A 72,089-nucleotide genomic window follows, 5' to 3' on the forward strand; every position below is an offset into this window, starting at 1 on the left:
TCATGAAAATGTAGACCTGTAAGTTGACCAATGTAGGATATTCTATGATATTCGTATAAAATATATATTTGATTATATATTTTTATATGGGTACCGTAAAATATATACATTGAACAATTGATTGTCTAGTTTGGACAGTTTGGGAATTGCATTTAATTTTATAGGTAATTATATTATTCGAATGATATGCGGAGGGTTCGAGAAAAATTTCGGACAGTATTTTTTTTTAGTTCTCCACACATATTTTCAGTCGTGTGGGGAGAACTAAGGAGAAATGCTGCCGAAATTTCTTTCGGTCTCTTTTGCGTATCATTTGATTAATGTAATTAACCTATAGAATTAATGCAATTTTTGAATGGGATAGGATCTATCTGTACCTATTTGTTGATGATATGATGCATTTATCATGTAAATCTTTTGAAATGATTAGTAATACTAAATATTTTGATTTTGATTTTGTCATAGGTTTCTTCGAGAAAATGGTCAGTACTCGAGTTCGTGTACTATTGTATTAGGATGGCATGATATAGAATGATGAAACTGGTGTGCAGTACAGTCACCCTGCAAATCGGATGATTAAAGTATCTTCATCATTATCACATCAAAAATTATTAGACCATTTATACAGCAGTATTCCTGTAAACAAAGAAAAATATGAAATAAAATTGAAATGTAAATCTCCTAATCTATCGGGACAGTTAATGCTCAAAATTTTTTAACGATATAAATTTAGATGAAGGTGGTTGTGTTAGTGCTGGTCGAAGATTGAACTCTAACTATCAATTTTGGGACTCCTCGATGATTGAATTTTCTAAAGGTTTAATATTTGAGAGTAAAGATTATGTAAGGAGAGCTGTCTTTATCACATTATGAAGCATCGAACATACAATGTAGTTTAGTCGCATTCGAAATTATGGTCCGTACGATGCGCATCATCAGATAATGCTCAAAATTGTAAATGGAGGCTTCGTGCTGCATTGTTGAAAAAACATGGATATTTTCAAATCACAAAATATGAGGGTCCTCGCACTTGTTTGTTTACGGGGTTGAGTCGAGACTATAAATATGTCAGTGGAAGGATGATTGGCATACTAGTCTGACATATTGTTGAGAAAGATCCCGATGTCAAAGTTGAAGCTATTGTGGCAGCCGTTAATGATCAATTTCAATATACAGTGTCATACAGGAAAGCATGGTGTGGAAAGTAGAAGGCATTGGTTGATATTTATAGAGAATAGAAGCCGTCTTATGCTAAATTATCCTATTATATGGCTGCACTTCAACATGCAAATCTCGGTACAGTTGTTTCATAGAATTTTTTTCAAACTATGAATTCTAATGTTCGAGTTTTAAATTATATTTTCTGAACTTTCAAACCATCTATCCAAGGTTTTACGCACTGTCGTCCTGTAATCAGCATTGATGGCATGCACTTGTATGGAAAGTTTAAAGGTAAGATGTTAATTACAACAGCAATTAATGCAGAGAATGGGATATTTTCATTAGCATATGCAATTGTAGATGAGGAGATGACTGCAAGTTGGAGTTGGTTTCTTTTCCAGCTCAGAACACATATCGTCAAAAATAGAAATGGAATATGCTTAATTTCTGACAAGCATCCAGGTATATTAAATGCCATCACAGATGAGTCTATTGGATGGAGTCCACCACGTGCCTATCACCGATACTGCTTAAGACATATCTGCAGTAATTTCAATACTCATTTTAAAAATATGCTGCTGAAAAAAGCAGTATGGCAAGCAGGAAGCGCTCATCAAGTTTGCAAGTTCAACTTTATCATAGATAAGATCAGAACAGTGAATGAAGAGGCTTGGAGCTGGTTGTCCGAGATAGAAAAGAAGAAGTGGACGTTGGCACATAATGATGGCCTGCGCTATGGTGTCTTAACTACAAATTTATCGGAGGTTTTTAACAGTATTTTACGAAGAGCTAGAAATATGCCAATTACAGTTTGTGTTCAAATGATATTTTATCGTCTTGTGAAATACTTCAATACGAGATATGCCCAAGCTTTGAGAATGTAGAGGAGAATCCAAATAATCTTTTTACTCCTCATGTTGCAATTAAGATTGCTGAAGATCAAGTTAAAACTAATCAGCATCGAGTAACAGCATTCAACCTTCAAAGAGGTATATATAAAGTGCTTATGAGGAGAGCAAGTGCAAGGTTACGAGGTGAAAAAAATTTTCATACTGTTACTTTAGCTGAAAGAAAATATTCTTGTGAAAAGTAGAGCATGTACAAATATCCATGTTCACACGTTTTAGCTGTGTGTCAAGAAATTGCTGTACATTTTAGTGGTTTTGTGAATGATGCATATACAATTACAGTATATATGAATGCTTGGAGCGGTGACTTTAATCCATTACCACATGAAGATTATTGGATGTATACACGTATGTTCAAATGTATTCCTGATCATCATCGTTTGAGACCCAAGCAGAAAGGTAGACCAAAGTCAACAAGACTACGAAATGAGATGGATGATAGGCAAATAAGAAGTAAGAACTACTGTGGCATTTGTAAGGAACAGGATCATGACTGCCACCGCTGTCCCAGGATACTTCAACACACTTCAACTTCAAGCAATGGAAGAAATTAAAGGCTCTGAAGATGTATTTTCGTCATTATTTTATGTATTTCTGTGAGATGAACTGAATTTTGTGTTTAAGTTGTATTGTGTGACAATATTGTGTTTAAAATATATTTCTCATAAAATGAATGGCTATCATATCATATTTCTTATTTTTTAATATACTTATGATAATATCGTTATTTTAGATTCATTAGCATATTATGGCTTACGATCTGCAGTATCCCGATCCTCGAGACATCAGTATTCTTACATTGCAGGAGCACCATCAATCACAGACTATTTTAGATGGTGGCGTAAGCATTTCAATCCTATTTACTATTTAAATTTTTTTTTGAAAAGTCATATACATTATCTAATTATTATATTTTATTGCAGGAGCCCAGATACTTTCGTCTACGACGATCTGATGCTGACTTCTGAAGGACAGAGGATATTCCACATAGAGTGCTGGATTATTTATGATATCTTGGATTCTATGGAGTATATCGGATCGATCGTATACAGATGGACGTTGGTCTTATTACTGCTTTGTTTGAGAGATGGCATCCAGAGACATACACATTTCATCTTCCATTTGGTGAGGTGACTATCACTTTACAGAATGTCAGCATCCTTACTGGATTATCAGTTGATGGCGATCCAGTTATCAGAGTTGATCCCACGCTTACCATTTCAGAGTGACAGGCTTTGTGCTTACGATTGCTAGGGTTTGAGCTCGACGCACACTTTTTTGATCATTCACAACTTAGGATTGAGTGTTTGGATGATCGTTATCGACATTTTCATATTGCGGATGATGCACCAGAGAAGATGGTGCAGCAGTATGTTAGAGGTCAGGTGTTGCGATTATTAGGTGGTGTCCTGTTACCCGATACTTCATCAAATAAGATGAAGTTAATATTTTTATCATTATTAAAAGATTTAGACTTCGCTCGTAGACTCAGTTGGGGCAGTGTAGTACTAGCTTGTCTGTATAGAGCTATGTGTCGGGGTTCTTATGCTGATCAGAGTGAGATTGGTGGTTATCTTGTATTATTACAGGTATGTGAATTAAAAATTTTTATTTTTAATATTTAATTATATTCCAAACATTGGGTATATCATGTATGATTTTTTTGAAATTTACAGATTTGGGTATGGAAACGTATGCCGACTATCAGTCCATTACGACGATAGTTGCTCGAGATGCCATCAGAGCAGCATGATCCTGATGTTCCATTCAGGCTGGACGGACCATTGGGATATAGGTATAAAAATATTACTTTTTTTATTTGAAACTTACTGTTTTAAATTTGATAAAATTTATCTAACATGAGTAGATTGTGAAACAGATGGAACGTTGCATTCAACGTTCATCACGTATCGACGAGAGTGGCACGGATTTATAGGTGCCAGTTGGATACATTAGTTGATACATATAGATGGATAAATTCTGAATTTTTTATAAATATCATTTTACAGTATTCATAAACTATTAAAATTTTAGCTTACTAATTTTTTTATTTTAACTCTATCAGTTTTTGTGGGAGCCATATACAGATGAGATATTGGCTAAATTACTGCAGATGTGTATGGTTGGACATGACATATGGACTGCTAGGGTGCCACTTATTTATTTTGATGTGGTAGAGTGGCATCTTTTCGATCGTGTCCTACGACAGTTTGGTCAGATTCAGGGTATCCCAGAGCAGTTTGATACCAGCCAGAGACTTCATCGTATTGATCGACGAGGGAGAGCTCGTATCGACTGGCGTATCAGACATGCAGAGTATATCGATATTTGGGATGTCCGTCGAGATCACATTGCTCATGGTGATCCCATTTTGAGAGGTCGTTCATATACCGATGACTACATGGCTTGATTTTTTAGCATTACAGTGTGAGTCATTGGACAGTCTCGGTATGCAGTTTTCGGATACAAAGATGAGAATTCTGCTGTGCGTCTTTTGCTAAGACTATGAAAATTAGTTTATGTTGTTTGTGTTATATTTTTGTTTTATATTTTACAGTATATTGACTGTTTTATTTTTATTTTATAGATTGATTCTATGTCAGGTCTTGTGTTAGACGCTCATCGTGCTTTATCTACGATTGATGAGGATGAATGGATTCGGATACTGCGTGAGATAGAGAGAACAAGTTTCAGAACATTGGTGGCGATTGGTGTTGATCCATATAGCTGTGCGCCTTGGTATGGAGCAGCCGATGCACCAGATATGAGATATACGCCGTCACCATATGTTCCACATATGTCATCACCGCATATTCCGCAGATGTCATCACTAGATGCTGCACAGATGCCACCATCTTTTGATCCACAGATGGCAGCACCTTCTTCTTCCTACATTCTCCAGATGACACCACCGGATACCAGTTGGCCACATGAGTATAATACTTTCTTTTCAGGCCTATCCGTGTATCCAGATGAGAGGGTTGAGCGGATCGCTCTGTCCGTAGATGATCCGACAGCATCCGTTATTCCTGAGCAGTATGACCAACTGACCTCCTTCACTGATATAGGGGAGGAGCCATCACAGCAGGAGCAAGAGCAGCCGTTGAGGACCTTCCTGAAAAGGTCCAAGCGACCACGGGCACCACGACGTCCTTATGGGACTTAGTCTTTTTTAGATTTATACTTAGTATTTTTGAAACTTTTATTGTACTATTTTTTGTACGCTTGACATTTTTATTCTATTTAATATTATTAATTATTAATTTTATTTTATATTATTTAATTTTAAGTGATCGGATATTATACTTTATGGATATGGTTACACATACTCTAATATGTCTCTATACATTAGGAGAAAAAAAGTTATGCTAAAAAGACTATAAAAATTATAATATAAATAATAATAGTATATCGGATAATTTAATTATGAAATGAATCGGACCGTACTGGTACATCTCGATCTGGTATGGACACAAACAGCTACGTACGATGCGGTATTAAAAAAAATTTGAATTAAAATTTTTATTTTTTTAATTCAAAATTATAATTTTTATTTTTTTCTCATTTTTTTGATATTTTTCTTTTTTTATGATATTTTTTATTTTTTAACCCCCACAAATTTTTTTGGGATATTTTTTTAAAAAAATTAATTTTAAATGAAAAAGCAATTTGAATTTATGTTTTTTATTTGAGTTAATATTTGAATTTTTATTTTTTCCTCATTTTTTTCTCATTTTTTACTTCTTTGTTTGGAATATTTTTTTAAAAAAGTAATTTGAAATGAAAAAAGTAATTTGATATGGTATTTTTTATTTTAATTAAAATTAAAAATTATAACTTTATTTTTTTCTCTATTTTTAAATATTTTTTTCTTTTATGCTATTTTTTTATTTTTTATTTTTTTGAACATATTTTTTAAAAAAAAATTAATTTGAAATGGGGAAAGTAATTTGAAATGATGGTTTTTATTTGAATTAAAATTAAAATTTTATTTTTTTTTAAATTCAAAATTATAATTTGAATTTGGCTCTCATTTTTTTCTCATTTTTTCTTTTTTATGGTATTTTTTATTTTTTAATTTTTTAAGATTTTTTTGAAATATTTTTAAAAAAAATAAATTTTAAATTTATAAAATAATTTAAAATTATTTTTTTATTTGAATTAAAATTAAAATTTTTATTCTTTAAAATTTATTAAAAATTATAATTTTTATTTTTTCTATTTTTTTCTTCTTTTATGATATTTTTTTTAAAAAATTAATTTGAAAAGGAGATTGTAATTTGAAATGATGATTTTTATTTGAATTAAAATTAAAATTTTTATTTTCTTAAATTTTAGAATTATAATTTTTATTTCTTAAAATTTTTAATGATATTTTTAATTTTTTTTACACCAATTTTTTTCAGATATTTTTTTAAAAAGATAATTTGAAATGGAGATACTAATTTTAAATGATAATTTTTATTTTTATCAAAATTAAAATTTTTATTTTTTTATAAATTTAAATTTAAATTTTTTTCCTTTTTTACCATTTTTTTTCTTTTTTGGGGGGAATACCAAAAAATATGGTATTTTTAAAAACGCCATATTTTTTAGCTTTTTTTTATTTATTTTTTTTACGTGGTCTACATAGAAAATAGAGGGTGACGTGGTCATGATAAAATACCATTCAAAATGATTTTTTATCGATTTTATATCATTATGATAAATAAATTTAAAAATAGATTATTAGATAAATAATTTTTTTTTTATATTAATTAAGAAAAGAATTCGTCAATCTGGACCTCCTGACGTTATCCAAAAGCAAACTCTCCATCAGTCTTATATTATGCATGATAATTTGCATGTTTTTGTAGGTCCCTTGGGCAAAGTGATGCTCCTACTAGAGGATGACCCAAATGCCACTCATATCATGATAGCCACGGGGACTGAGATTGCTGGCTATCTTCGGCGCATGTTCATGGAAGCTGTACCTATGAACAAATTTGGTGGCCTAGCTTGGCTTTTCCTTGGGCTTACAAGCATTGACAACCTTCTCTATGATGATGAATTTACCAGCTACCTTCGCAACCATCCTGACAAACATCAGGTACAAGAGTTTCCTATTCTGTGCTCTCATTTGTGTTAAATTACCCCATTCTAATATCAAATCTCTCATAAACAATAAATCGGCGCAGGGAACAGAGAAACAAGAGTGGACGGAAAATGTATGTTCAGGACAAGATTGAGGAGTATAGTGATAAAATTTTTAGATTTTTGGATGAAGGTGTGTTTATCTACTTCTGTCGTCTGAAGGGGGTGATGCTTGGGATTCAAGACACACCGGAGAGAGTTGCAGAGTAGAGAGGCAATGGCGTAGCCAAAATTTTCATCCTAGAGATTCAATATATAAATTAAAATAAATAAATAAATAAAAAATTAATAATATTATATTAATTGAAAGTGAGAGAGAAAGAAAAGAGAGAAAAAAAGTGAGAAAGAATTCAAACTTGGGACATGAGTGATGAAAGGTAAGGGTTCACACCACTAAATTAATTAAGTTTTTTTTGTTCCATGGAGGTTCAAAAAAAAAAAAAAAAAAAAAAAAAAAAAAAAAAAAAATATATATATATATATATATATATATAATTTTTTAGATAATATTTACATATCCCTAATAATATTGTACCAAAATTTGGGGGTTCAATTGAATCTTCAAGTCAAAACGTGGCTCCACCCCTGCAAAGAGGGGAGAATTGGGATGAGAAGCTCTCACAACTCAGGAAGAACAAGCAATGGTATGTTGAGGTTAACTAGTGAAAGTCTAGCAAGGCGCTAAATAGCTTACCAGGGGCATGGCTGCCAGATCAACCACAGATGACATATTTTTCCTGATGTTATCCGATTTCAGTGACATCTATTGCTTTCTGCTCACACTGATGCGGAAATCGTACATCACATACCGAAGAATGCTAGGATGCATATTGAGCTAGCAGGGCAGTTTACTGCAGCAATCTTACTCTATATTTGATGTGAAAAATGGACCTGTGCTTTATTTATCAGCAATTCAAGGCTTTTAGTTTAGTGCGGAGAAGGAGATTGCCTCTTATTTGTGAGATTGGTGTTTCTTGCTCCCCAGTTCTACAGGCTACTGAAAATTATGGTTCATTTGAAGTTGGGTTATTCACTTTATGTTCCTGGACTTCCAAGTTGTGCTATTGTATGTTGGACAACATTCTGAGAAATCCTTCAACATTCTTTGTTGATAAAAGTGGATGTCATGTGGCATCATTCTGGAGTTCATGGACATAATCGAGCTAGTGTGGGTCCTAAGACCACACCAAACACAACACAAACTACCTGCCTTTCGAGAATTCTGTATTCAAGGAAAGCACAGGAGCCATCCAACCGTGTCATCAGAAAATGAAGCAGCGTTGAAGCAATGATGAAGACTGTTGGGGGATACCGACCGACCGATTGCCCGACCGATCGACTGGCATCCCGACCGATTGCCCGACTGACCGACGAACGTACCGAACGATTGACGGTCGGAACGACCGACTGACCGGAGGGACCGACCGACCGACGGCCGGGAGCGCCCGACTGATGGACGCCACTACCGGCCATTCAACGGTCCATCGTCGACTGAGGATATGTCGGGCGTATCTTTCTCGACCGGCCGAACCCAGAGGTCTGACGGCCGACTCATATGAAACTCGCCGACCGACGGAGGAACCCGACGCCACCCTGCTGGCCGCCGACCTGGGGTCAGCCGACTCCTCCAACCGCCGTACAGCCGCCAGACCTTGTCAGTTTTGACAGCAACATGCGGCACGGCCATTTTGGGGCATTGTCCTGCCAGGGGCATTGTCAACCCTGATGATCTGACAGCCCCCACGGCGATGTGACATCTTCACGGCGACTCTGACAGTCTACAGTGAGTTGACAGTTCCTCACTTGTCCGCGCCATTAATGACGGTGCCATACCGTGCTCTACTATATATACCGGGGAAGGCAACAGTGCAAGGGATCGATCCGTCCGTCTCTCCCAAAAACGCAGGCTCGCTCCTCTCTCTCTCTCACTCTCTCTCTTAGAGCTCTTTGCCTACATTTCACTGTTGCCCAGTCACCTCTCTGACTTGACCGTCGGAGGGTCCCCGCCGGAGCCGCCTCCGGTCAGTGCGGACTTCCTTTTGCAGGTGCACGCTTCCCGACGATCGGGCGACGAGGCGATTGGCCGCAACAGATTGGCGCGCCAGGTAGGGGGATACAGCATGACTAAGACAAGAGCTCAACGATCGAGAGTCACTGGGTCGGCCAGGCGCTCTTCCCGCCGGGAAGAGGCCTCCCCGCCCCCACCGACGGCGGAGCCTAGCTCTCCACGCCCTGCAGTGACCACGGAGGCCCAGATTGCGGCCATCGTACGGCAGATGACCGTACTGACCGATGCAGTCAAAAGCCTCCAGCAGCAACCGGCGGCCCGACCTATGCCTTCCAGGAGCAGCCGCCGACGACCGCGCCGATCCCTATCACCTCTATGCGAGCGCCCCCAGCAGCACTCCCATGGAGAAGAGGAGGGACGACCATGGCGCGGCGACCGACGGTCCCAGCGGCCCTCTCCCTCCCCGTTGGAACGGGCAAGGAAGGAGAAGCGGCCGCGCACGCCGTCGGCCTCCCTCTCAGAATCCTCCAGAGACTCCACTCCCGGAGTCTCCCAGCATCGACGAGCGGACGACTACGAGCGACTGTTCGAGGAAATCGATCGCCGACTCGCCCAACTGCAGTCGGACGGCCAGAAGTCTTCCAACGACGTCGACTTCCAGACCGCCCAACCTCTCTCCCGACTGGTTCTCGACGAGCCAATTCCCAGTCGGTTCAAGATGCCGCACGTGGAGCCATACGACGGCTCCACCGACCCAGTCGACTACCTCGAGAGCTATAAAGCTCTCATGACAATTCAAGGGGCAACCGACGCTCTTTTTTGCATCGGCTTCCCCGCCACACTCCGCAAGGCTGCCAGGGCTTGGTACTCCGGTCTCCGATCGGGAAGTATCCATTCCTTCGGACAGCTCGAGCACTCGTTCGTGGCCCATTTCAGCACCAGCCGAAAGCCGCCGCGAACGTCGGACAGCCTTTTCTCCCTCAAGCAGGGGGAAAACGAGACGCTCCGACACTTCGTGGCGCGATTCAACGCGGCCACGCTCGAGGTCCGGGACCTCAACGAAGACATGGCCGTCTCAGCCATGAAGCGGAGCCTGAGGGCATCCCGATTCACTTATTCTCTGGACAAGACCCTCCCCCGGACTTACGCCGAGCTACTGGAGCGCGCATACAAGTATATGCGCGCAGACGAAGGAGCGTCCGACCGACGCTTGGCCGAGCCCAGAGGCCCGAAGGAGAAGCGGAGGAAAGGTCGGGAGCCCGCCGAACCAAGCAGGCCCCCGACCGATAGTCGGCTCTCTCCACCCCGACAGATCTAAAAGCCACCTCGGCGGCAGACTCCGAGGCCGGTGCATCCCAGGTACGACTCCTACACTCCTCTCTCCGCTCCCCGTGCGCAGATCCTGATGGAGATCGAGGGAGAGGAATACCTGCGATGGCCTCCGCCTCTGAAGGCAAAGGGCCTCGACCGTCGGAAGTACTGCCGGTTCCATCGGAACCACGGCCACGACACCGAGCAGTGCATCCAGCTGAAAGATGAGATCGAAAATCTCATCCGCCGGGGGTACCTCGGCAAATTTCGGAAGGGTCCGCCGACCCAACCGATTGCCGATCGACGCCCCCAGCCGACTGAAGAGGCACCGACTAACCAACCGACGGTCGGGGTCATCAACATGATCTCCAAGCGGCTGGGCCCGGGGACGTCTGCAGGAGGAGAGCCGACGAAAAGGCCACGCCCGGACGACGTAATCACCTTCACAGAAGATGATGTTCGGGGCATCCAGACTCCCCACGACGACGCTGTTGTTGTGTCGGCGACAATAGCCAATTATGATGTAAAACAAATTTTTGTTGATAATGGAAGTTCGACAAATGTTTTATTTTACTCGACCTTCTCCCGAATGCGACTGTCAACTGACCGACTTAGGAGGGTCCCTGTGCCCCTGATCGGCTTTGCCGGAGACACCGTCACGACAGAAGGAGAAATCACCCTGCCCGTGACGGTCGGCACCGAACCACGGCAAAGCACGGTCTTCCTCACTTTCGCGGTCGTCCAAGTTCCTTCGGCCTACAACGCCATACTCGGACGACCTGGACTGAACGCCCTCAAGGCGATCGTCTCGACGTACCATCTCCTTGTTCGATTTCCGACCAAAAATGAAGTCGGGGAGATGCGCGGAGACCAACAGCTCGCCCGACGATGCTTCCAAATCTTCGCTCAAAGCGACGAGTCGAAGGGTTCTCTAACGATCGACAAGCTGGACCAAAGGGAGGAGGAAGAACGGGGTTCGCCGGCCGAGCAGCTCGAGGCGATCCCGATAGGAGAAAGTCCCGACAGGAAAGTTTGGGTCGGGTCTCAATTGCCCAACGCCGAACGACGCCGACTGGCCGAGCTGCTGACGGCCAATACCGACATATTTGCTTGGTCGGCAGCGGATATGTCGGGCATCCCTCTAGAAACAATAACTCACCGACTCAACATCGACCCGACGATGAAGCCGGTGAGGCAGAAGAAAAGGCCCTTCGCCCCAGAGAGGCAGAGGGCCATCGACGAAGAAGTGGACAAGCTACTCGAAGCAGGCTTCATTCGGGAATCCACGTATCCCGATTGGCTCGCCAACGTTGTCATGGTTAAGAAAGCCAACGGGAAGTGGAGGATCTGCATCGACTATACCGACCTCAACAGAGCCTGCCCAAAAGATAGCTTCCCACTTCCAAAGATCGACCAGCTGGTGGATGCGACGTCCGGATTTCGACTGCTCAGCTTCATGGACGCCTTCGCCGGGTACAACCAGATCTGGATGGCGCCTGAGGACAAGGAGCACACCGCGTTCGTGACTCCCAAGGGCCTCTACTGTTATCGGGTGATGCCCTTCGGATTGAAGAACGCCGGCGCCACCTACCAGCGACTCGTCAATAAGGTCTTCAAAGACCAGATCGGGCGTAACATGGAGGTGTACGTGGACGACATGCTGGTAAAGAGCACGCAGATCCCGGACCATGTTCAGGATCTCGAGGAAACCTTTCGCACCCTTCGACGACACCGAATGAAGCTCAACCCGACCAAGTATGCTTTCGGGGTGACCTCAGGGAAGTTCCTCGGATTCCTCATTTCTCAGAGGGGGATCGAGGCCAACCCTGAGAAAATAAAGGCGATCCTCGGCATGCGCCATCCGAACACCAAGAAGGAGGTCCAACAGCTGAATGGAAAAATCATCGCTCTTAGCCGATTCATTTCCCGATCAGCTGAAAGGTGCCTCCCATTCTTCAAGACTTTGCGTCAAGCGAACGGTTTCTCTTGGTCGGATGAGTGCGAACAGGCCTTCGAAGACCTGAAAAAGTACTTGGCTTCCCCGCCACTGCTCGTAAAGCCGCAGGTCGGGGAGACCCTGTATCTCTACTTGGCCACATCTTCAGAGGCGATCAGTTCGGTGCTCGTTCGGAAAAATGAGTGCCGAACTCACCAGCCCATCTACTACACCAGCAAAGTGCTCCACGGCGCCGAAGCCAGATACTCGGAGATGGAAAAGATGATTTTCGCCCTGACCGTCTCCGCGCAACAGCTTCGACCATACTTCCAGGCTCACGCCATAGTGGTACTCACCAACCAGCCCCTGAGGGCAATACTGCGCCGACCCGACACATCTGGACGACTCGCAAAGTGGGCGATGAAGCTTAGCGAGTTCGACATTCAGTACCGACCGAGGCCTGCCCTGAAAGCCCAGGTCTTGGCCGACTTCATCGCCGAATGCTCGACGACCGACCAAGGGTCGGGAGCTGAAGACCCGGGACGAGATACGGTCTCTGAGTCAGACCCAATCTCCACCTGGGTACTCCACATCGACGGAGCCTCGAACGCTCAGGGAAGCGGGGTCGGGCTCCTGCTCACGAATTTGGATGGGGTGGTCACCGAGTACGCCCTCCGGTTCGACTTCAAGGCCTCCAACAATCAAGCCGAATACGAGGCACTCCTCGCTGGCTTGAGGATGGCGAAGGAGTTGGGCATCGACAGCCTCCGGGCATTCTCCGACTCTCAGCTGATCGTGGGACAGGTCAAGGGAGAATTCGAGGTGCGAGATCCGACCATGATCAAGTACCTTCAGAAAGTGAAGGACCTCATGGCACGCCTCGAGTATTTCGAGATCTCCCACATCCCCAGGTCGGAGAACGCCCGTGCCGACGCTCTCTCCAGATTGGCAACGTCGGCCTACGACTCTTTGGATCGGACGTTCGTCGAAAACCTCCAGCAGCCGAGCATCGACCGGGTCGAAGAAGTGCAGCAACTAACGTCCGAGCCAAGTTGGATGGACCCGATCGTCCGGTACCTGACCGATGGGATCAGTCCCGAAGATCCCGCGGAGGCCAAGCAACTCCGATGGTCGGCCTCGCAATATGTGATCATGGACGGCCGACTCTGCAAAAGGTCATTTTTCCTCCCTTTGCTCAGGTGCTTGGGGCCGACCGACGCCGACTACGCTCTCCGAGAGATTCACGAAAGAATTTGCGGGAACCACTTGGGGGGCAAGTCCCTAGCCTTCAAGGTCTTGCGACAAGGCTACTACTGGCCGACCATGAAGAAGGATGCGGCAGAGTTGGTCCGGAGGTGCGAGCCATGCCAAAAGTATGTCAATATTCAGCACCAACCGAACCTTGCTCCACGGACTCAAGACCCGACTGAATGAAGCCAAAGGTCTCTGGGTCGACGAGCTGGGCTCCGTTCTGTGGGCTTACCGAACGACCCCCCACGTCCCGACCGGGGAGTCGCCTTTCAGTTTGGCCTACGGGACGGAAGCTATGATCCCGCTCGAAATTGGCCTACCATCTTCGAGGGTCGAGCAGTACCAAGAGTCGGACAACTCCGAGAGATGGAGGGCCGACCTAGACCTCCTCCCCGAACTACGAGATGAGGCTCAAATCCGAATGGCTTCATACCGACAGAGGGTCGCCCGGTACTACAACGCCAAGGTGAGACCGAAGCTTTTCAGGCCTGGCGACCTGGTCTTGAGGAAGGCAGAAGTGTCGAAGCCCTGTCGAAGCCCTTGGACCAAGGGAAGCTGGCTCCCAACTGGGAAGGACCCTACAAGGTCGCAGACACCTTCGGGCCGAGAGCCTATCGGCTGGAGACCCTTGAGGGGAAGCCCATTCCCCGGACTTGGAACGCCGACAACTTGAAGCTGTATTACCAGTGAATTTTGTAATTCAAAAGTCGGAATACAAGTTTAGTTTGAAAGTTCGGAGTTTTAACTCTTCAACTAGTGATCGGTGCTCAGCCCCTACATATCAACGTGGGCCTAGCATCCACCTAAAATCGACGACCTCATCGTCGGTAATGCATCGGACTCTTGCGAGCACCGACGCATCTACAATTATGGGAGTCAACGCTCCTTCGACGGCCGACGACGCATCGGACCCTTACGAGGACCGATGCATCTACAATGACGGGAGTTAACACTCCTTCGACGACGCGTCGGACCCCCACAAGGGCCGGCGGACTCTTATGAACGGGAGTTGCACTCCTTCGACTTTCGGCAACACATCCGCCCCTGACAAAGGCCGATGCATCTGTTGCGACAGGAGTTCATACTCCTTCTACGGTCGAATTTTCGGACAGACCCATCGGCCGACAGGCCGATCGGGCCCCGACCAAAGAAAGGCTAAAAGCCCACGCGACTATTGTCGCGACTTCCGACCAGGCTACGACCGGTCAAGGGATATTCGGCTTACCACCGTCTATCGCACAGCGCGACCCTAGTCGCGTCCACGACTTGCCGACCGACCAACGGCCGGCTGAACGACATTCGGCTTACTACCGCATGTCGGAAGACACAGAACCCGACGCAAGAGCATGGGGACCCGACTTACCATCGTTTCCCCGACACTGCGCCGGATGACATTGGACTAAATGCATCTATGGAAGCCCGACTACCGAACCTTTACCAGGTTCGGTCGGTTCCCGACTCAACAGACGTGCCCGACTAACGACTTCGACTATTGGAAGCCGACCTAAAGTCGGAACGCACTCTGCTTTCGGGGCTGCACAAGTTGCTGAAGTCCTACCGACTTATGTGAGTTAGTGACTTAACTAAGTTAGCGACTCACGTTCGACATTGCAGACATGTTTGGCATTACAAACAAGGAGAGAAGGTAAAAGGAGATTTCATTCAAGACTTAAAGAAATTTTATCCATAGATAAAAGAAAGTCTACAAGGAAAAGGCCGAAGCCCGATGATGTGCAAATCTTAAAATTTATAAATAAAACCGCAAGCGCACGGTGTGCAGAGTAGCACGACCAGCGAGTACGGGTCGATCCCACAGAGACTTGGTTTTAAAAAATAATTTTCAAATCTATGCTCAAGCGAGCTTTAACAAAAATCGAAAGTCGAAAGTTGTTTGCTAAGGACAATAAGACTAAGGATCTAGGGTTTTTGAATCCACTAGATCTAGATTAGGGAATTCTACCTAGAATTTTTCTTATTGATCCTAACGACTACTCCTCTTGTCTTCCCAAGCATAGATTATGAAGGGACTAAGGCCCAACGATAACCCATCAAGATTCTTTACAGGAGAGTAGTAACTAGGATCCCTTAGGGTTTTCTCCTCCTATGCACTGAATCAAGCATGAACTATGAAGGGACTCTGACCCAACTGTAGTTCATCAAAAATTCTTGGCAAAAGAGGAAGAAAAAGAAACCCTAAGAAAAAGAAAGAACCCTATGTAAAATTCCTACTCATGATCTAGCTTCATCGCAAACCTTAGAAGGGATGCTTAGCTAGACATGATCTAAATCTACTTGCAAAATTTAAATGCAGAAAAATAAACTACCCTAATTTCATAAATTAAACTATCCTAATTGCATAAATTTAAACTGCATAATTTAAACTAACCTAATTGCATAAAATTAAATTGCATAAATTAAACTATCCTTATTGCAAGAAAAATAAATTGCATAATGTAAAGAGATGAAATTGCATAAAAATAAGATTTTATATATATAAAAAAAATTATTACAAAAGCCTCAAAGCTCGAGGCTTGAAAAGAGAGCTAAAAACCCCACTATCTAGGGTTACAAGCTTGATCGGAAGGAAGAATACCTAAAACAAGGGCCTTAGGGGGCTTTTTATAGGCATTTGGGGGTTATAAGGTTTTCAAAACTTTCGATGTGGGACTAAGAGGTTTTAGAGAGTTGTTAGGGGGGTTTATGGTGCGCCGATGGGTCCATGGTCCACGCGCCTGTTGCTGTGGACCAGGCGGCTAATCAGATCACCAAATCAGTTGATTTTTGATCAATTTTGATCTGATTTGACTCGGGTTTGATCCAATTGAGTCTTCTTTCTTCATTCTTCAATTCCTGGGTCAATTTAACTCCGTTTTGCATAAAATTTGCGTCGTTGGAATCCTCTTTCCTTGTTCTTTCTATTGATGATCTCTTCTTCTACAAAATATAATAACAAGTATCAATTTCTTAATAAAGTTAGATAATTTAGATATTAATTGATACTTTTTATGTCAATTTGTGATATAAATTACACCCCCCAACTTAATCATTGCTAGTCCCTTAGCAATGTACCAAAATAAGATCATAATTCAAAAAGATCCTTCTTTTGCAAATTAATTTAAGATCGAAATTCAAGAAGTTTTCTAGTATTACTAAGTAATGAGCTTCGAATTAGAATCGGTAGTCGGTCTACTTAGAAGCTTTCTTAGAGTACACTTAAAGTTTTATAGCACTTGTGTGAGTGATAACTAACTTAGTATTTCAGTATTAACTTGTACAGGCCAATTATATCATTTTTCATAACTTAGTTCGATTAATTTTCTATACACCCCAGATTAAATAAAGAACTAAGGTAGCTTTCACACTGTATTTTTTTTTTTTTTTTTTTTTTTTGCTGAGCATCCTGGCCTTCCCACCACTGTTTGACGCGAATCTCAACACTTGACTTAGGTGAAGAGACCCGGTTACTAGGCTTAGGGCAATCCACATTTACTCTGTGTTTTGCATTTTATTTCAGGCAGGTAGCTCTTTCCTTAAATTCAAATTTCTTCAATTGGGGTGTAGAGAAAATTATCTAATTTAAATAATACTCAAATCCTTAATTGATCTTACAATTAACACCTACTTTACCTTGTTAGTGTGCATGTGCAATTGGAAGTGCTAATAGTCTTTAAATGACCTAAGCCACCAAGAGTCTAACCAGCTAATCTTCTCCGTGACTCACTACATTAGCAAATACTTTCTAACTTACTCTTATTTCTTTTATAGATTAATTTATTTCATATATATATATATATATTTATTTTTTTTATTTTTTTATTTTTACATAATATATTAAATGCAAGAAATAACTCATAGTGGAAGGAAAAGGAAATGATAACACCTGATTTTGTTCAAGCTCTCCCCCCAACTTGACCGACATTGTCCCCAATGGAGTTTATCTAATTTAATTGTCCTAAGCAAACTGAAAACAAAGAAAGCATTAGAAATTAAATAAGCTGGGTTGCCTCCCAGAAGCGCTAAGTTTTATGTCTTCAGCCAGACCAAACCTCGAAGCAACTTAATCAGAATAAGTTGGTTCATAAAAACCATGGCATCTTCAATAGTCTTGACAGGTAATTCCAAGAATGGTTTTAATCGTTGACCATTAACTTTAAAGATAACACCATTACTTGGGTTTTCAATCTCAACAGCTCCGTGTGAAAAGACTTCCTTTACTAAAAATGGTCCTGTCCATCTAGACCTAAGCTTTCCTGGAAACAGATGTAATCTAGAGTTATATAAGAGTACCTTTTGTCCGATATTGAAAGTTTTTCTCATAATTGATTGATCATGAAATGCTTTGGTTCGTTCCTTGTATATCTTTGCATTTTCATAGGCTTCATTTCTAAGTTCTTCTAATTCATTCAACTGAAGCTTTCTATGGTTTCCAGCGTCGTTCAAATTTGTATTTAGTTGTTTGATGGCCCACATGGCTTTGTGTTCTATCTCAATAGGCAAGTGACATGGTTTACCAAACACAATCCTATAAGGAGACATTCCTAGATTGGTCTTGAAAGTGGTTCGGTATGTCCAAAGTGCATCAATTAATTTCAAAGACCAATCCTTTCTATTGGCACTAACAGTTTTTTCCAGAATTTGTTTGATTTGTCGGTTTGACACTTCAACTTGTCCACTAGTTTGAGGATGATATGGTGTGGTCAATTTGTGGGTGACATTATACTTTTTCATCAATGTTGCAAAAGGTCGGTTACAAAAATGGGTTCCCCGATCACTAATGATTGCCCTAGGAATACCGAAACGGGAGAGAATATTTTCTTTAAGAAACTTAATGACCATTTTGCTATCGGGTGTTCTACATGCAATTGCTTCTACCCACTTTGAAACATAATCAACTGCTACTAGAATATATTTATTTCAAAGGAATTTGGAAATGGTCCCATGAAATCGATTCCCCAAACATCAAAAACTTCAACTACCAAGATTGGGTTGAGTGGCATCATGTGTCGCTTGGTGATTCGACCCATTTTCTGACATTGAGCACAACTTTTACAATATTCATAAGCATCCTTAAACAAATTGGGCCAATAAAAACCACATTGGAGAACCTTAGCAGCAGTTTTCTTAGACGCGAAGTGACCCCCACATGCTTGATCATGACAAAAAGATAAAATATTCATGACTTCGTTATCTGGGATACACCTTCTAATAATTTGATCAGGACATTGTTTAAAAAGATAAGGATCATCCCAAATGAAATACTTCACTTGGGCAAAGAATTTATATTTATCCTGCTTAGTCCAATGAGAAGGTATCTTGCCTATGGCTAAATAATTTACAATATCAGCAAACCAAGGTTCAGTAGACACAGACATGAGTTGCTCATCTGGAAAAGATTCATTGATGGGTGGCTCACTAGATGGTGCAACTGGAATTCGGGACAAATGATCTGCTACAACGTTCTCAGTGCCTTTCTTGTCCCTAATTTCTAGGTCAAATTCTTGAAGGAGCAAAATCCATCTGATTAAACGTGCCTTGGCATCCTTCTTTGCTAGGAGATGTCTAATGGCTGAGTGATCGGTGTAAACAATAGTGTGGGTCCCAACCAAATAAGATCTAAATTTCTCTAAAGCAAAGACAACGGCAAGGAACTCCTTCTCAGTTGTGGTGTAGTTAAGCTGCGCATCATTTAAGGTTTTACTTGCATAATATATCACTCTAGGTAGCTTATTTATTCGTTGACCTAAGATTGCGCCCACAACATGATCGGACGCATCACACATTAATTCAAATGGTTCAGACCAGACAGGAGGATGAATGATTGGAGCTAATACAAGTGCATTTTTTAGAAATTCAAAGGATTCCAAGCACTCATGAGTAAATTCAAATTTGGTATCCTTTGCCAAAAGATTAGTCAGTGGACGTGCTACTTTGCTAAAGTTGGCAATAAACCTTCTATAGAATCCAGCATGACCTAAAAATGAACGTATTTCTTTCACAGATTTAGGTGGTGGAAGACTTGCAATTAGATCTATTTTGGCCTTGTCCACTTCAATCCCCTTTTTAGAAATGACATGGCCAAGAACTATTCCCTGTTTGACCATAAACTGACATTTTTCCCAGTTAAGAACTAGGTGCTTCTCCTTACATCGTTCTAGAACTAATTGCAGGTGATTCAGACACTCGGAGAAGGTTAGACCAAAAACAGAAAAGTCATCCATAAAAATTTCTAGAAATCGTTCTATCATATCTGAAAACATGCTGATCATGCATCTCTGAAAGGTTGCCAGTGCATTACATAGTCCAAAGGGCATTCGTCTATAGGCAAAAGTACCAAATGGACAGGTGAATGTAGTCTTTTCTTGATCTTCAGCGGCTATGGGGATCTGGTTGTAACCGGAGTATCCATCAAGAAAACAGTAAAACTCTTGTCCGGCTAGTCTTTCCAACATTTGATCAATAAATGGCAAAGGAAAGTGATCTTTCCTTGTCGCAGCATTCAACTTTCTATAGTCTATACAGACCCTCCATCCTGTTTGGGTCCTAGTTGGGATAAGTTCGTTTGCATCATTTTGGACCACTGTTACCCCAGATTTCTTGGGTACTACTTGAACTGGGCTTACCCAAGAGCTATCAGAAATAGGATAAATTATTCCACTATCTAGGAGTTTCAGAATCTCCTTTTTAACTACATCCTTCATAACTGGATTAAGCCTTCTTTGGGCTTCTCTTGTTGGTTTAGCCTCTTCCTCTAAGTATATTCTATGTTGAACTATAGAAGGGCTTATTCCTTTGATATCTGCTATGGTCCAACCTATTGCTTCCTGATTTGCTTTTAGAACTGACACTAACTCCTCCTCTTGCTTGGGATCTAGGTCTGATGCAATAATTACAGGCAAAGTTTCTTTGGGTCCTAGATATGCATACTTGAGATGTTCTGGGAGGGGTTTCAGTTCTAAAATGGGTGCTTCCTCTATCGATGGTTTAGGTGATGGTTTCACCATCTCAATGATTGGTTCAGTAGGAAGTGTCGATTCTTGATTAATCTGATTTTCTTTAAGTATTTCATTGACATTCTCAGACTCATGGATTAACCAGGGGTTAGACTCTAGGTCGACTTCATCATCACTAATGTCAATGGATTCATAAATACCATCTTGGACTACATTGACATCAGCATGAGAAGAGGATTCCTGTTCTAAGTTAAAAACATTAAGCTCAATGGTCATATTCCCAAAGGATAACTTCATTAGACCATTTCGACAATTGATTTCAGCATTGGCCGTAGCTAAGAATGGTCTTCCTAAAATGACAGGTATATGTCCTTTAGGATTCGCAACTGGCTCAGTCTCTAAAACAATAAAATCTACAGGAAAAATAAAATTTTCAACCTTTATCAGAACATCCTCGACCATTCCCTTAGGGATCCTGAGAGATCTATCGGCTAACTGTAATGTGATCCCAGTAGGTTGAAGTTTTTCTAATCCTAGTTGTTCATACACCGAATATGGAAGGATATTCACACTAGCTCCTAGATCTAGCAAGGTCTTTTTTATATTGGTTTCTCCAATAACACAAGAAATTGTTGGAGCTCCAGGGTCCTTATATTTAATTGGCACATGGCTAGATAGGTATGAACTGACACTTGCAGCCAAAAATGCTTTCTTTGGTACATTAGTGGTCCTTTTCCTAGTGCAGAGATCTTTTAAAAATTTGGCATAAGTTGGAACCTGATGGATTATATCTAAAAGAGGAATATTAACTTGGACTTGTTTAAATACCTCTAAAATTTTATCTAAATGTTCAGATTTATTGGATTTCAGTCTGTTTGGAAAAGGAGCTCTAGGACTTTTAAGTACTGGACTAGGTGAATTTTCAGTTTCTGGTGCTTGAGGTTGAAAGGTAGTAGTTTTAGAAGGTGACTCGGCAGATGAGTCATCTATATCATCAAGTGCAACTACCTTATTGTCTATTTGTTTTCCTGATCTTAAGGTATGAATGGCATTTACACCATTAACTTGGTTTCCTTGTTGGGGTCGTGGATCATTTTGGTTCCTAGGATTTGGCTCAGGTTGGCTAGGTAACCTACCATGTTCTCGTTCACTAATGGTCGAAGCCAGCTGACTTACTTGCATTTCCAGACGGGCTATAGCTTGGGTGTTATTATTTATGAGTTGACCCGTGGTTTGCATAAAGCTGGTATGTGTCTTCATCATGGCTTCTAGGCTTTTCTCTAAAGAGGTAATTTTCTTGTCATTATCATGGAAGCCTGACGGGTTGTTCATTACTGGGTTGGACCTTAGATTTTGCTGATTGAAATTTGGATTGCCTACATTAGGATTCTGGGACCATGAGAAATTCGGGTGATTCCTCCAACCTGGGTTATATGTGGGTGCATAAGGATTGTTCAATGGTCCTTGATAGGTGGCATTCACCTGTGCACACTCATTCGAGTAGGAACATTCTTCTAAGACATGGTCTGGTGCATTGCACCCTTTACACATGGGTGCAGATATTTGATTTACATTGGCTGGTCTCTGTAATTCTAAGGCTTCCAATCTACGTGTTAAGGTTGCAATCTTGGCCTCTGATGCTAGGGTTGGTTGAATTTGATGCATTCCTCCTCTTGAAGGTGTAGCTTTATCAGGTTCCCTAGTTGTTTCCCACTGTAAATTTTTCTCGGCTAGGTCTTCTAAGAATTGCCAAGCTTCAGTAGTTTCTTTGTCCATAAATTGGCCTTGGCACATGGACTCTAGCATGGTTCTTGAGTTTGAATCTAACCCCTCATAGATGATCTGGCATAGTCTCCAAGTTTCTATTCCATGGTGTGGGCATTGGGTCAAAAGATTCTTGAAACGATCAAAGTACTTCCAAAATGATTCACCAGCTAGTTGGTAAAATTGATTTATTTCATTCCTAATCCTAGCTGTTTTATGATGGGGGAAATATTTTTTTAAAAATGTTCTCACAAAGCCCTCCCAGGTAGTGACAGAATAGTTTGGCAGACTATAAAGCCACTTCTTAGCATTGTCCTTAAGGGCAAAGTTGATTAATCTAAGTTTGACCTCATCCTCTGTTAATTGCAGTTTCATGGTTGCACATACCTCCTCAAATTCTCTAATAAATATATAAGCATCCTCTAATCCTGTGAATTTTGGAAGCATATTTATGATTTGAGGTTTGATTTCAAAATTGTTAGCTGTGGGTTGTGGCAACCTGATACAAGATGGTTGGATGGAGCCAACTGGATAACACAAATCTTTAAGGGTCATGGGTTGGATTGGTTCAGCCATTGGAACAACAGGAATTGACTCAATTCTAACTAGACGACCTGACACTCTTCTCCACACACGAAGTGTACGGTTCTCGATGTTTATACAATTTTTTTTTTTTTTTTAATAAAATTTTTATGTATAAGGAAAAGAAAGAAAAGAGAAAAAGTTCTAAAGAGAAGATCCTAAGGAGTCCTAAATCTAAAGAAAAGTAACCAAATTAATTTAAATTTTAAATTTTTTTTTTTTTTTCAAACAAGTGAATCAATAAATTAAACTCAATCTATCCTAGGGTTAACCTAAATCTAGACAGCTCCTAACTGTTCCAAGATGACCCTTCAAACCTTCCAAGTGGAGATTGATCAACTAGTTAGCCAGGTAAGTATAAGAGGTGGGAGGTTCACTCATCGTTGCCTTTCTAGACACCAAACGAGTTGGCCAGGCCAGCAATTGAACCAATTTAACAAACCACCCTCAGGGACTTGCCTAGACACCAACTAATCAAACAACTCAAACTTGGTAGAACTCTTAGGGTTCCTTGTCCTATTGAGCTCGAATTCCTTAAGGTTGACGTCTAATTGATTTTAAGATTAAAAGTCTAGGTAATGCAATATGATGGAGATGGTTTTTGGGCTAAGGAAGGGTAATGAAATCCCCACCTTATCTTGTTAATGGGTTGATGCCCTTAGATTAATTATGAAAATGCAAATACAAATAAACAAGATGACCAAGAATGTAAAAGATTTTAATTTAAATTTTTTTTTTTATTTTGATATTTTACTTCACGATTATGAAATGTCTTTTATTTTGTTTTATATTTTTTTTTTTTGTGATTAAGTAAATTCAAATGATTAGGTCTAAAAGCAAAAGTAATTAACTAAAAATAATAAAAGAGAAATTAGAAGCGTACCTGAGTTTTCCAGCAATCACCAACTAAATATAGAAACCTAAAGAAAAAAAAAGAGAGTTATAACGCACGAAGAACAAATATTTGAAAATAATTTAAAACGCCAAATCCCCGGCAACGGCGCCAAAAACTTGATGTGCAAATCTTAAAATTTATAAATAAAACCGCAAGCGCACGGTGTGCAGAGTAGCACGACCAGCGAGTACGGGTCGATCCCACAGAGACTTGGTTTTAAAAAACGATTTTCAAATCTATGCTCAAGCGAGCTTTAACAAAAATCGAAAGTCGAAAGTTGTTTGCTAAGGACAATAAGACTAAGGATCTAGGGTTTTTGAATCCACTAGATCTAGATTAGGGAATTCTACCTAGAATTTTTCTTATTGATCCTAACGACTACTCCTCTTGTCTTTCCCAAGCATAGATTATGAAGGGACTAAGGCCCAACGATAACCCATCAAGATTCTTTACAGGGGAGTAGTAACTAGGATCCCTTAGGGTTTTCTCCTCCTATGCACTGAATCAAGCATGAACTATGAAGGGACTCTGACCCAACTGTAGTTCATCAAAAATTCTTGGCAAAAGAGGAAGAAAAAGAAACCCTAAGAAAAAGAAAGAACCCTATGTAAAATCCCTACTCATGATCTAGCTTCATCGCAAACCTTAGAAGGGATGCTTAGCTAGACATGATCTAAATCTACTTGCAAAATTTAAATGCAGAAAAATAAACTACCCTAATTTTATAAATTAAACTATCCTAATTGCATAAATTTAAACTGCATAATTTAAACTAACCTAATTGCATAAAATTAAATTGCATAAATTAAACTATCCTTATTGCAAGAAAAATAAATTGCATAATGTAAAGAGATGAAATTGCATAAAAATAAGATTTTATATATATAAAAAAAAATTATTACAAAAGCCTCAAAGCTCGAGGCTTGAAAAGAGAGCTAAAAACCCCACTATCTAGGGTTACAAGCTTGATCGGAAGGAAGAATACCTAAAACAAGGGCCTTAGGGGGCTTTTTATAGGCATTTGGGGGTTATAAGGTTTTCAAAACTTTCGATGTGGGACTAAGAGGTTTTAGAGAGTTGTTAGGGGGGTTTATGGTGCGTCGATGGGTCCATGGTCCACGCGCCTGTTGCTGTGGACCAGGCGGCTAATCAGATCACCAAATCAGTTGATTTTTGATCAATTTTGATCTGATTTGACTCGGGTTTGATCCAATTGAGTCTTCTTTCTTCATTCTTCAATTCCTGGGTCAATTTAACTCCGTTTTGCATAAAATTTGCGTCGTTGGAATCCTCTTTCCTTGTTCTTTCTATTGATGATCTCTTCTTCTGCAAAATATAATAACAAGTATCAATTTCTTAATAAAGTTAGATAATTTAGATATTAATTGATACTTTTTATGTCAATTTGTGACATAAATCACCCGATTACAAGTCAAAGCAAAACATAAGACGAAATAAAACCGACTAATCGTCGGAATCGACGTCCTCCACTTGACGACGATGCGAGTTGGTCGGCGGATCTTCTCCGACTTCAGCCGTCGGAGCCGACTGACCTTCGGCAACCGGCTCTGCGACGTCTTCGGCTTCCGCCCTGGTGGAGAGACCTCCCGACGCTGGTCCGGCCGTCTCCTCCGCAGCTGGGGCCTCTGACTCTGGCAGAACCACACTGCTGAGATCGAGTTCGGGGTACAAGCTCCGAACGGCTTCCCGAGCATCCTCATACCCGACTTGGTACGAAAGGTAGCCGCTCTCGAGGAGCTCTTCACGGTACTCCTCCGAGTCCCGGAAGACCTCAATCGCCCGACCCAAAGCCTCCTTTGCCGACTCTGCCTCGGATTTGGCGACGTCTGTGTCGGCCTGTGCGGTGGCACAGCCTTCTTCAGCCTTGGCGAGGTTCCCGAGACTTGCTCGGAGTTGCTCGCGCTCGGCCTCCAGCTCTTTGCCGACACTGTCTCGCTCGTGTCGGAGCCGACGGATGGTTCGGGACTTCTTGGCCGCGTCATCCTTCGCTGACTTAAGCTCCGACTCCAACGACGCCTTAGTCTCCTTGAGTCCGGAGACCTCCTCCGAAAGTCGGGAGACCTCCCCCTCGAGTCGGTTCTCCCGGTCGACCGACTGCTGAAATTGGTCGACAAGGATGGCCTTCTCGGCTTTGAGCCCCGCGACCTTATCTCTCCAGGCCGCGCGCATGTCCCCAAACTTCCGATATCCAGCCTCCAGCTCGGATATGTTGAAGATCAGCTGCACAAAAAAGAACCGACTGTTAGTAAGCCGAACTTGCGAGGCTACGATTAAAAACAGAAGGAAGGAGAGTTTATCCGGATCATCATTGGATAGAAGGACGACAGCATGTCGGAGACACGCTGGTTCTTCATCGCTTCGATGTCGGCGGGAAGAAGGAGTGCTTGGCACAGTCTCCTGGCCAAGTCGTGGTTGGCCAGGCCCGACGCACCCTCAGGAAGCGGAAAGTCGGCCGACCCGCCCGCCGACCGACCTTCATCACCCGACGCCATTGGGGCCTTACCTCGGCTAGCCGTCCAGGCCCTGACGTCGGAGATCGACGGCAAGCTCGAACCCGATCGAGTCTCGGCCGATGGCGCGGTGGTGGCATGCGTCGGCCGATCAGGTTCGCGGACCTCCTCCCGAACCTCCGGAATCTGTTGGGCGGTCGGCGTGCCCCCTGCAGATTCAGCTGCTCGTCGGTCGGGCGAAGCAGCTCCCCCGACTGATGGTCCCTCGGACGGGACATCCACAAGCACTGTCGGCGCCGACAGTGCGATCACCGGCTCCGCCTCCGACCCGGCTGGTTCGCTCGGCGAAACCACGCGGGGCCTCTTGGGAGTCTGCGACGGCCCGGCACCTGCCGCCGGCCTCTTCCTCACGGCATGCTGACGTATGTCGGCTGCCGACAGTCGCGTCCTCGGCGGCATATCTGAAAAAGACGACGAATGGTCAGAGCAAAAGAAAAGGACAGAAAAGAAAATGAAGATGTCGGGAGAGTGCCAACCGACCTAAATGAGGGACCGGGCTAAGGCCGGCGTCGTACAAGGCCTGCTCGGTGACGAGCTCGCTCTGCTTCGGCACCGAGATATCCTTTAGCCGATGGAAGTCCTCCCGATCATCGGCCTCCATCCGACTGTTCTCATTGGGATCGGTTCGGGGATTCCCCCAACGGACGGGAAACCCCCAAGGGGCAGAGGACGACGCGAAGAAGAACTGGTTCTTCCATCCGTGAATGGATGTCGGAAGACCAGTAATGAAGGAGAGCCCTTTCCGAGGGATGAAGTACCACCACCCTCGGCCTTTAGGGTGGGGACGAAGAACAAAGAAAACTCGAAAAAGAGAGATCCGAGGTTCGGTCGGCAAAAGCCGACATAGGAGGGCAAAACTGACTATCAGCCGAACCGAGTTCGGCGCAAGTTGTGCCGGGCATGGCCCGTAATAGTCCAGAACGTTCCGGACGAACTCCGGAACCGGGAATCGAAGGCCGGCCCGGAGATCCTCCAGATAGAACGCCACCTGACCCTCGGGCGGGCTATTGACCCGACCGTCGGCGCCAGGGGCAAACAGCCAAAACTGCTCCGGGACGCAGTACTGCTCCCGGAGCCGATCGACGTTCGGCCCCGAAAGTGAAGAAGCCTCCACCTCCGGAGACGACCGAGTGTCTTCGGTCGGTTCTCCCGACCGACTACCTCGTGGGGACGTCCTGGCCATGAGTTCAAGGAAATGGCGAGGAAGAAAGGAAAGAGAGAGGGGGAAAGCTACTCTAGCCCTTGGAAGGAAAGAATCGCAAATGGGCGACAGAGCGGAGAAGTACCTTGAACGGAGGCTCAGGCGGGCAGAGTCTCGACTGTAAAAATGAGAAGGATAAAAAACCATGTGGGGGTAACTTTGTATATATAGTGCCCCCCAACGGTCGAGATGAAGGCACGGCCAACGAAGACTCCCCAGATTTCGCCGCGTGGCATCATCAGGGCCGTTCGACGGTCCGACGGTTCGGCGCACCTCCCTTCAGATTGCGCCACGTCACCTCCATCCGCTCCACCGAACGCGAACCAATGGCCACACGCCACGTGGCGCGACGGGACGCGACGTTTGGTGTTCCCGAAGGGACGGCGGGAATGACGGTTCCCCTTCCCGATGGGACACGACGGTTCCACTTCCCGATGGGACATGACACCTGGCGCCGGTTTTATCGCTGACACCAGTGGGACATCCGACACTGCGGGGCGTCCGACGCCGACATGACACCTGATGCTGATAGGATGAGACGTCTGACGCCGACTAGACAACGGACGCCAGCAAGCCTCTCGACATTTATGAGGTGCCTGACACCGTATAAACTGGCGGTACGGTCAGATCCTCGCGTACGACAAATCCACTCCTAGTCGCCAGCTCACCGTCCGACTTAGGAGTGGAGGGGGGCAACTGTTGGGGGATACCGACCGACCGATTGCCCGACCGACCGACTGGCGTCCCGACCGATTGCCCGACTGACCGACGGACGTATCGAACGATTGACGGTCGGAACGACCGACTGACCGGAGGGACCGACCGACCGACGGCCGGGAGCGCCCGACTGACGGACGCCACTACCGGCCATTCAACGGTCCATCGTCGACTGAGGATATGTCGGGCGTATCTTTCCCGACCGGCCGAACCCAGAGGTCTGACGGCCGACTCATATGAAACTCGCCGACCGACGGAGGAACCCGACGCCACTCTGCTGGCCGCCGACCTGGGGTCAGCCGACTCCTCCAACCGCCGTACAGCCGCCAGACCTTGTCAGTTCTGATAGCAACATGCGGCACGGCCATTTTGGGGCATTGTCCTGCCAGGGGCATTGTCAACCCTGATGATCTGACAGCCCCCACGGCGATGTGACATCTTCACGGCGACTCTGACAGTCTACAGTGAGTTGACAGTTCCTCACTTGTCCGCGCCATTAATGACGGCGCCATACCGTGCTCTACTATATATACCGGGGAAGGCAACAGTGCAAGGGATCGATCCATCCGTCTCTCCCAAAAACGCAGGCTCGCTCCTCTCTCTCTCTCACTCTCTCTCTCAGAGCTCTTTGCCTACATTTCACTGTTGCCCAGTCACCTCTCTGACTTGACCGTCGGAGGGTCCCCGCCGGAGCCGCCTCCGGTCAGTGCGGACTTCCTTTTGCAGGTGCATGCTTTCCGGCGATCGGGCGACGAGGCGATTGGCCGCAACAAAAACCATGATTAACCGATGAAAAAAAAAAGCTCAAAAAGAATGCTAAAACCATAACCACCAAGCAGTCCGTCAACTTTGTGGATAAATTATTTTCATCAGCCGCCTTTCTGGTCTCCATAGTTTGTTCAAAATCCTTTGTCAGAACTTTCATCTAAAATGATTAGGTCCTTCTGTTTTTCCCTCCATGAGGAATGCTAGTCTTTTTTTTTTTTTAATGCACTATGGTGTTAGAAAACTATATGCGAATCACATCCCTGAGTGACATTTACCTGTTGTTGTTTTTTTTTTTTTTGGAGAAATCGGAGGAAGTAAGATACTTCCCCTTTCTAAATTTATATAAAAACTAGGCATGGTACAATACCCTGAGTCAGATTGCACTGTAACCTCCCCACCCGGCTAAACTATCAACTGATACAATATAAAAGCTAGACATTTACCTGTTCTTGGTTTGCTGAGATGAATGGGCAGTCATGCACAAGTCATCTCATGCATGTTATGAGCTGAAATACACTTCCCATTGATTGCTCAGCTGCACTCTTCTAACCTCCATTTGCTCATTAAGTCTAGATAACTTGTTCCTGGTTTTGCAACATGCAGTGTAGATTCAAAGTGGTAGAAAACAAGTAAATCATTTGGTTTGTCCAAGCTACAGCTGATGAGATCACGTTCAAAATGTGGACAAAAATTTGAACTTATATCCCACTTAGCAAATCAAATGTTCAATAATGTGAAATAGAGTTCTTTTCTTTTTTGCGCGGATCTTCTGCGGTGCACGGCACGATACAGTGCACTGCATGCGCCGTCCATTACACGATAGATGGTGCGTGCGACCGTATGTGTGCGCGTGCATGGCCACATATGGCCGTCCATCATGCGATAGATGGCGTGTGCAATACACTGTACTGTGTGATGCATCGTGGTACCATAGAGGATCCATGTCTTTCTTTTTTAGCATCATTTTATTGTTTTAATTGTTATTCGATCCCTTCAGTTCTTCGAAGAAGGATAAGGATGATAATTTTTTTCCGACTCGGTGGGTATTCGACTCAATCCGATTAAGATGCGGGATGGATATGGATTTTAGAAAAAATATCTCCAATGAATTTGGATTGAATGTGAGTAATGGTATGGCCCATCCTGAACCTGTCTGATAATATCTTTATTTAAATAAATTTAAATATATATTTCTTTCTCTCATTTACATCAAAACTTGCCATCTCTTTCTCTCTCTCACATATTTACATCTCTCCACCCCCACCCGATGACTGGCCACCTCGACATCCAAGCAGCCCTATGCTGCTGTGACGGCCCAGCAGTCGGCAGGTCCCCAGCCCCCCACCCCCTTCTTTCTTTCGTTTACATCAAAAACCTTCCACCCCCACCCGATGGCCAGGCCATCTAAACCGATGTTGCAATAGTCGGTAGGTCCCTATTCCCTCCCACCCCTAGTAGCAGCTCGACGGATGCTCCCCTGGCCCCCTATCTCTAGCGGCGATGGTCTGGCAACTAGGATTTCGATAAAATCTTAGCCATCGTCTAAGCTTCTATATTCGGCCAGTCCAAGCTTTCCACCTGCTTGAGACTTTTAAAGGCCGAAAAAATAGAGAAAACATCAAGAAAAAATATAGAAAAAATCAATCAAAATAAAGAAAAGATAGAAAAAATTAAAAGGTAAGACCTTTTCCCACATAGATTAGTCATTTTTTTCTTTTTGCTTCTTTTTGTTTTATTTTATTTTATTTTATTTAAAAATTTATGGGGAAGGAGAGCACCTGAGAAAGATTGGAAGGGTTTTTAGGTTTTAGTTCGAGTTTTTTTTCAAGCATATCGGATTTTGTGCTAGTTGTTGTGGTGTGAGTTGGTCCCTTGAGGTTTTGAGAGCTAAATCTTGATGGAAGCATGATATTTTGTAGGGTTTGAGAATGATCGGATGGGGCAGTGGGTGATGGTGGAGATAAAAAATAAAAGAAGGAAGGTTAATTCGGATATATTGGATTCAACCCAACTTGATCTATCTTTGAAGTCTGATCCGATCCGATCCCATTCAAGATGAATACAGAATGAATATAGATATGATTTTTTTTCTGATGAGATGGATATAGATATCGATCGATCCGATCAATAGCCCATTTATTGCCATCTCTTGGTCCAGCATTTGAATGGTAAGCATTGATGAGCTCCACAGCCATAACACCCCTTAGCCAGTTATCATCATAGCGAGCTAGCACGCCCCATCACGGGTGCACCCGACCGCATGCTATCTTTACTTGCTGGGCATTGAAAGCTTTCGTCTTTTTATGGCACTAAATCAATAATCACATGGGAAGTGGACTTTGGTTGGACCCTCTTTTTGTTGGTTGTGCTCCGTGGGACCCAAAGCTAGCAGATTGTTAGGTGCTGAGATTGTAGAACGAGTCTAATTATTTTCAATGCAGATAATACATGTCCATGTCCAATTTTTTGCTTTAGGCCTAATCATAGAGTTAGTGCATTTCTAGCTTCCGTTTCCTTCTCTCATGTTCCATTCTAGTGGGGTTGTTAAAATGGGCCCATTATGCACTACTGTTCTTTCTAATGTGGAACCATGTTCATCATTTTTTTTTTCCTCTGCGGTCCTTAGAGTAGGGCCCCCCAATTATTAATATGGTTTGCCCATCTATGGCAACTTTCACAGTGTTACTTGTAAAAAAAAAAATTTTGGTACAGTTGGAGGCATAGTCCGAAATAAGTTAAGATCTTACAAAATGTACAACCTGGCTTTCAATTAATAGTAAGTGTTGTAGCAGATAAGGGATATAACAGTCGCCAATACACAGATTGATACTGAGCTCCCATCCATGCCCTGCAATCCATTCTGCTTCATTAGCCTTATGATCGGTACGAATCAAGGTGGCCAATCTTTTTTCATTGGGGGATATCTTGAACTAGTTGGTAACCTTCACATTTAGATGACAGAGGGTTATTATTTTAGAGCTCAAATTTTTTACTGTGCATTGCACAATATGATGTACAGCATATTGTCCATCATGTGATAGATAATTATGTATGGATGATATATGCTGTGTATCATACGATGTACGACAGATAATCCGTGCTTATTATTTTATACCGCAAATATTTTTACAGTGCAGTCAATATATATTAAAATAGACCCCACTGCGCTCATCTTGTCATGCAAGGACGTAAAGTATCCTCTCTTCCACCAAATGCCTTCCAAGTGCCTTCACCGCTCACCGGTAGCAAGTCAAACTTCCACCAAAAAATGGGGAGAAAAAACAAGTTAAACAAAAAAGTATAAAAAAACTGATCTCACGTTGCTAAATCCCGTCCCCCACCCCCACTTATTTTCCTTTTACCCGTCACCGTCTGTGGCTTTTTCCATCTTATTCGCTTTTTCACGAGCAGTGACTGAGAGAAGAAAAAGAAAGAAGAAGAAAAAGCTAGGCTGCCTTCAGATTCCCGTGGATTATTTTTGGGGACTTTTTTCTAGGGCTGCCGACGAGGAGGAGGAGGATCGGATTTTGTTGTCGGTATCCGACCGAGGCAGATCGCTTCCTCGCTTCTTGCCACCGTTCAGCTCGCATTTGGTTCTCTGGGGTTTTGGGGGAGGATTAAGGAGAGAAGATGTGATCGAATTCTTGGGCTTTTGTGAGCTTTCCGTGAACTGTCGTGACTACTTGGCGCCAGTCCGCAAGGAGTTATTCTGGTGGAGAAGATCTGCTTCAATCCTCCGGAAAAAACTGGTTCTTTGGATGAATATATTATTCCGTTGGAGTTCAATTGCTTGTGATGGAAAAAAAAATTGGTTCTTTTGAGTCCTTCCACAATCCCATTCAATTGATAGGTAGTTTGCTACCGGCGTCGTTTGGCTGAAGACGTCGGAAGCATCAAGAACCTTGTTTGGCTATTATTTGTGGGAATATGATTGTGGGAGGTATTTGACGGTAGCATAGGGATAATTTAATGGAGGATGTAGGGCTGTTCAAGCAAGGATGGGTGTGGTTTCGGTGTCAGAAGCAGGAATTTGTGGGCACCCAGGTTGCACCGAGCTGCGCCAGGGACAAGCTCGTGTTTCTAATAGACCGCCACTGGCCAGTGGTGTGCAGCTGGTCCATAAATGCGGGGAAGTTTCTTTTGATGCTGCTGGTCCAGTGGAAATATTGTGTTGTCAGAGGCTTTTGGTCATTGATCAGTTTGGGTTCGGCAGCCCTTTTTGTCATAATGTGGAGCTGTTTTCTTAGCTTGACTCCAATATCTTGCGTTGTTTATGTGCTTCTAAGTCTGGTTTGCTTCTTAATCTTGACTTGGCATCTGTGCTCGCAATGTCTTATGTTACTTCTTGTTTACATGTTCGTCTAATCCAAATAGATGAGATGAGGCCCGTTTTCTTAATGGCAATCAACTGCAATTTCTAATTTATTCTTCTTCCTATAATGATATCATCATGTTTCTTGTTTATTCATTGGGTGTCTTTGAGCTTCTCTTTCTAATTATACACTTGTTCCTCAGTGTGCTTGTTTGTTTTATCCCTGAGCAATTTACAAACAGAGATGCTGTCACTGGAATTGAATAGTAGTATAATACGCTCTCTTATGTGTTCTTAGATAGTTTAATTATATGTTTTTCAGTATTTTTTTCTCTAATGGTTTTATTGAAATTTTAGGTTTTAATAGTCAGTTACATGGATGCTTTTGAGGCCAAGTAAGTTCATCTCTTTAATCATTTTCTGGTGGCCTCTCTAAATGCACTTATCTGCTATTGTCTTTTCTAGGCACATAATACCTATCTGTCTGCTATTAAGATGTAAACAATATGAGCATGTGCTTTTTAGCCTGAACCCAAGGTGATAAGACTAAGCCCATGCCCTGGTCTTGATCAAACCTGATTTAGAGTATGTAGTAGGATGCTTGACCAATTGGGGACTAGGAGAAAGGGGTTTAGGGAGAAAAAAAAGACAGAGAAGACATATGATCAAACTATAAACCTGATAAATCCTGCTTATAGCTTTCCATGTTAAAGGTGTTTCTTCCCTTGTTGAAATAACTAACCAAATTTAATAAATGACTATTCTTTTATACAAGTTTAAGTCACTTTGTTTCTTTATATGATGCATTAAATCCCTTGATAGTCAAGTGATTCCAACATTTGGGGAATTTGTTTCTGAACTAGGCTTTTAATTAGGACCAGAGTTTGAACATAAATTGGTTTAAGTCTGAATAATTGCACTTGTGTCTGACTGTTCTGTTGACGACTTTAGATCTTTAGGGTAAAAAAAGGTTTGTAGTGTTATCTGTTATTCTTGTTTGGGATTACATTGAATGTTTAACATGATAGTGATGGTAAGGGATTCTCTTGCTACAGATAATATCTTGTTTCTTATGTTTAGATTGACTTAGCTCATTCAAATTGCTCCTAGTTTATAGATGTTGCAATTCAAAACCAAAAGGATAGCAGGACTAGGAGTACATATTTCATCAGCTTGTTATAATGTGTATATTGTCAAACAGACGGTTTGACACTTTTTGACTTGGCTGATTATATTTCTATTCGTATATTTGGAGCCAATACATAGTTCATCAGCTTCATGTTATAATGTGTATTTTGTCAAATAGACGGTTTGAAACTTTTTGATTAATTTATATTTCCTGTTTGTGTATTTGGAGCCAATGAAGAAGTGATAGTTGTGTACTAAAGATTCTTGTTTTTAGTGAGTATTTGAAGGCTCTATTTTTTTTAGATCAATGGATATAGACCATGAAGCTTCAAAATTGCCTGAATTTTTCTCTATGAGCTCTCTATATTTTGGTTGTCTCTTATATCAATTTCCATTTTCTTTGTCCCTAGCATTGTCAATTTTTTCATTGAATAGTTAATAACTTTTGTTTCTTATATTTCTATTGCCTCCAAAGAGAGGCTTTTGTAAAAGTATAATAAACTATTCACAAAGCAGCTATGCGGAATGTCTAGGTGGCTGCCATGGCTTGCCCAAGCACCTAGGATGGACCTCTTTAATCATGTCCTCTGAAAAATGTAATAACGTTTCCTTTTTCCACCTTCTCTTTCCAATGATATTCTTTATTGTTTTCTAGCTTTCCAGGTATTTTTTTTGTGTATTTATAAGTTGAATTCATTCTTAATACAATCTGCCTAGTTGGCTGCCTTCCGTGTAATTGGGCAATCCCATGAACACGCATATGCAACTACCCTTGAAAACAGGGCTTATATTACATGAGGGTCAGTAGCAATTTTATAACAGGTTTATGGTTTTATATTTTGATGTAAGACTATTTTATCGAGGGATAAAAGGAAGAACTTGTGCTGAGCCCTTAGGCAGCATTTGATTGGGGAATAAATAGGCATAAGGCTTGAAATAAGCCCTATGCATACCAAGCGGACATGAAGATTAGGCATAAGCAAGGAAGAGTTATGCCCAAGGTTTAAATCTCGTGGGATGGAATTGTCCTGATTTTCTCATGGAATGGGATGCACCGCCGTCCCGCCCTATCCCAGGTGGGTTTTAAATCCCATGGAATAAGGTTGTCCTGATTTTCTTATGAAATGGGATGCGCTGCTGTCTTGCCCTATTCTAACACTTATAATAGGAGATATCCCAAGATGTCCCGATCGAGATATGCTGGAACGATGGTGGGATGGTTTTGTCGCAACACATGGGATGATATCCCATCCCGATGTCCCATGGGATGTGCTGTTGGGATTTAAATCCTTGGTTATACCAGTCAAAGGTTTTTTTTATGCCATACATAATCATTCCAAAAGAAAGTTGTCACTATTCATGGCATAAAGCCATCATAGTGTGACAGTGTGTGCTGGCATGTTTTTAGTTCCATGTTGGTAATCTGTTGGGGAGATTTGGTATTCATATAAGGCCAAGGAACCTGAATAATACCTTTTGGCTGGTCTTTTTTGGTGTATGCACGTGTTTCAAATCAGCAAGTTTTACTTCCTGCAACATGCTTATGGTTAATTTTTGAAGAAAAAAGTGGCCTTGTTGACCCTAGTGATTAATTTGATCTTCCTACAAGCAAGAATTCATATGATCTGTCTATCATCTACTTGTGAAAGATTAACTTTTTACAAGGACCACTCAATGAACCATGTAGCCTGACATATGCTTTTATTGTATCAGGGAGCTGCTGGGGCAGCCATTCATTGTTTAGGCCATACCCCTGGTCTTTTTATTGCCGGATTGTGTGGAAGTTTGTTTATGTGGATATATGGTAACTTTTGGATTACAGGACTTATATTTATAGCTGGAGGTATGGAATGATATCTCTAATTTTGCACTAGTCAAATATTAAATATTCAATCTCAGTGCATCTTGAACTCCACACAGTGATGCAATTTCTTTTTTTTGATTATTTATGTCAAGCCGTTAACTGAGTCATTATGCCATGCAGGCTTTATGTTTTTCCTAAATCATGCACAGCCTCTGATCCTAATATCAACTGCATATGCTGTTTATTATGTCCATGCTTGTATTGGCTGGGTTGGAGTTTTTCTATCACTAAATCTGTCTTTCCTTTCAAATGACCTCCTCAATAAATTGCTTCAAGGATATGATGGTACCAATGAAGGCTTACAATTCAAAGAGCAGAAGAATTCAGAACCTGTTGTGGAAAACTTATCTGCTGATGCTGAATATTCTCTGCCGACTAGTGAAGATGAAAATGTGGCATCCTTTAAATCGTCATATACAACATTCAGGGCATCAACAGTTTTAAATATCCAGAAGGAGGCTTCTTCTAGCAAGGTCATCAAAGTTGATTCAACCTCACTGAACGAGATGAAACGAATAATGAATAGCACAAGCCATTATGAAGTTCTAGGTTTTCATCGGAACAAGAGTGTTGATCCTAAAATATTGAAGAAGGAATACCACAAGAAGGTAGTGGACTCATACATTATACTGCTAAAAGCAACTTTCTTTAAAAGTTTGTCCATCCATCCAACACTATTTTAACTTATCCGCTGTATATCTTGTTTGTGCAGGTCTTACTTGTGCATCCTGATAAAAACATCGGAAACTCATTAGCTTGTGAATCATTCAAAAAGCTTCAATCCGCATTTGAGGCATGTCAATCTCAAGGAACATGATTATTCTCTTGGTTTACTAAGAATATTTTATGAGTTATATAGAGTTTATAGGAAAAAGAGAGAAGTAATTCTGTTCTATTTATCTTGACAATACCTGCATAGCTTCTGAAAACTTTCTGAGAGCCATTGCTATAACTCGTAAGTGTATCTTTCAGGTTCTTTCAGACTTGACAAAGAAGAAGAGTTATGATGAACAATTAAGGAAGGAAGAATCTGGGAGAGTGGGTCAAAAATCTCATGGTACCTCTCAACAGGTAGAAATAATCCAGAATTAATGGTCATAAAATAATTGAGTTATTATTATAGTTCACAAAGACTAGAGTGGAACCTCATATGCTTTAGGTTGCTGTAATTTGCAACTTGAGAAAAATTGTGTTTGCTGGCAAATACTTGCCATGGTTCTGAAGCATCCAGAGATAAATAAAGCAGAAATTGCACTTGTTTACCTCTATCAGTATGATAGATCTTTCCCACATTAGCTGGTGTTTTTGGCTTTATGACCATCCTCCCTCTTGCCCCAGGTTGCTTTAGTGTTGGAGTAAACACCAATTTTAGAGGATTGACATCAATCACTAATTAAAGTCCTGTCCATGCCGTCAAGCAGGAATTAGCATGTAACATGCCAATACCTTACTGATACACCGCCTTGGCATGGGCTCCAGTGCATGCCAAACACCGGCACATTATGGCATGGTATGTACCAAGCCAGTGCTAGGCCAGCATTACAATACTACGTGATACTTCAATGCTTGCTTCAATTAACATTCAGTTATACATGTTCACAAATTTCAATGTCTCATTGCTCTTTTTACGAAGCTTCCAGTGCCCAATAAATATAGGATCCGCGATTGTCAAGGTCAATTTATTGCCCTATCTGCTATCAGTTTTCTTTCGGGACTCTTGAGGATATTCTTTGTTACAGGATGCTTATATTGTTTTCTGGGATATAACCCTAGTGCTTGTGTTCCTTGTTAGTGTTGATCCACAATGGTAGGTTGCATTTATGTCTGTTCTTGATTGCCAACTCTGTTTTGTAGCTTTTTGTTGTTGGATGATAACCTATGATGAAGTAGAATTCATAAAACTGACTCCATAAACATGGAATAGCTTGTTATATATGTTACCATTCCTAACTGTGAAAATGCATTTTTCTAGAGCATGCATTTTTTTTAGTGAGTTATCAGAAGGCTTCTGTGTGTTATTGTGTACACATATTTATGTACGTGTGCATGTGTCATATTGTTCTGTAGGCTTCTAAGTTGGCATGTGAATTTGTGTAAGATTCTTCACTGTTATAATTCCCCATATTGCCAATTTGGGACCCTAATAACTTTGCCTGATTGCTTGATGTCATCTGTTACAGGATGGGGTAGAGTATCGCTCTGAAGAATCTAGGCGTATAGAGTGCACAAAATGTGGAAATTCTCATATATGGATATGCACGAAAAGAAGTAAAGCCAGGGCAAGGTGGTGCCAGGTCAGAGAGCAATCTGAACCTTTTGACATTGGGTTATGGAACTCCTTATTTACTTATTCATACATACTGGAACTATGGAAGCTTTAACACCTGATTAGAATAATCACTGGCGTTAGGATTGCTCCCAGTATCATCAAGCTAAAGATGGAGATGGATGGATAGAAATTGGGTGCTCCTCACTCTCTTCAACACTGCAGAAGGTATTCTCATGTTTAAGCATGTGAAAATTTTCATTTTCTTTCTTGGTTTTGTTCTTGGTCATCAAGTTGAATAACATCTGTATAACAGTGAATGCATCAACGTTTGAAAAGCCATCTACCGAGTGGGAAAAGAAAAGTATTTTCATGTTTGTCCTTGATAAATGAATAAAGTGGATAGATCTACATACAGAGGAGAGGTTGGACCACACCTGATTTCTAATGCTTGAAATATAGTTGGTGTATACTATATTTCTAATATACATGTTATGTTAATTGATCTTTCAAAATTAACTCAAGATTGGTAGTGGAAGACAAATGTGCAATTAGTTGATATTTTACTCTATCAGGGATTGTAATGTAATGGTGACATGCCACCACCCTAACCACTGCCACATTCATGTTGATTCTGACACCTATTAATGGTGGAATTCGTAACAGTTAGAAGCATGCTTCCTGTTTATGGTAGCCTGAGCACCTCTCCTCTTCATGGCTTCAGCCATCTGCATTAACTAAGTTACCTTTATGAACATAGCATCTGAACTTAATAGGAAGCTGCTTCTGTATTGCCTTGCAATGAAATGAATTTTTTTTTTTTTTAATTTTATTTTGCTGGCCTTATCTGAGAATTGGAACCAGGGCTCTGCTACAGATGTTGAATATACACCAGATAAAAGTTCCTTTTTTTCAAACTTTACATCCGTTGGCTTATCACTCTTTTGTTGGGCCTAAGTCCCACTTAAGTTCACTTCTTTGCTGTTGGTGAAATGGCCATTTCTTGGCAAGACACTATATGGAAAGAACAGTGGGCAATTGTACCAAAAAAAGGTATATACAGCTTGTTTGAAGAATCACAATGAGAATGTTTCCTTTCTTGATAAATTTAGTGCCTTTTCTGCGGAAAATTGCATGATATGCTGCTAAAGCAGCTATGATTTTTCACATCTTTGTGAAAACATATACCCCCCTTTCTTATGGTTACCTTTGTCTATAAATCAGTAGAATAGCTTTACAAAAAGTTTTTTTTTCCTGTAACGTTTGCACTCAATCTTGATGCAGCAGTTACTAAATAGTGAAATAACATTTTTATGGTCTCCCCTTCAGTTGTAGGATTCTAACTTATGGTAGAACTCTTAGGTTTTTACATTCTACAATATTAACTAGATTAATCCTTAAAACACTAGAAGTGTGAAGAAGGAAATAAATATACTGTGCTTAATAATCATGCTTATCTTGCATTGCATGTGAAATGTGAATCGCAATTTTCAGTTACCATTAACACATCTTTGAGTTTCTGATATGCTCAAGTATAAAAAATTTCAGATGCCCACATCTTATACATTAAATTGCTGAAGGCACATATTTCCATGTTTGAGTATATGCCAGTGTGTTTAAATGAACATTTTACTATCAGAACTACTTTGCATATCTTGTAACTTTTGGGTAGTTATTGTTCATCTTGTACATTGGGATGGCAATGAGTTGGGTTGGGCTGGTTTTGGATCGGGTCAAACTGGCTTCAGGTCAAAAAAAACTCTGAAGCCGTACCAACTCATTCATAATCATGTTAGAAAATGTAAACCCATACTCAATCCATTTATTTTATATAAATCCCATACCTACTTACCAACCCATTTAAATTTTCACTCATCGATCATACATATGACTAAAAACAAGCAAAACAAGCAATTCAAAGATCACAAAAAAAAAAAAAAAACTTCAAATATATCATCATAATCATAAATTCATAATAAATCTGGAAATTTAAGATATATGATTATAAAATAATTAGCAATAATACTAGCCAAAATTCAATCTTATATCTGAAATTTCATGACCCATGCTGTCTATCACTCTCTATAATCTTTATTCCTTTTAATTGAACCAAGGCATATGAAAAAAAATACAGAACAATCAATTATGTTAGGTTTGGGAGTTGGTTCCTGATTGATCATTCCGGGTGACCCATCAGGTCTGGGGGCTAAACCTAAACTCATCCATTTATAGCTGTCTTGACCTGGTTTCAATAAGCATTGTTTAATTTTATATAATTTAGTGAAATTATATTTTATCCTACATATTCCCATGTCTCCTGTTATTTCTTGTTGCCAAGTTAGACACTTGTATATACATGTGAATCCGATTCTTGTGTCCATTCTCATGCAACATGAGATAAAATCAGTAATATAGATGTTTAGAAAAAGCTTGTAAATAATTGGAGACATTTTTAATGAGCATTTTTCTAGAAACTAGTGATATGACATTATCTGTGATTGCTGGTGGCTGATGATTGGAGGACATCATAAAAACCATACTAATCAATAAATTTCTGTTGGAGGCCAAGCTGTGTCTACATCTCAAACTTGCTTAGTTGGATGCAAAAAATTTGGTTATTAAAAAGAGAATTTTAGTTTGGCATTATTCTTTTGAGGAAGAGATATGGTGCAACATCCATCCTATGGGCATGATTCATATTAGTTTATATCTGACTTAAGCAAACAACTTTGTAAGGTAGATGCTTAGTTAATTCAATTTGTGAGAATTATTAATGAAGAAAGATAATTTGACAAAGCTTTACATGTATTTTGTGCAGCTAGACATGCATGTGAAAGGTGTGAATTATTTATTTTCCCCTTTGTGGAACTTTGTAAATCAACTAAACATAACACGGTTAAGATTTTTCATGCTAGGAAGGTTGAGTCACTAAGATCTATAATCTCCTGAGCTCAAAATTTTATTGGATAGTGCTTTGTTATTTAGAAAATTGTAATCAATTTTGTTGATTAAAGGCAGCTTGCTTTCAAATCCTTTTTGGGGAAAAGTTTGGCTTTCATATCACCTAGAATTAGGTTCAGAAAAGATAGCTGGAGATAATTGGTTCAGAAATGTATGGTATAATGCTGTTGGGAGGAATTGTAAGCCTATTTGTTGGTGAAAGCAGGTTTTTATAAAGCTTCTCAATTGGAGTCACTAGAAATAAGGTACTAGATTAGAGTGTAATTCTACAATTTAATGAAAAACATGGAAAATGATGTAGCTAATTTATGTGAGAGACTATGTCGCATCTTATATTGTAGAGGAAGCAGTGCAGTGCAATTTCTATCAGTTGTTGCCTACATTATTGATGTAGTTTGGTTACAAGATGTTCCTTCTTCTGATAGTACTGGTATAAATGGTTTTTTGTAGTGTTAATTGTGGGCCATTGTGGATATATATATATGGGGAGAGAGAGATGGAAAAGACTATACTCGAGTCTAGCCAAGTCCGGATTCAATCGGCACACATCTTAAGGCACTCAAACAGTCATTAACAGGTCCATTGCATTAGAAAAGAGAGAGCAAGAGAAGCATTAATTAATGGGCTGGGACATGCTACCATGCTCTCTCTCTCTCTCTCTCCCCCCTCCCCCTTCTTCCCTGCAAACATAAACACTAAATTATCCAGGATAAACACTTATGCCAAACTTATAAACACCTAGTCTGTGAGAGTAAATACAAATGTTACAGAAATAAATAGAAAAAGATCTGGTCATGCTCGGTCAGGTAAGGGCTGCCTTGTAGTAAACAGTAATGGAGGAGGATAAATAAAAAAGTTTGGAGGGAGGAAATACTAAGTGCTCGAAGATAAACACTAAACTACTTGGAGTAAATGCTAACTCCACAGAAATAAGTACTAGGGTGTTCATGACATACACTAAGCCCCAAATGATAAGCATCTAGTCTGCAGAAAATAAACACAAACATGCTGAAATAAATAGAAAAAGATCTCGCTTGGGGTGGAGAGGGAGAGAGTGCACGTGCGCATGGATGGGGTGAGTCTCGAGTGATGGGCGGTGCATCACATCCCATCCCATTAAAGTTGAGTGCTGTACTAGGAAAAATGCATGAGTGTTGTCCCATCCCATTAATGCTTTGCATTTTTTTTCGGATGTGAAGTTGGACGGGCTGCTGATAATGGTTTGTTTCCTGGCTTCAGGATGTGTGCTGATCAAAGGGGGTGTCAAAGGTAGATCTGCACTTGGCTGCACTCAAGTGGAGCCTAATCCATGTATACGCGCACACACAACATTTCCACCCTAACATGGAATAGATGATTTTCTTTTTTTAAAATACTGTCTCTAGCTTTTAGGAATCCTTCACTGCATGACAAGTTTCCAGCACTTAGACAAGAACATTTCTGAACTGATATTCTTTTTAGTTAATTTGAAAAGTTATTTTCTTGCTTTTCAGGTGGAAATACCACGAGCTTTTGTATGTGCTGAGAGCAAAATATTTGATGTGTCTGAGTGGGCCATTTGTCAGGTCAGTTTATAGCAGTCATCATATGCTTGCAACATTTTTTTCTTTTGATATTTCTGATCAACTTATGCATTTCTTTATCGTAATGGAATTATTTCCTCTTGCACTGCAACCACTTGAACTTTCATATTTGTAGATCCTTTTCTTTGAGAAATGAGTGACATACATCTCTAGCACCAGAAATGAACTTTCATCTCTGTAGAATCCCCAATTTGATAGTAGTAGTGGTCAAAGGTGGAGTCCAGGATTTCTATATTATTACAAACTCTTTCTTCAATGTTCTAGTAACAATTGTATAATTCTTTCGTGTAGTCCCAGCCTCAATTGGGCTGCACATCTTTTAGAATTTCTTTTTAATGATTATTTTTATCAAAGGTGGTTATATTACTAAAAGTTTCTACTCAAGAAGAAATAGGTTGTAGTACCATGTGGGGATATCTAACAACATATGAAGCATGATAACTGACAACAAGTAGTTAGTTTATATCTTGCATGAATGGTGTTCCCATACCATCGAGGCTTAGAAGCCTCTACAAGTAACCATTACCATATTCAACCAAATATTGTGTAATCTTCCACTATTTTAAAATGTTGCACTTTAGCAGTATGTATAACTCGTCACTGACGTTCGTTCTAATGTTGGGACTTTATCCTGTTTGGAGTATCTCTCCCTCCACAAAGCTTGCTTGCCAGTGAGATTAACTGATCTTCTTTAAATGTTGTATGACACCCTACTTTCTAGCATCCAATAGACAAGTTGTTATTATCAGTTTAACAGATCATTTTCATGACCAATTTGGTATATGCTAAATGATCTACAACTAATGAACAGGTATCAATTTCTTCACATTTCAGCACACTATACTGATTTGCAAGCCTCACCTCCTAAGACGTGATTGTGGCAGAGTTTAAGGGCTAATGTATTTCTATATCCATTACTATTTTGCTTGTAACACATTTCTCTCATGAGATATGAAAAAAGAATACTTCCGAATTTATTTATGAAAAACTGTTGCAATACCAACAGTATTATTTGGATTGCATCTTGATTGAGGGGTAGATTCATGTAATCCACAGATGAGGTGTAAATGCACTAGCCTAGATAAAGAATGGGAGGAAGAAAATATAGAAATCTAATTTTAAGTGGAAAACTCCATACTGTTTGAAATAACAGTGAGAAAGTATATTATTTTGAGGGAATTGAAATTTAAAAGACTAGCATTGGGCATGTGCTGTGCACAGATGCTTTGGATACGTGGGTTATTTTAAATGGTTAAATTAGACATAATATATCATCAAATCCTTCTTTCGATGGTGATATTCTTAGAGGTTTTGTACATTTTCATGATAAACACATCTTCTGAATATTGATATCCATACTATTAGAGAGAGAGAGAGAAGCAAGCAACCCAAGAAGTGAAGTGCAACTAACTCATTGGGGCCAATTTTGTCTGGTTTTAAATGTCAGTTGGTTCAGTACTAATTCAATTTTTCATAAACCCAGTTGGATCAATTTTGTCTTGTATCAACCCTCACAGGTTTCAAACATAGAACCTGCTCCATTTAGAGTAAGGGTGCAGGCACTTGGGAATGGGCAAGTTCATTAGGTCGATTTTCGTTACGAAAATGTTCATGGTATTTGTGGTTTATGGAGGAAGCATATAGTTCTATTGACAGGTCAGGAGGTCTTCGCCTTATAGTAACGGATAGATGGAGGAGCGATTGAGAAAAATCCCAGATATACTGAACAATTGGGGGATCTTTGTAAAGGATACATGAGAGAACTCAGAAGTTTGAAGGTGACTAGGCAATTTAGATTGACTGTTTATGTGACCGCTGACAAAAAGGAGAGGCTTATCAGGATTCACAAAGCCAGTGGTTCTGACTGGCTATGTATTTCTCGTTACGTTCATGCTTATCTGGAAGTACATGAGTATGATCTTTGACTTGATCTTTTATAACAACTTTCTTAATGCTATCAGATGTAACTAGAGGCGTCTACTAGAGCCAATTCAATAGTCATCAGACTGGTTGGTGCGTCATTCTGGGAGTGCATTTCTGCTGTCTTGCCTTCTCCTGTTCAGAAATAAGGCCTATGTCAGATGGCTTCATTGTAACTATGGTAGAGAAGGATGTGCCTTTTAACTGTTAACCGGTTTGTATGGTGTTGTACAGTTCAAGTCAAAACTATCAAATATGTAGGATAGTTATGAATATAAGCAGTACATTAACTATGCAAACCTTTCAAGCCTTCCCCTCTGGTTTACTCTCTTGAATTTTGACTTATGATTTGTCATCTGTCTAACATTTTTGTGTGCTACATCTTAACTGTTAATATTTAGCAAAATAATAGATGTGATATATATTGTTTTAATTCTTAACAATATTTAGTGCCCAAATAGGTAATATATTTCCACTATCATTCTCCCAGAATGCCAAACCTTTTTTTTTTTTGTCCTTCTGTTTCTGAAAAACCCATTGTTTGCAGGGAATGGCATGCAGGCCTAATACTCATCGACCAAGCTTTCATGTAAACATGGTTGGTTTGGATAAGCCAGGGCGGAGATCAAACTGCTCTAGTTGTTCATGGGGGTTGGATGCTGAGATGATTGTGGGTGATGATCAATTTGATCTATGGCTTCAGCAGGTCTTGGCATCTGGTGTCTTTTCTGAGACTCCCAAACGTAGAAAAAGTTGGAGCCTGTTTAAGATACATCAGAAAGGTTTGAAACAATGGCGGAGATTCCAATGAATGCAATTTAAGACTAGAACACGGTTATATCTTCATCAGAGAAGATCTTATATATCCGAACTTAAAAGAAAGGAAGAAAAACATGACACCAAAAGAATCATGTGCCTGTAAATAGATCAAAGCATCTCTTCTAGGTCTGCAGGTCTCTCCAATTGGGAAGGGGGAAAAGGAAAAACAAAAGGTAGCAGTATAACAGCTCTGAAATCGTGAGCTCTTATCCAAGAGGAGCTAATTTATGCCCTTATCATGAATAGTGCAGTAGCAAGGACTGCTGCTTTAATGTATCCATTCCTAGAAAATTTTACGGTTAACACCAATTTATGGCTTCAACCCCCATAGTTCTGATATCTGGCCTCTTCCTTGAGGCCTTGAAATGTGGAAATGGCTGTCTGTCTCTGATGCGCCAGAAGAAGGGCATGGAATCTTGCATAGTTGGATGGTGGACATGCAGAATATGAACTATGGGGTGCATAGGGTCTGTTTCCTCCCATCTTTTGAGGAGAAATAAAGAAAAAGGAATCATAGTTAAGAAAAGAAAGGGACGATGTGTATATAGATGAAAGGCATGTCATGAAGGTAAGCAATGGTTTTTCAAAAATATTGTACAATAAGATGACCAGGTGAACACAATATAAATTTCAGGTCTGTCGGGCAAAGGGCCTCGATCGAGCTTGTAAGGAATTACCAGTGATCGAAGTTTCAAGTGGGGCTCTTCACCTGTTCATGCTTTCTTACCATTTGCATTGTAACATTTGTTTATTCTAAACAATGATCTGCATGTTCCATATTAAAAGAAAATTATAAGAGTAATGATGTTTTTTCCTTTAATTTTCTATATGAGGCCAAGCATCTTTCTATTCCCATGTGGTAATTCATGTTTGTGATGAACGGGCACAAGATCTCTTCGACCATAGAACCCTTTTAGTTTATTTTTCAAGGAAAAGAGCCTCCAATTTGTCAAATGGCAGATGTTTTAAAACCAGAGTGGCTGGTCTGTTCTCTCTTCAGCAAGTTTTCTAAAGCTAATACCCATGCTGTTTTGGTGGATGACTGGTACCAATATGAACAAAGATTGATTTATTTCATTTGACATAGCAAAGAAAAGATTAATAACTACACTGAGTTTAATTTCAAAATAGGAAAATACAGATAAAAATTCTCAAAAGATATGTGCATAATTAAAAAGTTGTTAGCTTATATTGGCTCAGATAAAAGGGTTCATATATTCATTGTATTCGTAATTGCCAGGCTGAGAAAATAAAAAACCTTGCTCCTTAGTGCTGCCAGGCTAAAATAGCTTTTTTTTCTTTTTTTTTGGGTAAAAGCAGGCTAAAATAGTCTGAAGCTTGTTCTCATAAGACTTGAAAAAGGAAATTAGCTACTGTACTTAGGAATTGTAGCAGTAGCAATGAAACTTCTTTGTTAGGATAATATATTGCCGCAACAATTCATAGAGCTAATCAAATCAAACTTACATTCAAATTCCAAGATCCTTGAGGTTTGCACTTCTCTTCCCATTGGACCTGGCACTCGTTTGAAGTCAAATTTCAGAGATCAGTTTGAACAAGCTTGCTCTCCATTAGCCAACCAAGGCACCTTTTCCAACTTTTTGAGGCCCTAGGCCACAAACGTAAGCCATTAGCTAATCGAGTCCAGTGGAAGCTGACACCCAACCCACTACCTCTATTAATTGATGAATTAATCCAATAGTATCACATAACCATTTAGAGTCATGGAACACAGCTCATTGTGAAAGAAACTAACCACCTTACCTATCAAAACAAAGAAGAAACAGTTTACCTCTCGTGCTCAACGTTGGGAGTCCAGGTTGCTGGCTTTTAGTTTGCTTTCATTTACTGATGGCCCCAGCTCAGACTATTGAGAGCCAATATTTCTCTTGGCAGATATTTTACTTCATTTTCTGATTGGGTAAGCGAAAACCAGGTGATTTCCTTGATCGAGATGGAAGGCAGGTTGTACTTTTAAGCAACATAGGCATCAAATCTTCAGCCGAGACATGGTAATTGACGTATTTAAATATTATTCTATAGAGTAATAACATGATTAGGTAGAATGTTTATGTTGAAGTACAGTAATTAAAAAAAAAACTAAGGTCCTCTTTGGTATTGCTTTTGTTATCTATTTTTCTATTCAAAATGAACTAATTTTCTTTCAATTGCCTGTAAAATCTTTCGAGCTTTAGTTAGCAAAAATTTATTGCTTCCATAAAGAGTGAAAACAAAAATAATGAATAGTAGAAATTTTATGCATGTGCTATTTCAACATCAATCTCCATATGATGTTTTACTAATTCGTAAAGCAATAAAAACAACAACTGTATCAGTGTTGTTAGTAAGCTGCATCAAATGTGGCTTACAAGGAGCAAAGTGGACATGATGTCCTCAACATACTATGAAACCCATTAAATCAGGTCTCACTCTTAGCTTTTGACCTTATGGGTGCTTGATGGGATGGAATGCTATACAACCATAATCACACCAATTAAGTGTGCTCAACTACTCGGACTCTGGATTTATGGATTCCCCCAAGTTTCCTTTTCGAGAGACTAAATCTGATGTTAATTTTGAACACTTTCCTATTGCAACAAATCAGTAGCTATCACTCACTATTGAGTTTAAATCATGTTATATTTTGACGAATTGGCTTGCCTCAAATTACCTCTCTATCATTTTCATCCCAACTCAAAATCGTCATTAATACTATTGGGCCATATTTGGTTGGGAGAGTTGGACTCTAGAATGAATAACTAACTCCCATTCCAACCGTTTGATTTAGAAATACAAGTAGGTTGGGTCGGATCACGGTGATCCTGATCCAACCCGATTCTTTGATTGGGTTTGAAAATTAGACCCAAATCCAGTCCAATGAAGATCGAATCGGATCTATGATCAAATTTCTTGATCCAATGGGTCATTCGGGTCGGATCGAATCCATGTATAATCCGGTTCCGATCCATAAAATATAGGTCTGATTCAAGTCCGGGTTCAAATCAGTTCGAGTCTAGGTTATAAATAACAAGATCAATAAGTATTAGATAAGGATTGTCATGGCACTATTTTGTATAGCGACACCGTTTGAGGACTTACTTTTCTTCAATATGTGCTCTTTGTTGTTGGCTTATACACCAATTTTCAACTATCAATTAGATGCTGAATCTATTGCTTGTTCTTAACCCATATCTAGTTTTACTTATGTTCTTATTCTTGTTGATATTTCTAATAAAGTCTATGAAACTAAAATAAGTATCGAGACTCAATTAATGAAAGTATGTAAAAATGAGTACCAAGATGTTTGATATAATTTGAAAAGCTAGTGATAACAGTCAACAATCTTTGATCAATATAATCTTGATTCTTTTTCAACCTGTTTGTAAAGTTTAAGCAAATGAAGGTTGGAGGAAGTCAGGGAGTTCTATTTTATCTATTTTTAAAGTAGTATGCTTCTATCACTTTTATAATATTAGATGAATAAATATCTAATTCTACTTCCATCATGCTTCTTTTTTATATATATTTAAAATCTTGAATGAAATTGATAGAATAGTAGAAATATGAGTTTAAAAGAACTATTTGGAACTGAAAGATTGTAATTGTCACACCTCCGACCCGAGATTGTGAATCGAGGGTCATGGCAACCGCCGCATACTTATAGAATACTTTTCCCATAAGCATGCAAGGCATCTCATCATGATATCTTCACAAATAGTTAAATAAATTTTTCTTTATTCAATAATCAAACTTTGGTTCAAATAACAAATCAAAACTAAGTGTTCAAAAGAAAATAACTGTCTGACAAAGTCAATACTAAAAACAAAACTAAAGGTCTTGAATCAATTCTGAGAAAATCCTAAATCAATGAGTTAACTCCATCTCTAATCGCTCTCCCAACCGAAAACCCGCATCATGCTAATTTTTCGGATCTGTAAGAAAAACATAAAACTTATCATGAGCTAAATAGCCCAGTAAGCAGTGTATACCTTTAACTGAATAATCAGGCAAATAATACTATGCATCACAAATCAATATGTAATTTCATGAAATCATAATCATACTGTCAATCATATAAAAGTCAATTTATCATAATTTCCAATTATGCTTTTCTTCTTAAATTCATCAATTTCTTAAATTCTTCTTACCAACCATGACTATGACCACATTATCCCTGTGGCAGGGTCATAATACCGCGTATCTGCTTGCGGTGGGCTGCGAATCATCTGGCAGCCAAGTCCTTTGGAACCGCTGGTCTAACTGGCGGTTTTGTCGCTGGTCTATCTGGCGACATGTCGCTGGTCTTACTGGCGACGTAAACCCTCAGGACAATCAATTGCCAACGTATATGCCCCCATTGGCGGGGTCCTCAACACAGTCAGGTTGTCAATTTCATATTGTCTTCCAATTCATATATTATTTTCAAGAATAATAAAATTAATTGATATTCGAATCAAATCAATTATAATATTCTTTGAGATCATATATCATCAAAATAATTATTCTACAAATAACTTCAATCATAAATAATTTTCTACAATTAACTTTCATCATAAATAATTTTCAACAATTATTTCAATAAATAATTACAATCGCAAGTATGCATAAATTTATTTAATTCATAATTTACCAGATAAATTCAGTAAAAGTAAACACTACTTACCTCAAAAGAAAGTCCAAACTAAAAATTCTAGGGATCTCGAAAATCCTTCTCAGAACCTGATACGTCAAATATCATATTTTGAATCAAATTTTTATCAAATTAAAAATAACTAAATTATTAAAATCTAATGTCTCCACTAGGATCAATTCGTCGACAGCATCCCGATTTTCGAATTAACCCATGGACACCCTAATTTTATTTTTATTTTTATTGCTAATTAATTTTTTTTTTAATAATAAATTAATTCCATAAATCCTATGATCTAGAGAGAGAAAGAGAGAGAGAGAGAGCAAAGAGAGTTTCTCTCTCTCAGCCCCCTTTTTTTTTTTTTCTTTTTCTTCTTTTCTTCTTTTTCTTCTTTTCTTCTTTTTCTTCTTCTTCTTCCAGCGCCGGAACAGAGGACTCTTGTCCTCAAGCCTCAATCGGCCGTTCGGGCCGTGGCTGCCACGGCGGAGGCCGGCGGCCGACGGGCCATCTCCCCCGGTCATGGAGGGAACAGGGCCGGCGGTCAATCCCGATCGCCGGCGTCGGGGATTTCAAGGAAAATAAGCCAAAAAACAGAGTCTGTTCCCGACCAAAAATCGGCGACGCTCGTCGCCGGCCACCGCGCACAAACACACGGGGGAAAGAGGAAGGAAGGGAGGAAAAAGTGAAGGACTTACCACGACCTCCTGGGACCTCGTCGGAGAGAAAACACGGCAAGGAACCAACTGCGCCCGCGGCTCTTCTTCGGGAAAATCGGAGAGAAAGAGGGGAAGAAAAGACCGATGAATCGATTCTAAAGAGAGGGGGTCTTCTTATAGGAATTCCTAGGACTCCGAGGGGTCTTAGGAATTCGATCTTTGCTCGGATTTCGCCGGAGAAGGAGACTCCCATCGGGAGTCTTCTTCCCGATTTTGAATTCCCCTGTTTCCTTTTTTTTTTTTTTTTTTGTTTTGGGCTTTGTGGGCTGAAACGGGTTTGGGCTATAACATTGTAATTATGAAAATAAATGAAGAAATAAAAGAGACAAAAAGGAATAAAGCTTTGAAATTCAAAAAATAGAAGAGAACGAAAATCAAAGAAAGTAATCATGGTTGGGTCTTGTATTGGGTTCGAGTCGGATCAAATCATTTATCTCAAGATCCAAATCAATCCAAAAGACTCTACGGGTCAGATCGAGTCGGGTCAGATCGGATCCAAATTCAGTAAATTCAAACCCGATCCGAAAAATGAAACGAGTCCTATTTTAGAATCCAACCCGGATCCATGGGTCCTTTAAGACGGTTTGGATCAGGTTTATGCAGGTCAAATCGGATGGGATCATGGATCAACCCAACCCATTTACAGTCTTACCATTTTGATTTCAAGAGAGAATAAAAATACTCTAATCTTCCAAAATCTAATCTCTGTTCTCTCCTATAATTCAAATTTCATTTCAATTCTAATTTTGATTCCAGTCATAAATCAAACATATCGAGAGTATCACTATTTCGATTTCTATTTCAATCATTCTAATTCTACTTCTAATTTTAATTCTAATTATTAATCAGATACAACCTATTAAAGATTGGTACAAAGTTATGCCTCCATATTACTTTTCCATCCGTATTGACAACATAATGACGGTGCATTTAGTTTGTGATAGGAATTAGAATTAAAATTAGAATCGAAAAAAAATTTAAATGCTAGAGGGGAGTAAGAATTCAGTTTTGGAGGATTAAAATATTTTTTTATTTTTTTTTAGAATCAAAATAAAAATGAAACTACTCTCACCAGAGGTTAGAATAGAAATCACCTATGCCTATTTCCATCTGAAAGTCCTTCTCCCTCTAATAGAACATGTCCCAATATACCTTGTATACTTTAAAGCTATGCCGTAGTGTCCAACAAAACATTCCAAATAAAACACCAAAAAAAATCTTTTGACCTGCGAGGGGAGGAGAACGCATAAATGTCTTTGCGTACCATGGGCCCCATCAACCTTAAAGGCATTTGTATGCCAAATATATATATATAGTTGGGGCAGCCCTTGTACTGTACACAACGGTTCCCTTTTTCACTCCCTCCTGGCGTAAAAGCTAATAACATTAGTTTCCTTTGACAGTGTACTAAAACAGCATACAAAAGATTATAGTGCAGGTTCTCCAGGCTAGGACTGATCAAACGTTCCTTGCCTACTTAGTATCAATACTTGTTGCACAAGGTGGTGGCTGGTCACTGATACAAGTAAATGGTGACACCACTTAAAGAATAGTATTTTTTTAGCTTGGCCAGCTATAGATCAACGGGGATTAACAACTTGACAAAATCTATTGATGTAGATGGATCATCAAACTCGATGTTGACCACTTTATTCAATATGGATATTCAGAAAGATTATCAGACTCAATGTGGATCACTTTCGTCACTATAAGAATTTAAGTGGATCACACCGGCTACTACAAATAGAGCTAAACAGAATCTAGGAGCAAGATTTGCCACATCAAAAAGCCGAATTGTGTGCTAAACTTCAAGAAGCAGTTATTTGATTATACAATACCCGATTGAGATTATCTTTTTTTTTTTTCCAAATTGGGTATCCTTTCAAAATCTACAACTTTAGAACAGCTCCAAAATAGGTTAAATCATGTTAAAATTTCTTCATCTAAGCCTCGAAATAGATTAATCCATCCGAAAATTTTCTTTTAGATAAGATTTTGATCAAGCATAGCTTCCAATCTAAAAAAAATCTAATGGAGCGAAAGAAGGTAGAGTTGATTTGAAATTGAGATCTACTTTCTAAAGAGTTTTAGCTTTTCTCAGATTATTTCTATTAGATATATCTATTTTAGGTAAAAAAATCTCTTTAGAACTAGAAAGGAATCCAACCCAATTTATGTTGAGACGGACCTTATTTTTATAAATAGAAGGTAAATACCTCATTTTTAATCAATGAAAACAAATAAAAGAGAAAGAAAATAGGATTGATCTTTACTTTCGAAAATTCTCCTCTTCTTCTATCTTTTTTTTTTTGAGAGATCCAAGTTGAACGGATTAAAGAAAATCTTCATTCTCTCCGATTGGATCAAATTGGTATCAGAGCTTCGGTCCTATACATTTATGGAAGGTCCAAAAGTGCAAACAATATAAGTAGTAAGGAGAATGGCTATTCATGCTTGAAGTATATTGAAGGACAAAAAATGAGTATGGTTGCTAGTTCTACCTTGATAGATGACAAGATAAAGGAACATTTTATATACCTAAAGAAGAAGATTGTCTAACTCATCTAAGTCATACCTCGATTGGCAGTACTTTCTACACAAGCACCAGCAACTCCTATAGTGAAATTACCTCTTATGTTTAGAGATCAAGATCTATCATCTAACAAAGAAGACCAAGGCTAGAAACTATCTTCGAGTAAAGTCAATCGTACTTCAATAGTGAGGTAGAAAAGTAAGCATTTTCTTACATTCAATTTTGATTTAGTAGGAGCTAATCTTTAAATAAAGGGAGCTCTGATCTAAATGGATCATCAAGTTCGATATGGACCATTTTGACCATTATGGATGTCCAAGATGATTACCAAACTTAATGTGGATCATTTTCAGCATTACGAATATTTGATATAGATCACGTCGGGCACTACGAGTAGAGCTAGATAAAATCCAAGAGCAAGATTCACTACATCAAGAAATCAAATCATGCGATAAACTTCAAGAGGCGATAACTTGATCATATGATGTCCAATTGAGATGATCTTTCCTTTCAAATTGAATATCTTTTCGAGATCTACAACTTTAAAATAATCTCAATAGGAACTAAATATTAGACTAAATTTTTTTCATCTGAGCCTTAAAACTGATTGATCAACCTGAAAATTTTCTTTTCAAATAAGATTTTGACTGTGTAGCTCTCAATCCGAAAAAAATCCAGTAGAGCGACAAAAGATAGGATTAAGGTAGAAGTTGAGATCTATCTTCCAAATAATTTTATTTTTTTTCAAATTATTTCTACTAGATACGTCTATTTTAGGTAAAAGAATACCTTTAGAACTAGAATGAGGAATCCAACTCAATTTGTATTTAGACGGACCTCTTTTTTATAAATAGAGGATATGTATCATATTTTTAATTGATAAAAATATTTTTTAAAAAATTTGATCTTTACTTTAAAAAAAAAGTTTATCTTTTTTTGAAGAGATCCGAGTTGAGCAGATTGGAAGAGATCTTCCTTCTCTTCGATCGGATCACCCATACTTGCAATAAATGGTAAATTAAGTAATTCTAAAACTATATTTGAATGCGAACTAAGAGGGCATAGAAATTATTTAGTTGAATTATTCTCTCTTTTTTCAATCAATTATTTATTTGAAACATTTGAATTAAATCACTTCTTCAGAAAGGTAGAATAGTTATTTCTGAAATGTTGGTCTAATTTTCAAACATCTTTTTCCACTTAATCTAAGAATAAATTACTTTATAAAGTAAGATGTAATATTTTTATTATTATTATTATTTTGGAGTAGAGAGGAACAATAGTAAATCAACTAATTTATTTTGAGTTAACCTATTTGACTTTCAAATGCAACCTAATATATAATTGCAACCAAAGAGAAATTTTTTATCGTTGCCACCTCACGAATTGGAAGTGGCTTTCCTCTCTCAGAGAGAGAGAGAGAGAGAGAGAGAGAACTCATAAGCAGATTATTAAGCAGAAATCATTTTGTGCAGGAGTGTATGGTAAATGGACAGCCATACAAATTCTTATTCATGGTTGCATAGCACCACAAGTCTCTCTCTTACACACATACCAATTGGTTTTTTGCATCATGCTAGGTCCAGACTCAGGCTGTTACACATAATATTCTTGTTGGACAATGGCCTAGCTTGAAATTAAAGTACAAAAGAGTGTTGATTAATTAGAAAAATTAGCTAGGTTAGATCTTCTAACTTTAGCTTGGATGGCCTGATTGATATTTAGCCTATTAAAGTAATCTAGGATGAAATCACTAACTCTATGTATTCATATAATTATTCAAAAGGTGTACTCTAAGGGATAAATTCTAAGAATTTTTTTTTATAAAAAAAATCAACAAAGTATTAGCATGGTGACCTTTAAGATGTTAATAGCATTTTTCAAATTACTAAAGCCTTGCATTATTTACAATTTTTCTTTATTTAAAGAATTCTTTTATTGTTAAGTCATCAAAATAATGGTTCATGAACTCTATGGTTTATTCATGAAATATTGATGGCTTAATCTCAACTCCTAATTGAATATTCATAATTTATTCAACAAGTAACCATGGCTTATGTAATAACAATGTTATTTGTTATGGTTTTTGTCTTTGTTTATCATTTCAAAATGAAATAGATTAATTATATTTATCTATAGCTATTAAGGATATGTGAGATTTTAGTTCCTCATCAAATAATAAATGGAGACAAAACTGATATAATTGCTTGGACCAGAACCTAATAGTTTAAATTTTATGTTAAGTTAGATTCCAATAATGTACATCAAGTCTGATTGAACTTGGACTCTTCATATCTCTCCAACAAATGGCATAAGAGCAGACAGTTGATAATCTTGGGCAAACTTTGTCAATGAAGTTGTTGAAGGTGCTCAATCAAAGCATAGGCTAGGCCATGATTCTTGAGAACATAAACTTAAGAATGTTTAGTTAATGGAAAAAAATTTTCATCATTGAGATATTTTTTCTGGGAAGCTGATACAATTGGATATATGATACCTAAGAAAATAGTTTTTGTATATTTGATTGACTATAGGGAGTGACATATTTCAAAATATCTCGTATTCGGTTGAGCATCTACTTTCCTAAGAAAGTTATATAAATTATCTATTATGTCCTTAATAAAAGAAAAGATCTTAAGCTTAAGAGCATATTTGAAAGAAAGAATTAATTATCTCAATTTCTAACGGATAGGAATTGGACTTTTTCATATCCCATATAGATTTTTTTTTATAAAATATAAAAATTTTATTTCCATGGAAATGCTAATTTTCCATGTTTCTTTTGAGAACTCAACAAAGAGTTTCTCCATTTTTCCATTGATCATACTTTCCTCTATTCTCTTCTCATGTACCAAACGAGTGCTAAGTGTGGTAGAGAGTAGCTGTTGGGGCGGATGACTATTGAAATGATTTTTCTAATATGAAATAATTAGTAGGAGAGACAAGGATTGATTTAGATACTTGAGCCTAAAGACTAAAGGATTTAATTATTATGTTGTGGGTCTAATACGTATATCAAGACCTTCTCCTATTTGGACATAGACTCATATCCCCTCGACAAGTGGTATCAAAACCAATAATGATCTTGAGCAAACTCTCCAAAATGGTAAAGACAGCATGGGCAGCTCATGCTGAGTGGATGTGGTAAACGGACTCAATGGAGCAAGGCATTGGGTTATGGTGCAAGCTTAAGCATGGTTCTTGGGAGAGAGAACTCTTGCAAGGTATAATGAAACAATATGGCTTTTGGATAGTAGATAACTCTTGGACTGAAGCAGTGATATGCTTACATCAAAGAGAAAATCAGTGACATGCTATGATGAAGCATGGCTCTTGAAAAGTAGATCTTGGACTGGAATTGTGATATGCAGCGCACTGAAAAGAGTGATTGTGTACAGGACCTGATTGGAGAGTGGTTGATTGGACCTGAGAGGGAGTCAAAAATCGGCTCACACATGAAGAGGAAGAATGCAGAATAATTATGGAGAGGTAGAAATAATTGATATAGATGAGTAGGCCCAAATCTAGTGGCTTAAACGTTCCCGTCGAGTTGGCTTTCGACAGGCGTATGATATCATTATATTCTTATTTATAACTACTTTTGATTTCTTGAATTCTTTCTGAACTTTTGGGCTTGCATGTTTCTAAATTTTGAACCTGAATTTACATACTAGCTGAATGAACTTGCGAGTATGAAGTAATAGGTTATGTGAGGAGTTGCAATAGAATCTTCCGGTTAATTATTTACCTTGGGAGCTCACCAGAACTATAAAATTAGAGAGGTCACCTGTCTTATTTCCTTTGCACATCATGCTCTCTATGATATGACTAAACTTGTATAGATTTTTCCAATATATCCATTTGAAATCATTTTCTTCAAAGCGTGCATGGTTGACGCAAACACATAGAGGGACCACTCTTTACTTAAAGAATGATATTACTTGAAGAAATGCTATATAATTTTCTCAAGCAACATCTTCTTATAGGCCACCACTCATGTTCTTTAATGGGATAATTCCTTGCTTTTCTTCCACGATTTTCTCTAGAATACCCACATATTTCTTTCAACACCAATAAACAAAACAAATATAAGTGTATTAAATCAACAAGATGGCCTACAAGAGTGTAAAATATTGATTGAAGATAGTATTCTCTTTCATGCCATCAAAATAAGCTACCTCAGTGATATCCTTCCTTGAAATGCCTGTCTCAAAACAGAGGAACTAATAGCTCTCAAAAGTCTTTCTATCTTCTGGTGCATGTCTTTTTCTCAAACCATCCACATTGATTAGGCATAAAAATTAGGCCTGGGGAACTCAACGGCCCCCCAACACTATTGAATGCCAACAGTCCCAAACACTACCACTCCCACAAGCACAAAAGCCAGGCTTCATCCCTCAAGCTCAATACCAACAGTCCCTCCTTTACCTCCATATGAATCATCCCATACACCAAGCCAACAAGAACAGCCCCTATGGGGGCCTCACTAGAGAAGAGTTCTACCAAAAGCACCAAATCCTCCATCAGGAGGCCCACATGCTCAACAGGCACAGCATGAAGATCTTCACCCAGACTTGGCGTCCAGCCTCGCCATCGGTCAAGCTCAACGGCATCGTCGCGATGGTCCACGGCTACAATTCGGAGAGCAGCTGGATTTTCCAGCTCACCGCCGTCGCCATCGCCAAGCTGGGGTTCCTGGCCTGCGCTCTTGACCTCCCCGGCCATGGTCATTCCCAAGGCCCCAGAGGCCACATTCCGACCATCGGTCCGGTGATCGATGACTGCATCCAATTCTTCGACTCGGTCCGGTCGGCCCACGGCCACCTCCCGGCCTTCTTATACGGTGAGTCTCTTGGAGGAGCCATCGCCATGCTTGTCTATTTCAAACAAAAATCTAAGTGGGACGGGTTGATCCTAAACGGTGCCATGTGTGGCGTGTCAACTAAGTTCAAGCCGCCATGGCCGCTAGAGAAGCTCCTGCCATTCGTGGCGTGCATCACGCCGAATTGGAGGGTGACGGTAACGGAGTCTCTGGTGGATAGGTCATACAAGGAGAATTGGAAGAAAGAGTTGGTGAGGAGGAGCCCAAGAGCTCAGGAGTTCGAGCACCCGCCGGCATCGACGGCGTGGGAGTTTCTGAAGGTTTGTGAGGAGATTGGGAGGAGGTGCAGCGAGTTGGAGCTTCCGCTGCTGGTGCTGCATGGGGAGGAGGACTCGGTGTGTGACTCCGACTCGGCCGAGTTGGTGTACGCGTTGGCGCGAAGTGAGGACAAGACGTTGGAGATTTTGCCGGGAATGTGGCATCAGTTGATTGGAGAGCCGCAGGAGACCGTGGAGTTGGGATTTGGGATCATTTTTTCTTGGCTCAAGGATAGGGCCAAAAGAGCTTCTTTGGCCTATTCTAATAATTATTAATGAACCTAAAGATCGTTGTGATGGAAATTATCTTGATGCAATGTTGGTGTTGTATGGGTTAATTATTCAATCATAGTTTGCATGAATGTTATCGCTCAAAAAATGATATGAATTTATTTACTATTAGTATTTTTTTTTTTTTTTAACTTTTGCTTATTCTTTAGTTCAAGAAATAACAACCTAGATGTTTAATTCTCCCTCATTGTTGTGATAAAAAAAAATCTCCTTATTTGATTGGGTTTCTCATCTGAAGGTGCCATAAAATTGATGATTCATTTGATTGTAGTTTGCATGAATTTTTATTCTCAAAAAAATTATTTGAATTTATTTAAGATTACTAAATTGTTTATTTTCAGCTTATATATGCTTTTGTTAAAGTAATAATGACCGGAGTATCCTAACACTTTTGTTCATATGATTGGGTTTCTTGTTTGGAGGCGCTCATGATAAAATTGGTGAATTATTTGATAATAATTTGCACGAGTTTTTGTTCTAAAAAACATTATATAAATTTATGTAATCTTAGTAAATTGTTTGCTTTTTACTTATGTTTTTGTTAAAGAAATAATAACCGAGGTGTTTAACTCTTTTGTTCATTTGAGTGGGTTTCTAATTTTATTAATGATATGGTTGAGCGGCATGCCTTCATCCCAATAAAAGATGGAGTTCTCCATCTGGGCCCTTTCAGGCATTAAGTGAGGGGGGAAAACATAGAAAAAAGGAAAACAACTCTTAGCTCACATAACTTTCCTAGCAGGGCCGGTCCTGATATTTTTTAGGCCTGGGGCCAAATAAAAAAAAAAATATTAAAAATTGATATATTTTAAATATTAATTATTCATAGCAGATTGAAAGAGGAGGATTGGAGAGATTTACTTGACTTTTTGATGGATTTTGATCTGATTTTTGACGTCCAAAATAAAGAAGAATCACCGATGGACAGCAGAATAGGATGAAAAGATCGGAGACGGAGGAGGAGGTGGGGGAGAGGAGCTACAGATTGTGAGAGGGAGAAGACGTTTGATTTATCCAAAAAAGCCGTTGGGGTGCTGGGACTCGGGAGAGGAAGAAGGCGTTTGATTTACCCAGATTAAAAAAAAAAAGGCCTGGGGCGGTCGCCCGCTTTGACCCGCCCCAGGGCCGGCCGTGTTTCCTAGGACCAAGAAAGAATGAAAGAAAGTCATAGTAATCTCACCTTTGGTAGTGATCATCTTTCTTTAGCTAGCAACAACAAAATCGGTGAGCATGGTAAGTCCGGTGTTGCCAGAGTTTCTTCATTGCCACAAAATAGGACTCTACCTACCAATTATTGCCGGCATTGCTTCATAGGATGATATATTTTGTCCTCAGTTGCTGAGACCAATATGCTATAATACCATATTCACAAGCTCCTTCTCAAAAAGTTGTTTTATTTTGTTACCAAAAAAATATATTTATTTATAATTTATAGTTGATATGAAAAAAACATATGATAGAATTTATTGAAAGATCATGAATTACATTATAAGTTCGTCAAGTACCCAATTAAATGGGCTGGCTTGTTCCGGTATCAGCATTACACTCACCTCTTGAGGAATTTCTAAACTTATGATGTCTTGCACTTGATTTGTTGGTGGTATTGTATCCAGGATTTATTGATGATATCACCCAGATTGTAGTGTTTCAATGTGGTTAGAGGAGTGCTCACTTGATTTATTGATAATTTGATAATGTTGGTGACACACTCCGAATCCAGCATCTGGATCGGACACGTGATGGCCGTATACTCTTTAGAACAAGATCCTAAAGAATATGTCAGGTCTATCTTTTTCTCAGTCATCAATCTAACTTAGGCAATGGTAAAAGCAAATCCAACAATTTTTATTCAAATAAAATATAGTTCTTTAATATCTCATTATAATTAAGATCAAAATATTTATTCAAAAATAAACTAAGCGAAATCTTCTAAGATCCTATGCTCCTCACTGCTTGGTCCCAAGCTCAATAGAATTTTCTGGATCTAAAAAAACAGAAAAAAGGAAGTGAGCTTTATGGGCTCAATAAGTTACCAATATCTCTGAGAAATCAAGCATAATTAAAAAAAAAAATTTCAAACATACTAACAGATACAAATACCAATATAATTTAAATTTTCAAACTATGCCATGTGTAACAGCAAGATTTAAAAATCTCTCTCAGTCTTCGTTGATTAAGGTCAGTCCCATGATAAAGTTCAGAAGAGACTAGCTCCTGAATACAGAATATCCGATCCATCGATGTGTACCAGTGATTAGCCCCACTGACAAGGCCCAGAAAGAAACTAGTTCTGATTCATGTGATCATGATTAGCCCCACAACAAGATAAAGAGATTAGTCTTAAAATAAGAAATACGCGATGCAACAGCATATGCCAGTGATTAGCTCCGACTGACTAGGCTCAGGAGGACTAATTCTGTTAGTGATTAACTCCGATCGGTTAGGCCCAGGAGAAATGCATTTCTAATGTGTGGCTAACGATCAGCTCGTTGGCTAGACCTAGATCATAGTCTAACTAAAAAAATTTTCTCATTATTTCTACAATAACTGATTTCCATAGCATGATCATACTATTTTTCATAACAATAGTAATTCAAATTTCCACATCTTATTTTCAAAAAGCAACAAAATATTTTTTATTCAAAAAAAACTCATGCAGGGGTGAATATGCATAATATTCATTTTCAAAAATCATACAATATTAACACAAGAAAATTATCTCTTTTCAAAATTTATACCATGCAGAGGTGACATCATGGTTGATCTAATTTTTTAAATTATTTTTCATAGATAAATACCTACTTTCAAACTTTAATAATTTTTAAATATTTTATGCATAAATTTTACTTTTAAAGACATGAATATGTACAAAATAAATTCAGAGATAAGAAAAAATTTACTTCAGTGAAATTCAAAAGTCATGATCTTCGACACATGGCCTAATCCTCAGATCCGTGCTCTATTCGATCTAGATGAAAATCTTAGATCAGATCTAATTCACTAATTAAGAAAAAAATAAATTAATTAGACTCGATTTGGTCAATCACTAAAGGCATAAATAAAAAAATAATTAAGATCCGATCTGTTTGATCTAACTCAACTAACTTGGAAAGGAAAGAGATGCTCGACTTACATCGCGAAGTGTGTCGGATCATGGGGCGAATTTAAATGGCTCGGATCCATTTTTTTCTTTTCTTTCTTTTTTTTCTTTTCTCTTTTTTATTTTCTTTTATTTTTTTTCTATCTTTTTTTCTTCTCTTGTCTCTCAGATCTCTCATTCTCTTTCTCTCTCTTCTCTTTCTTTTCTCCTTTCTTCCTTCTCAACGGGAAGGGTAGAGGAGAGGAGGGATCGGGTCGACGGTGGTGGTGGCACAGTGGCGATCAGAAGCAATGGTCCAGCCAAAATATCGACGGAGGAAGATCTTGATAACTAAAACATCCGAAATAGAGGAGATGCAAGGATTAGGGAGAAAAGGGAGTTTTTTTTTTAGGTGATGTCGACTGGATTGCAGAGTCCAAGGCTGTTGGAGGTGATGAAGAAGGAAAAGGGAGAGAGATTTTGGTGGGGGATCAATTGGAAGGGGTTTTAAATTGAGAAGAGAAAGGAAGGGATGAGCTCAGTCATCATTAGATAAAATTGGACTTCACCAGCGTAACCATCTCGAACGACCTCCGACCATCCCTTCCTAGCCTGTGACTCCTATCCAATCATCCATGCGACTTTATCCCTTTCCAAGAGGTCGGATTGGATATGGGATTAGCTTTTCCTGTTCCGATTGCTTCTCCATTTTTTTTTTGAAAACCTACGGTGAAGTTGGCAAGCCTTGCTAACTTTCCATTGAACCAGATCTAATTGAACCAATTCTCACATTCTCCCCTCCTTACAAAAATTTGATCCTCGAAATTTGATGAGAAATTTAGATCTTTCAAAGTTGAAGGTACTTAACCCAAAATCTTCATGTGCCATTTGTCCTGGCTTGGCATTCCCGTTAATTTAGATGTATGATCATATTACTAAAATGCTCGCAAGCAATCCAACCCTTCTAATCAATTACAAAGCTCACGCACTTTTTATACCAAAGTACTGACCTTTCCAAGAATACTTTATAATTTAGCATCTCCATATCAATTTTACAATTTTGTCCCTATGATATACAATCAAAGATCTCATTTATTCTCGATCAAAATCAGTGTGATTATCAAATTATAAGCTTTCAATTGCACTTCAGATTAAGATATAAACCAATAAGATCAGCACTAATTGAGTAATCAAGAATCTGAATTGAGATAAATACATGTTCATTTAAGATAGAATTGGGATCAATTGGATGTAAAAATCTTATAGAAATATTGATTATTAAAATTAATTATATTTGGAATAGAGCTCAAAATAAGTTTGGCATAAACACTATGATGAAGTTTTAATTCTACCAAAGATAATGGCCCATCTTGATTAAAATCAAATAATCAGAGGTTTGTAAAGGTGATCATGATAATATAATAATGACTTTAGACAAAAATGATCCATCATAATTATGAAATTGATCTTAGAATTGAATTATAGAAATTAAATCCAAGAGGATAAAATATCGATATCATGATTCCTATGTTTGAGTTGAGATCATAAAGAGGAAATGAATCACAATAAATTTATTCAAATACTTGATAAATAGATCAAATTTAATTAACAATCAATTAACATTAGATACAAGATGATCAAAATTTTTCTTATCAAAACCAATATAGTCACATTATGATTAGTTGAAGAATTTATAGTACTCACATTTACTTTATGATTAAAAGTCTCTTTTATTGGAGATTCATATCTTCCATCATAATATATTTCAAACAACAGTCAATATTTTTAATTAATTTTAAATGACTTAACCACCTCACTTCCACTGCGCAACTCTGATTTATATTCTTCAAATTTCTCTATAATCTTAGATCAAAATTCTATAAAATCTAAGCAAAAATTTATTGTTTAAGTACATCAGCTCATAATTATCTCTCGAGATAATTGTCATATTTGCACTATCATATGATCAAGATATTAACTTTAAAATTTGATTTGTGTCAAGCCAACTCTGGATCACCATGACAATTCAATTAGACAATTGAAACCAATCTCTCTCTTTTGAAAAAATCAACTTCTGACTTATTCATCATGATCTTGTAAATTGCTAGAATATCATAATTTAGAGAAATGAATCAACTTATAAGACCCTCTCTCTCTCACAACATTGGGTAAATAAAATATTTTTCTTAACCAAATTTTTATCATGATCATAGAAGTCTTCTTTACTCATAATATCTTTGAGTAATCATTCGATTATCTTCTTTATATCTCTTATCAACCAAAACAACTATAGTCCTCTAACTCAAGATGACTTTCAATAGATTCAAGATTGCTATCACATCATATTAAATTTTAAAAATAAATTCATAGTACAACCAATCTATATTACTCAATACATATCGTCTCCTATATCAATTATTTAACCTCGATGATTATCTCAAAATTTAATCTGTGTTAATCTTCTATACTTCAACCTGAAAGACTATAATTTATATCCATAAGGAGAATTTAGATATGTGTAATAACTTAATCGACTTTAAACATCCATAATTATTTGGAGATAATCAATCAAGATCCTAATTCTACCCCACTCTTACTAATTTAATAAGTTCTTATGATCTTTAACCTAAGCTCTGATACTACTCTGACACTCTCTGAATTCAGCATCTGGATCAAGTATGTGATGGCTGCATACTCCTTAAAATAAGATCCTAAAGAATATGCCAGGCTTATCTTTTTCTCAGTTATCAGTCTAATTTAGGCAGTGGTAAAAGCAAATCTAATAATTTTTATTCAAATAAAATATAGTCCATTAATATCTTATCATAATCAAGATCAAAATAATTATTCAAAAATAAATTAAGTGAAATTCTCTAAGATCCTATGCTCCTCATTGCTCGATCACAAGCCCAATATAATCTTCTGGATCTGAAAAAAATAAAAAAGAGGGGGTGAGCTTTCTAAGCTCAATAAGTTATCAATATCTTCGAGGAATCAAGCATAATTAAATTTTTTTTTCAAACATACATTAATAGATGCAAATACCAATATAATTTGAATATTCAAACTATGCCATGTGTAATAGCAAGATTTAAAAATCTCTCTCAGTTTTTTTTTATTACGGCCACGATCAATCCCGTGACAGAGCTCAGAAAAGACTAGCCGCTAAATACAAAGCACCCGATCCATTAACGTATACTAGTGATCAATCCTACTGGCTAGGCCCAGAAGAAAACTAGCTATGATTCACACGGCCATGATTAGTCTCGTGACAAGACAAAGAGATAAGTCTTAAAATAAGAAATACACGATGCATCAGCATGTGCAAGCGATCAACCCGACTGTCTAGGCTGAGGAGAAATACGTTTCTTATGTGTGGCTAACGATCAGTCTTATTGGCTAGATCTAGATCATATTCTAACTAGAAAGTTTTTCTCATTATTTCTATAATAACTAATTTTCATAGTATGATCAAATTATTTTTCATAACAAAAGTAATTCAAACTTCTACAACTTATTTTCAAAAAGTAACAACATACTTTTTATTAAAAAAAAACTCATGCAGAGGTAAAAATGCGTAATATTTATTTTCAAAAATTATGCAATATTAATAGAAGAAAATCATCTCTTTTTAAAATTTATACCATACAGAGGTGACATCATACTTGATCTAACTTTTTAAATTATTTTTCATAGATAAATATCTATTTTTAAATTTTAATAATTTTTAACTATTTTATGTATAAAATCTATTTTTAAAGATATGAATATATACAAAATAAATCCAGAGATAAGAAGAAACTTACTTCAGTAAAATTGAAAAGCCATTATCTTCGGCGCATGGCCAAATCCTCAGATCTATGCTCTACTCGATCTAGATAAAAATTCTAGATCAGATTTAATTCATTGATTAAGAAAAAAATAAATTAATTAAACTCTTTCTAATCAATCAATAAAGACATAAATCAAAAAATAATCAAGATTCGACCTATTTGATCTGACTCAACAAACTTGGAAAGAAAAGAGATGCTCTGGTTACATCACGATATGGGTCGTATCATGAAGTAAATTTAAATGGCTCGAATCTTTTTTTTCTTTCTTTCTTTCTTTTTCTTTTCTCTCTCTCTCTCTCTCTTTTTCCTTTTTTCTTTTTATTTCTTGTCTTCTTTTCCTTCTCTTGTCTCTTAGATCTCTCGTTCTCTTTCTCTCTCTTCTCTTTCTTTCCCCCCTTCTTTCTTCTCAATGGGGAGGGTAGAGGAGAGGAAGGATGGGGTCGATGGTAATGGTGGCGTGGCGGCGATCAAAGATGGTGGTCCGGCAAAAATACTGATGGAGAAAGATCTCAATAACTAAAACATTCGAAATAGAGGAGATCCAAGGATTAGGGAGGAAGGGGTTTTTTTTTTTTGTAGGCAACGATAATTGGATTACAGAATCCGAGGCTATCGGAGGTGATGGAGAAGAGAAAGGGAGAGGGATCAATCGGAAGGGGGTTTTAAATAGAAAAAGAGAAAGGAAGGGATAAGCTCGATCATCATTGGATAAAATCGGACTTCACCAACATAACCATCTCAAATGGCCTCCGGCTGTCCCTTCCTGGCCCGCGACTCCTATCCGATCATCCATGCGATTTTATCCCTTTCCAAGAGGTGGGATCGGGTAGGGGATCAGCCTCCCCTATTCTTATAAATTCTCCATTTTTTTTTTGAAAATCTACGATGAAATATGCAAGCCTTGCCGACTTCCCATTGAACCGGATCCAACTGGACCATTCTCACATTCTTCTCTCCTTACAATAATTTTGACCTCAAAATTTAAGAATCTAAATCTTTCAAAGTTGAAGGTACTTAACCCAAAACTTTTATATACCATTTGTCCTGGCTTGACATTCCTGTTAATCTAAACACATGATACAATTCTAAAATGCTCGCAAACAATCCAACCCTTCGGGTCAATCACAATTCTCATGCATATTTTTACACCAAAGTACAGACTCTTTTCAAGAACACTCATAATTCGGCACCTCCATATCAATTTTGTAATTTTGACCCTATGATATACAATCAAAGATCTTATCTCTTCTCGATCAAAATCAATGTGGTTACCAAATCAGAAGCTTTCAATTGCAATCAGGATTAAGATATAGACCAATAAGATCAGCACTAATTGAGTGATCAAAACTCTGAGATTGAGATAGATATATATTCATTCAAAATAGAGTTAGAATCAATTGGATGCAAAAATCTTATAGAAATATTGATTATTAAAATTAATTATATTTGGAATAGAGCTCAAAATAGGTTTAGCATAAACACTATGATGAAGTTTTAATTCTACAAAAGATAATGGCCCATCTTGATTAAAATCAAATAATCAGAGGTCTGTAAAAATAATCATGATAATAAAGTAACGACTTTAGATAAAAATGATCCATCATAATTATAAAATTGATCTCAAAATTAAATTATAGAAATTAAATCCAAGAGGATAAAATATCAATATCATGATTCCTATGTTTGAGCTAAGATCATAAAGAGGGAACGAATCACAATGGATTTATTCAAATAATTGATAAATATATCAAATTTAATTAACAATCAATTAACCTTAGATACAAGATGATCAAAATTTTTCTTATCAGAATCAATATAGTCACATTATGACTAATTTAAGAATCCATAGTACTTACATTCTCTTTATGATTAAAAATCTCTTTTATTGGAGATTCATATCTTCCATCATAATATGTTTCAAACGACAGTCAATATTTTTGATTAATTTTAAATGACTCAACCACCTCACTTCCGCTGTGCAACTCCGATTTATATTCTTCAAATTTCTTAATAATCTTAGATCAAAATTCTATAAAATCTAAGCAAAGATTTTATTATCAAGTATATTAGATTATAATTATTTTCAAGATAATTACCATGTTTGCACCATTGTATGATCAAAATATTAACTTCTAAATTTGATTTGAGTCAAGCCAACTCTGGATCACCATGACAACTCAATTAGACAATTGAAATCAATCTCTCTCTTTTGAGAAAATCAACTTCTGACTTATTCATCATGATCTTATAAATTGCTAGAGCATCATAATTAGATAAACGAATCAATTTATAAGACCCTCTCACAACATTAGGTAAATAAAATACTCTTCTTAACCAAATTTTTACCATGATCATAAAAATCTTCTTTACTCATAATATCCTTGAGTAATCATTCGATTACTTTCTTTATATTCTCTTATCAATCAAAATAACTATAGTCCTCTAACTCAATATGACTTTCAATAGATTCAAGATTGCTATCACATCATATTAAATTTCCAAAATAAATTCATAGTACAACCAATCTATATTATTCAATATATATTTCCTCCTATATTAGTTATTTAATCTTGATGATTTTTTCAAAATTTAATCTATGTCAACCTTCAATGCTTTAATCCGAAGGACCATAATTTATATCCATAAGAAAAACTTAGATATTGTGTAACAATTTAATCGACTTTAAACATCCATAATTATTTTGAGATAATCAATCAAGATCTTAATTTTACCCCACTCTCACTAATCTAAGTTCTTATGATCTTTAACCTAAGCTCTGATACCACTCTGACATGCTCCGTATCCAGCATTGGGATCGAGCACGTGATGGCCACATACTCTTTAGAACAAGATCCTATAGAATATGCCAGATCTGCCTTTTTCTCAGTCATCAATCTAACTTAAGCAGTGATAAAAGTAAATTCAATAATTTTTATTCAAATAAAATATAGTTCATTAATATCTTATCATAATCAAGATTAAAATATTTATTCAAAAATAAACTAAGTGAAATCCTCTAAGATCATGTGCTCTTCACTACTCGATCCCATGCCTAATAGAATCTTCTAGATCTGAAAAAAATAGAAAAGAGAGGTTGAGCATTACGAGCTCAGTAAGTTACCAATATCTCTGAAGGATCAAACATAATTAAAAAAATTTTTTAAATATATAATAATAGATGTAAATATCAATATAATTTAAATTTTCAAACTATGTCATGTGTAATAGTATAATTTAAAAATCTCTCTGAGTCTTCATTGACTACGATCACAATCAGGCTCGTGACAAGATCCAGAAGAAACTAGCTCCTGAATATAGAACATCCAATCCATCGATGTATATCAGTAATCAATCCCATTGGCTAGGCCCAGAAAAAAACTAGCACTGATTCACACGATCATGATTAGCCCTGTGATAAGGCAAAGAGATTAGTCCTAAAATAAAAAAAAATACCTGATACATCAGTATATGCCAGCGATCAGCTCCGACTGACTAGGCCTAAAAGAAATATATTTCTGACATGTGGCCAATGATCAGTCCCATTGACTAGATGCAGATCATAGTCTAATTAGAGAGTTTTTCTCATTATTTTCAAAATAACTGATTTTCATAGTATGATCAAACTATTTTTCATAATAATAGTAATTCAAACTTCCACATCTTATTTTCAAAAAGTAACAAAATATTTATTCAATAAAAAATTCATGCAAGGGTGAATATGCATAATATTCATTTCCAAAAATCATGCAATATTAACACAAGAAAATTATCTCTTTTTAAAATTTATACCATGTAGAGGTGACATCATGCTTGATCCAATTTTTTTAATTATTTTTCATGGATAAATATCTATTTTCAAACTTTAATAATTTTTAAATATTTTATACATAAAATTTATTTTTAAATATATGAATATATATAAAATAAATTCAGAGATAAGAAGAAACTTACTTCAGTAAAATTTAAGGGCCATGATCTTCAGTACATGGCCTAATCCTCAGATCCATGCTCTACTCGATCTAGATAAAAATCCTAAATCAGATCTAATTTATTGATTAAGAAAAAAATAAATTAATTAGACTCGATCTGATCAATTAGTAGAGGCATAAATAAAATAATAATCAAGATTCGATCTATTTAATCTGACTCAACTAACTTGGAAAAGAAAAAGATGCTCGACTTACATCGCGATGTGGGTCGGATCATGGAGCAAATTTAAACGGCTCAGATCTTTTTTTTTATTTCTTTTTATTTTCTCTCTCTCTCTTTTCTTTTTTTTTCTTTTTTCCTTTTCTTTCTTGTCTTTTTTCTTCTCTTGTCTCTCAAATCTCTCGTTCTCTTTCTCTCTCTTCTCTTTCTTTTCCCCTTTCTTTCTTCTCAACGGGGAAGGTAAAGGAGAGGAGGGATGAGGTCGATGGCAGTGGTGGTGCAATGGCGATCATAGGCGGTGGTCCGACCAAAATATCGATGGAGAAAGGTCTCAATGACTAAAACATCCAAAATAGAGGAGATGCGAGGATTAGGGAGGAAAGGGGGGATTTTTTTTTTTAGGCGAAGGTGACTGGATTGCGTAGTCTAAGGCTATCAAAGGTGATGAAGAAGGGAGAGGGAGAGGGATTTTAGTGGGATATCAATCAGAAGGGGGTTTTAAATAGAGAAGGAGAAAAGAAGGGATAAGCTCAGTCGTCGTTGGATAAAATCAGACTTCACCAGCATAACCATCTCGAACAGCCTTCGACCATCCCTTCCTGGCCCGCAACTCCTATCTGATCATCCGCCCGACTTTATCCTTTTCCAATAGGTGGGATTGGGTAAGGGATCGGCTTTCCTTATTCCGATTGCTTCTCTAAATTTTTTTTTTTGAAAAACTATGGTGAAGTCGGCAAGCCTTGCCGACTTTTCATTGAACCAGGTCCAATTGGATCGATTCTCACAGTCTTCCCCTTTTACAAAATTTTTATCCTTAAAATTTGAAAAATCTAGATCTTTTGAAATGGAAGGTACTTAACCCAAAACTTTCACATACCAGGCTTGGTATTCCTATTAATCTAAATGCATGATCACATTACTAAAATACTCACAAACAATCCGACCCTTCGGATCAATCACAATTCTCATGCACATTTTTATACCAAAATATAGATTTTTTTCAAGAATATTTCATAATTCAGTACTTCCACATCAATTTTAAAATTTTGCTCCAATGATATACAATCAAAGATCCCATTTCTTCTCGATCGAAATCAGTGTGGTTACCAAATCAGAAGCTTTCAATTGCATTCTGAATTAAGATATAGACCAATAAGATCAGCACTAATTGAGTGATCAAAACTCTGAGATTGAGATATATATATATATATGTTCGTTTAAGATTAAGTTGGGATCAAATGAATGCAAAAATCTTATAGAAAGATCGATTATTAAAATCAATTATACTTGGAATAGAGCTCAAAATAGATTTGACATAAACACTATGATGAAATTTTGATTCTACAAAAGATAAAAGTCCATCTTGATTAAAATCAAATAATCAGATGTCTGTAAAGGTGATCATGATAATGTAGTAATGACTTTAGACAAAAGTGATCCATCATAATTATGGAATTGATCTCAGAATTGAATTATAGAAATTAAATCCTAGAGGATAAAATATCGATATCATGATTCCTATGTTTGAGTTGAGATCATCAAGAGGGACCGAATCACAATGGATTTGTTCAAATAATTGATAAATAGATCAAATTTAATCAACAATCAATTAATCTTAGATACAAGATGATCAAAACTTTTCTTATCAGAACCAATATAGTCACATTATGACTAGTTTAAGAATCCATAGTTCTTACATTTTCTTTATGATTAAAAGCCTCTTTTATTGGTAATTCACATCTTCCATTAT

General features: G+C 38.6%; 2 protein-coding genes, 1 long non-coding RNA gene and 1 other non-coding gene across 8 annotated transcripts; 3 read left to right on the forward strand and 1 right to left on the reverse strand.

The window, feature by feature from the left end:
* The first annotated feature begins 22,522 nt into the window (after positions 1-22,522).
* On the forward strand, positions 22,523-22,629 carry LOC140858939 (small nucleolar RNA R71). The gene has a single exon (XR_012142343.1). It is a non-coding gene; the product is annotated as a small nucleolar RNA R71 (small nucleolar RNA).
* Positions 22,630-32,454: 9,825 nt separating this feature from the next.
* LOC105046713 (uncharacterized) lies at positions 32,455-46,789 on the forward strand. Of its 5 annotated transcripts, XM_073259633.1 has the most exons (10): positions 33,299-33,406; positions 35,090-35,152; positions 36,270-36,399; positions 36,541-37,028; positions 37,133-37,213; positions 37,393-37,491; positions 38,601-38,714; positions 38,831-38,914; positions 43,141-43,212; positions 45,698-46,789. In XM_073259633.1, exons 3-10 carry the CDS (start codon positions 36,348-36,350, stop codon positions 45,959-45,961), a joined length of 1,254 nt encoding a protein of 417 aa, XP_073115734.1. In that variant the 5' UTR covers positions 33,299-33,406; positions 35,090-35,152; positions 36,270-36,347; the 3' UTR covers positions 45,962-46,789. The 5 variants fall into 5 exon arrangements, with proteins under 5 accessions (XP_010923688.1, XP_010923687.1, XP_010923686.1 ...); XM_010925386.4 differs by lacking the exons at positions 35,090-35,152; positions 45,698-46,789 and adding an exon at positions 45,192-45,482 and having other exon boundaries at positions 32,455-33,406; XM_010925385.4 differs by lacking the exons at positions 35,090-35,152; positions 45,698-46,789 and adding an exon at positions 44,042-44,207 and having other exon boundaries at positions 32,455-33,406.
* Positions 45,073-47,609, reverse strand: LOC140858586 (uncharacterized). Its single transcript, XR_012142169.1, has 2 exons — positions 47,437-47,609; positions 45,073-45,285 (listed from the first exon to the last, which is right to left on the reverse strand). It is a non-coding gene; the product is annotated as an uncharacterized lncRNA (long non-coding RNA).
* Positions 47,610-58,384: 10,775 nt separating this feature from the next.
* Positions 58,385-59,263, forward strand: LOC105046714 (caffeoylshikimate esterase). The gene has a single exon (XM_010925388.4). The coding sequence runs from the start codon at positions 58,385-58,387 to the stop codon at positions 59,261-59,263; it is 879 nt and encodes a 292-aa protein (XP_010923690.3).
* Positions 59,264-72,089: the final 12,826 nt, after the last annotated feature.

The sequence above is a fragment of the Elaeis guineensis genome, chromosome 6 (genome assembly GCF_000442705.2).
Source record: "Elaeis guineensis isolate ETL-2024a chromosome 6, EG11, whole genome shotgun sequence".
In the NCBI taxonomy this organism is placed as follows: domain Eukaryota; kingdom Viridiplantae; phylum Streptophyta; class Magnoliopsida; order Arecales; family Arecaceae; genus Elaeis; species Elaeis guineensis.

Bases quoted from the DNA above. Each gene is read 5' to 3' on its own strand.
- LOC105046713 (XM_010925383.4), top strand. From the start codon at position 33,086: ATGGAGGATGTAGGGCTGTTCAAGCAAGGATGGGTGTGGTTTCGGTGT. The intron at 33,407-36,269 runs GTTTGCTTCTTA...TTATTGTATCAG, and splicing joins TTTATGTGCTTCTAAGTCTG to GGAGCTGCTGGGGCAGCCAT. The intron at 37,214-37,392 runs GCATGTCAATCT...TGTATCTTTCAG, and splicing joins AGCTTCAATCCGCATTTGAG to GTTCTTTCAGACTTGACAAA.
- LOC105046714 (XM_010925388.4), top strand. From the start codon at position 58,385: ATGCTCAACAGGCACAGCATGAAGATCTTCACCCAGACTTGGCGTCCA.